Genomic DNA, 52,404 nt, shown 5'->3' with positions numbered 1-52,404 from the left:
CCTCCCACTCAGTGCACCCTACAAGCCTGACCACCCAGTCAATCACCAATACAAGCCAGACCACCCTATCAATTAACCCAGCAATCCTGACCACCCAGTCAATCAACTCATCAAGTCTGACCACCCTATCAATCAACCCGGCAAGCCAGTCAATCAACCCAGGTCTGACTGACACACACACACCCCTCCTCCAGTCAATCATTTAACCTTTATGTATTGTTCATCCCATATTAGAGGTAGGACATCATTACAAGTTTCACAAGGTATCAATGCTTTATCCCTGTTTAATGGATGCTGTGTTATATTGATTGTCAAGAGAATGAGCTAAATATCAGTTAATCCTGTTCATCAATAACTGAACTTCAAAAACTGTCTGCAGAGTGTCATCATGACACTATTTGATTTTCAGTACACTGTCCAACATCCTTTTGTTTTCATACCACATATTAATGCTTGATTTTAACTACATCCATTTGAAAGGACATGCACATAAAATTGAATTCCTTCTGCCTGAGATCCAACATACAAACTGAATGCAATTCTAGCAGTTAAATCATTATGGCCTTACAATGTTTGGAGTGATTTCCTGGGCAAGAAGATCCAACTATGTTGTGTTGTACAAGTCATCATTGAGACTTTAATGTCAAGAAGAGCTGAGTGAACATGGATTTCAACATGTCCATCCGTTTCCTGTGTAGTATTTATGCTGGCACTTATATTGATTGGGACCAGTCTTCAGCAACCTATGCTTGACATTTCAGGCGGGTGAACAGGCTCGCAAACTTGGTACACACATCATTGTATCCCAACTGCATAGATTGATTATCAAACTGTTGATCACTTGATTGTATGGTAAATACTGGATTATATACAGACCGCCGCCATATTTCTTGGATTAAATTATAAACAAACTTTGCTGAATAAGTGATATCCACCAACCAGCTTCAACACAACCAAAAACCTGGAGATGAACCAACTGATCAATTCTACATATCCAAGGAGTTGGAACTGAACTAAAACATCAACTTCCAAAACTCTAAGGGTCTGAAACTGAACCAATACATTTCCCTGGATTGAACCAGCTAGCCAGCTCTTAAATCCAAGGGACTGGATTGAACCAACCAACTGGATCACAAATCAAAGGGCCTGGATTGAACCAAGTAATGAGATCACAAATCCTTGGGCCTGGATTGAACCGACCGACTGGATCACAAATGGAAGGCCCTGGACTGAACCTAGTAACTGGCTAACAAATCCATGAGCCTGGGCGGAACCAACCAACTGACTCACAAATGCATGGGCTTGGAATGAACCAAGTAACGGGCTAATAAATTCATGAGCCTGGACAGAACCAACCAACTGGCTCAGAAATCTATAGGTCTGAATTGAACCAATCAGCTGGATCACAAATTCAAGGTCCAGGACTCAACCATGTACCTGGATCACAAATCCAAGGGCACAGACTGAACCAACCAAATGGCTCAAGAAATCAAAGGGCCTGCATTGAACCAACCAACCTGACTGCACATAAAAGAGCCAGGACTGAACCAAGTAATGGGATCACAAATCCAAGGGTCTGGATTGAACCAGCCAACTGGATCACAAATGCAAGGGCCATGACTAAACCAAGTAATGGGATCACAAATCCATGAGCCTGCATTGAACCAAGCAGCTGGAACACAAATGTAAGGGTCTGGATTAAACCAACCAACTGCATTACAGCTGCAAAAGACTGGATTGAACCAACCAACCGATGGATCACAAATCCATGAGCCTGGATTGAACAAACCAACTGAATCACAAATGCAAGGGGGTGGACTGAACCAGCCAACTAGGTCACAAATCCACAGACCTGGATTGAACCAGCCAACTGGCTCACAAATCCAAGTTACTGGATTGAAACAACCAATTGACCGGCTGACAAATCCAGGGGCCTAGATTGAACCAACCGACTCAGAAATCCAAAGCCATGGATAGAGCCAGCAAACCAGATCAGAAATCCAAGGGTCTGGACTGAACCAGGAAAATATGCTTGTGCAAATCTAAAGGCTTGGTATTTAACCATCCAAAAAAGCACCAAAGCCCAACACATTTACATTCTCTTGCTATTGTTCAACCACAAGTAAGTCAGAATGAACCATATGACAATTACACTACTCTGTATGCCATCTTGAAGCTGAAGAAGTGAAGTGGATGTGAGATGCAGAACTCTCAACAGTTTTCTCTCTTTCTACACCTACAGCTTGATCAAGTGAAGACCAATGCTTTGAGTAGACATCATTGGTTGGGTCTATTATTGTGAAGGGGTGCATCTTTGTCAGTTGATTGATAACATGTCTGAACAGCTGAGACATGGCTACCGTTTGACATTTCAGTGTTGAGAAATTGTCAGTGATGTTTAACTTTCTTTCAAAAAGAAGCTACAGATGGTTTAATGTTTTCGATGTATACATGCTTAATATGAAAGCAGCATTTATAACATTCTCTGCTCCCCTATTTCATGAAGTTTAACTTGACCTGCCGTTTGTGCTATTTGACCTCCTGGGTCATGCATATGTAGAGTAGCTCAGGTCAAGCTGTAAAAGCTGTAGCAAGTTTACATTGATAAATACATGAGGTTTGTTACAGACCAGGTTCAAAAGAGTCAACCAATCAGTTGTATATTATACTAGTCAGATAACCAAAATTATATTGTTTTGGAGTGAGTGAGTTCAGTTTTATGCCGCTTTTGGCAATAGTCCTGCACTATCATGGCTGAGAACAACAGAAATGGGTCTTGTCATATAATGCACATTTGTAGGAAAAAGTCTTTCAGTTAAATGTTGCCAACACTTTTCACACTAACCTTCAATATGTTTTCAATCAGGGCTCCACAAAACATGTATCAAGTTCCAATGACCAAGAACCCGTGGAGGTCCCGCTTAGAATACTGGCTTTCCGTAACCTGTGATTTTTCAGTAAGAGGTGACTAACAGGATCAGGTGGTCAGACTTGATGACTTGGTTGACACATCATCGGTTCTCAATTGTGCAGATTGATGCTCATGCTGTTGATCACTGGATTGCCAGGTTCAGACTCGATTATTTACAGACCACCGCCATATAGCTGGAATAATGCTGAGTGTCGTGTACAACTATATTCACTTATTCACTTCAGTGACCAAGAGTAAATGATTCTAGAGTAGTAAAACACACTCTTTTCAGGAACCTTTATTTTTGACCTGTCTCCATAGTCTGTCAGAGTTAAATAGAGGATACGCTTTATAAAGAGGCTCTGCTTAATATGAAGAATTACTTGATTTAGTGAGTGAGTTTAGATTCACACTGCTTGTAGCAATATTAAGCAATGTCACGTCGGGGGACATCATAAAATGGGCTTCACACATTGTATCCATCCAAGCGAACACTTTTAACGATTAGGCTACCCCACTGCCCCTAGTTGACAGAGAACATATACTCTACATGGACCATATACTTTATACAGTGGACATACTTGATATAAAACATATGTTTGTCAAGATAGTCCTGCTATGCCCCTGTGGTGCATGGTTCCAACAAGTACTCCATCAGATGTTATAGTTTGACATGCCCGTAAATCATGCTCATCTTCACTGGGACTGCATAATGACAAAATAAATACCACATATTGTTTTACAAGCTAAGGCTGCAATCAGGCATTCCACAGAACATGCTGTAATTTACTTTCAGCCACACTAACCAGATAAGCCTTAGCAGGTTTAAGTTTTTATTATGCAAGTCATTATATGCAATATGAAACTGTAAATTAATCTGTAGTTGTCTACTCATTTATACATCCTAAATATAAATGAAGAGCTTAGTTAGGCACCTGGACATATCTCACGGTTGAATGAGTCCTGATATTAACAACTGGTACATGACTGTGCAACAAAGGATCCTCCTGTACAGAACCTGGTACATTAGAAGCTGCTTTATACAAGGAATGGCATCGACTGCCCCTTCAGGGGATCAGGAGGCTGACAGGGGTATGAGGACTAGACTGCTTGCTGTAAAACAGTCACATGGAGGTCATCACACTCAGCACTGACCTTGAATTGGGTAAGACACGCAAAATGACATTTTGAATATGCACATTCACCAATAAATTCGACCTTTAACATTCCAAGGCCATATTGGCACAGACATGATTTTGTATGGAAATCCATGTTCTTTTTAAAATGAGCAATCATCATTATAAAATCATACCATGGATTCCAATCACTTTATTGTGTTTTATGAGCCAAAGGCGAAGGTTAACATACGTGTGGAAAACCTATCATTGCAAAAGTACACAGGGTGCTTAGTTAAGATCTTTGTGTATGTAAGGATGCACCTATATTATCCCTGTGTTTCCGATCTCCTGCTAGCCAGGGTTTTTCATTCCAATGCAATAAAATATAATTTCTCAATCCGGCTCGTACACATAGTATTGTAATGACAAGACAGGGATTAGTTAAAACCATCAGAACAATGTGAAATTAGTTGCCAGAAATAATCAGGCTCTTCCCTAACTACAACAAACGTGTTATAAACAGGCCTAATTTTACATGAACAGATTTACCTTCAGATAATAGAAATCTGATTCAGTTCGAAGTTATCAGTTAGAAGGGTTTTTTTTAGAAGGAAATTTATGCCCTAATGTGATATAAAGCCTCACACCATGGCACTCATACAAAAAAGCAGGACATCTCTATCTTTTTTTTCATTAAAGTTACTAAAAAGTACTTTTCAAAATAAAAATTATATTGCAAATCAACTTAAGGACTGAGTCCAAGTGCTCTAGCTATGAAATGTCACAAAAATAATTTACACAACTACACAACATATTTTTTCTAGCTAACTGACCTCTTGACTCATGACGCTGATGTTGGAGGTAGCATGGATAAGGAACCTGTACAAAAGTATGGATGGTCTGACCCACAGAAACTGTTCTCTACCTGGGTAACAATGGCAAAGAATGAAGGACTTCCATGTAAATTTGAAAGAAAGAATAGAATCTTGACAAACTGTGCCTTGTATATTTCTGTTAATGTACATGTATTTAAATATCTCCAGAACAGAAGAAAATACAAACAACTGCACCTAGAATGGCTACACTGGTAAAGCATAGAATATAAGCAGATCATATGTCATTGGTTAAGACAAAAATGCTAAAGCAACTGGCACACCCATTCAAATAAATAACACCCAACAACCCTGTTATCAGCGACGGACCTGATATCCATGTCCACTATTCTGTTCCGGATTAGAACCTGATGACACATTTCACATCTGATTTAAATTTGTTAGTGAGTGAACAGCAAACTTTCACTGGAAAGTTGTATCAGAAGAAAATGCTCCTGCTAACCGAAAGTGGTCATTTTCTACCAGAACACAGAACATCTTTTGTGGTAGCACTCTTGAATAGGGAGCAGGCCTTGGTACCATAGCTCTCAGTATGTATTCACGAGCTGTTGCTCGTGGGAAATCTGGGACAGTGCTAGCAGGTTTATGTGCATCTTTCTCCACTTCTTCAGTGGGCTCCTCATCCTCATCTAGCAACATGTAGGAAGCCTTTTGTGACTGGACAAACAGTTTGTGGATGATGGCCCCTACAGGACCACAAGGACCACCTCGAACTGTAACCTCCGGATGTTGATGAAGACAGGACACAAAGTGATGGAGTTCACTCTCTGCACCTCGTTGTTCTAGGAGGTCTTCAGAAAATTTGGATCTCAGGGACACTGTTCTTGCAATCAGGGTTTCTGCCATTTCAATAAGTCTGACCAAATGTTCATATTTCCTGACATCAGCCATTGGGTTTCGAGTCAGTTTGGCCCCCTTGGACACTATTTGGTCAACTAGAGTCTTCACAGCAGGCACATCGGCATCTTCATTATCAAGGACCTTTACTATAGCAGCATGAGTTAACATTGGCATTAAGTTAAACACAACAGTTGCAGGCTTCATGGAGCTAAGCCAGTGGAGGACCTTTTCAGCTTCTCTAGTATCATCAAATAACCGTCTTTGTCGCCTGGCAGGAACGGGTCTTGCACTCTGCCATACTTCCACCCACATGTTTCCAGGAATTTGCATTCTTTGACTAAGGCAGCCTTTAATTTCTTTCTTACCATCTTCAGTTTCAACCTCATCCTCAATGTAATCTCTTGGGGAATACCATCTAACAAAATCTTCCAGGATGCAGCCCGGATTAGCAGCTTTGAAAGACTCCATATCAGAGAGAAGACAAGCACTCTGCATTCTTGCACGCAGCTGTGTGCTTTCTTGAGATGACCCAAGTTTTGAGAGCACATCAGCATGTTCTTCAAGCATGTCTTCTGTCATAGGTGATGGTTCTTGTGTAATGGGGACAAACATCTGCTCACTAGACCCCAGGAGTTTCATGTTTTTAAAAGGTGCAAGTCTACCTTCAGGTTTATGAGAAAAGCTATCCTTAAAGGATGATTCACTGGCAACAGATGCTGACTCAATACTTTCCTCCAACTTGGCTCTGTCTTCTGAGCTGTCCCTGTTCCTGCTGTTCTTTCGGTCTTTAGTCTTCTCCTTTGGGACCGAAGCTCCATCTGCATCCTCATCATCATCCTCATCACAGTCGTAGAATTCATCATCGCTTACACTTCCTATACTGCCAAAACGTTCACTGTTTACCTGATCAACTTGTCCTTCAGCTGGGGAGGAGTCTTGTTTGTCTGACACACGACTGAAAGGATCACCAGGACTATCAGGTGAAGCTCCATCAGAATTGTCACATTCTGAACCATATCCGTAGCCTACTGACTCTCTCTTCATCTTCCTCTCTATGCAGCAGTTCAGCATCTGAAGCTTCTGGTGCAGAAGGCAAGCTCCAAGATTGGGTTGAGACTTTTCCACTCCTGATACAAAGTGATTATTCTCCCAGCGAAATCTCATCTCTAAGACAAACTCTTGCCACAAGTGTGCAACAGCTCTTAAACCACCATAATTATGGTTAACTATAGCAAAACACACAGCTAAGCGATGTGTTAAACTATCAAGAGGTGCAGTTTTCATCTGTTTCTTTAGCTCTGCCAAAACATCTGTGTATCTTGCAGTTTTTTCCTTCACTTCTTCGTCTTCATTTTCATCTTCCCCTTCACATTTTGGCCCCTTGGCATCGGGAAATAGAAATAATAATATCTGATTTAGCATATCTGAAGCAATTGGTGCTTCTTCTGGTTTTATTTTCAGTCTTGTTGTAGCAGTCGATACAACAGATCCAATGGAAGGCATAGCATATGGCATGCTGGGTTCAGTCAAACGTTGCAGTGCTTGGCTTAAGTCTGCATTGTCCCCCTCTTCAGGTACTAGGTTTCCAAGGAGTTCATCAGTTGTTTCTTTTCTTTCAGTGAGAGTAAGGAATTCTCTGATATAATCCCCTAGAAGACACAGTGGATCATCAGCCATGTTGATTCGAACAGACCACTGAGGTGCTTGAAGGGGGTCAAGATCCGAATAAACATGGTTCTCAACAATCATATCCTCTGACAGACTTGGCCAAGTGCAGGACAAATGTAAGTCACTCACTGGATCCTCACATGCTCCAAATGGAAGGTTACCAAAATCAGTGCAGCCAACTTCATCCTCCATCAATGATGACAGGTCTGGAGGCGCCTGTGGCCATGCTGTACATGACCAGTCAGATAAGATGTATGTGAACCTCACAGAAACTGAGACTGGAGGCATAGAGATGTACACACACCCTAATTTCGATTTGAAGACATCTATAAGACCAGCTAGGTGATCGTACTGGGAGGGTATCTTTTTCAGATGAACCATTTCAAACTCAACATTTGCTCCAGGAACGACACATGTTCCACAGTATAGTTTCCTCCAGTTATGTGACTGCTGTACAAACACTGGCACACTGCAGGACGTGTTGCTTACTGCAATGGAGGCAGAGCTGAGAAGTAGCTTGCTTCTACTTTCAGAGTCAATAATCTCATTGTTTGCTGCGGGAGACAAAATGAGGAATTCCTGGAGTCCATACCATCTACACAGTGGGTGGGCACGAGAAGGAAAATCGTTGTCAAGGTTCATTAAATCTGAGTACACTGTTGGTGTCTTTTCATCAAAATCTTCAATGTCGTCCGTCTCCTGACCACTGTCCTTCTCTTCGGAAGTTCTACCCTCAGTGGTTACAACGCACGATTTCAGAAATTTGTGAGTAATCTTAAATTTAAAATCAGCAAATTGTAATTCTTCAGAACGTTCATCCCAGGTTCCATTTGAATACTCGTCTTTTGGCGCTGGGGGTAGTGGCGGTCGATTGGCTAACTTCCATTCGTGGATGATTTCTTCAAAGCGAGCGATGAACCTCTCCCAATCTGACGCAGTCGTAAAGTCAGTAATTTCAAACACATCTGCATCCTCATCTGCACCGATCGAATTCATTCTATTCATATGGCGCATATCTTCATTGGTGTCAGACTCACTTCGCAGATTATATCATGTCAAATGTTTCCATTTGATAACAAAACCAGAAAATGTTTTTAGTTTGGCATATGTTGACAAATCATCAAGGGGGAGTAACTCAAATATACCTGTCACATATACGTTACGACTAATTCACACACGCATTGGCAGCAAGCAACCCTTAAGGAAATGTTAAATAACTAACGACATATAAGTCAAGATTGCTGCAGGATATTTCATTAAAAACCTTCTACATTATCATATCAGCCACTGCTTTTTATGCTGTATCATTTAACAAATGAAGCTGCTGGTTGTATTATGTTAGTATATAATACACGCGTTATCATTATTGGATGTTTCTTGTCGGGGCGGAGGGATAGGTCGTCACACCGAAGACCTGGGTTCGATTTCCCAAGTGAATATAATGTGTAAAGCCCGTTTCTGGTGTCCCCTGCTGTGATATTGCTAGAAGGTTGCTAAACGCGGCGTAAAGCTACTCTCCGTCAGTCTTGTTGTTATTGTTGTGTGCACTATAACGCAGATACCTTTCGACAATACCAAACTTTGAGTGATGTTAATAGAAATTATTACACGAGAAAGCGTGTCATACGATTTATACGAAACGGATGCGGAGGCTTGCATCACGTGATGGAACTGTATTCTCAATCGCCACTTGAGAAACACCAACCAAAATATTTGACGGCACATTTTTTAAATAATGGAAATGGAGACAAAAATGTCAACGCCTCACTGTTAAAATGCATGAGAGAATTAACAGAATGACCTACTTCATAAACAGATTATATACTGTCATGTACCAAATATAAGAAAACAAACCGCGACACTCAGCTAGTGTTTCGTTTAGTGTAGGGCGGCGGTTCATTCAGCATTGATCTGTCAAAACGTAAACAAATGTTTACAACTCCGGAAAATGAACTGGGGATGTTTTAATTAATCTTTATGAACACTTGAACAAAACGGATTTGTTGTTAAACTTGTTCAGATTCATGAATTCGGAAAAAAGTGAAAAAGATGTATTTCACCACAGCCATGTCACCCCTTGTCAGACGTTGAAGGTGATTCACAAGCCCGCAAGTAGCTGCCGGCGTTATCATGCCAACAATATCCTTTGAGGGCATGTTCATAAATATGTCAATTGAACTACCGCTAATTAAATTTACTTATCCTGTAGCAGTGACACAAATGAAATACTCATGCGTCAAAACTGTGCTGGGGAAGATTTGTAATGAAGCACATTTTTGTTACATTGTCTAATATGTTGTATTACAAACATCATCTGGACATAGTTATCTCCCTTACATTATGTATCGCTCATGCAAAGAATAATGAGTATACTCGTTCAAAGGCAATATGACGTTTGAATAGAACTAGCAGTCACTTAAGATAACCCCTGACCTTTTCGATATTGATAATCCGACCTGTGTTTGTTTCATATTTAGACATTATGCAAATCAATGCCGTAAGCGATGTGTAAATGACATCACCGAAGTGTTTGCACTTGCGCGAACGCTAGGAACTAGTTGTTTCCGCTTCCGTGTTTTGATCAGGGAGACAGAGCAATCTGATCGTAGAAAGGAACAACAGTCTCCAAATGCTATCAGTTTACGGGTCTTCGGGATTCTGTAAGTGAAAAACGAATAAGCGGTGATATCTGATGACGAGAAATTTCTGAGGTTCGAAACAAGGTCAATCTCACAGGATGTTTGTGTCACGTAACTGGCAGAGGGTCATCCTTTATACATGCTTCTTAATCGAATTATAAAAGAAGTATTATTTTACGCAAAACATCACTGACATGATCATGTTGTGTGAAGCAGTCTGAAATTTGTTCTACTGAATAGAAATATTGAACAGCCAAATCAGCCTATTATTTTCCAAACCTTACTACAGTGGGTAAGGGTATTCCGGATCACGGTTATTCCGGATCACTGCCACGTACATTAACCCCTAGAAACTGTAAATCTCGAAGGATTTCTTCACTCAGTCTCTCATTTTATAACCGAGACATTGCTCTTGGGACGACTGCACTTTACCGGGCGCACTTTTTCCGATTTTTGTCGCTGTGCTGGTGGGGCTCGAACGCTTTCAGCAGGGGTCGTGGGATTCCAACTGTGCCAATTAGACTAATTAGCGGACACGCTACCTCGGGACCACCGGTGCGATCACAGTTAGTTAGTGCTCGTTTAACGGGTCATTACCCCACTAGCTCTGCGCATGCGCAGTGAATGAAAACAATCTATTATGGTTTGTTTTCATTTACTGCACATGCGCAGAGCTAGGCCCCGCCTACCCATTCATCAAAGCGAGAAGCCACACCTAGGCACTGTTTTCAAGATGTCGTGCAGCCAATCCAGCGAAGCTATGATATATGATGACGTTTATCATTTGACTTGACAATGGATGGATATATGGATATAATCGCATCTAAAGTAAGCCAACCCTAACCTTTACTCACTAACCCTAAGGATCTAGAAGGGGGTGTCCCTAACCCTAAGGATCTAGAAGGGGGGGTCCCAAACCCTAAGGATCTAGAAGGGGGGGGGTCCCTAACCCTAAGGATCTAGAAGGGGGGTCCCTAACCCTAAGGATCTAGAAGGGGGGTCCCTAACCCTAAGGATCTAGAAGGGGGATCCCTAACCCTAAGGATGCATCAGCGCGGTAAAGTGAGACAGTTCAGTAGCTCTACAGCGCGCTATCACTATAGCGCGCTCATTAGCGAGCGCCCAGCAGTCCCGGGTCGCACGCCCGGTAAACTGCAGTCTAGACTTGCTCTTTAAGGTGATATATTTTGTTTTACTTGATCTAAACCAGAAGTTTACTTGCGCGCCCTGTAATGATGATACTTGTTATGGCGTACTTTGTCGTTGGCACGTCAGGAAAAGGTAACTCATTCGGAATGGCCCGTCTCAAATAAGACTAGAATCAAGTTACTTCACGTTAACACTCCATTGCATGCATATACTTTTCACCTGTAAAAAGCAACAAAAATCTTCTCTACATCTGCCATATTTTTGGAGAAATGAGTCAGTTCTGGATCACCAGAAAATAGGGATCACCTCAAGATGTCAACCACCGAAAAATGTTAATTACTGTTGACATAAAGTAATTAGTTTCACGATCTTACTTCGGTTGCCTTTATTTAAAATATGTACTCACTCAATGGTTTGTCTTAGATGCTCTTTGCACAGAGTAGATAGATAAAACGTTTTGGTCTTCATTTCGCCAAAATGTAATTTGCGGTACAGAACTGTCTGTCAGATAAAAGGTTATGAATACTGAAAATAACCAACTTGACAATGCTTTGGGGTTGAAATTGTTTTGTTTTGTTTTCAAATCGTATTCTTCTTTTTTTTTAATAACTTGATGCATTTTAGTAAGGTACAACTCACTACAAGTGCCAAGCAGTCTTGCAGGGTCATTCAGGCAAATTCTTTATGTAGAGAAAAGAGGAGGCATGGTCATACTATGTCATTACGTTATTAACCACAGCAACAGAAAGTGACCTTTTATGACAACCAAAAATACCCTGTTACTTATGCCAAAGGCAGAGTCAATGAGGATGGAGTAGACTCGAGCTATAGTTTGTTTCATTTTTAAACACAAGAAGATACACGTACACCCATAAAGAGTTCAAATAGGCTGGTATTAATAGATTATGCTCGTTAGCTCTACGATCAGTAGCTGATGATGTGATGTTAAAAAGCTCCTGACTGAATAGAGCGTTAAAGGTTCTGAAAAAATGGGTGATTTTGCCTCGATAGTTGTACTTTACAAGTTAAAGTCGCATGTAAAAGTCACGACAAAATACTATCTATCAATACTGAAGAGATCAGTACCATAAACCACTTATGTAGTAACCCCAAGAAAATATTTTCAGCCCACACCGGTACCTGGAATCATGATTCTGGAGTATGTTGTTATGAGCAGCAAGTGTTAAAACTATCTACCAAGCGGATGTTGTTATCAACTGCAATGTCACGTGATCCGGAATACCTTGAAATGATTCAGAACTGCCATAACAGCGGAGCGTTTCTTTTGCGATATTTCTAAAGTCTTTCAGGACCGAATTAATTTCATATTTTGGTGTAAGTAACATGAAACATTGCTCAGCCAGAAATTACCCTTAGGTGCTTCAGATATATTTTTGTGGAGGCGCATGAATTTGGTTTTTGGTTAGTGATCCGGAACGGCCCTACACACTGTATCTCCCCACCCTGATTCATACTTGTCAATGCTTGATTCCCCTCTGTGTATGCATTTCTGGTATTCTATGCATGATGTTGAGGAATATTGTAAAAGACAGTATAAAACCATACCCACTCACCAACTGACTGATGTCTGTACCTGACCATTGCTTCCCATGAATGTTTAGACACATACCAACAGAATGGCTTGTGTTAACAATAACTTATGATTGCCTATGGCTTGTGTCAACAGTAACATATGATTGCCTATGGCTTGTGTTAACAGTGACTTATGATTGCCTATGGCTTGTGTTAACAGTGACTTATGATTGCACGTCTGGTGCTGAAGAAGAAATTCCACAAACTGGCATGATTCTTTTAGTGCTACAGCCAATACAAATGTCATAATTAACACTAAATGAATGCTTTAAGTATGATGGTGGGCGCTTAATGGTAGTGGTCTGTATGCATAGAAAAGAATGCAATCGGGATCAGTTTGATTTATAACTTGATTTTCATGTGTGTTAAAAACAAACATGCTTTATATTGAAGGAGACTGATAACATATGTGGGTAACATATACATTGTGTTTAAACCTGTGGTCCCTGGGATTTGCAACTCAGCAGATCATCCCTTGATTGCTTGGCCCCCATGTGCATGTATACTTAAATTTTAAGTAGGCATAATGTAGAGAAATGACACTGATGAAATATATTTATGTCTACTGTAATCTCAAGGGACGTGCAGTGTTCCTGATTCAAGGAAGATAAAGTGCTTATTGAATGCAAATCTGTGTTTCCAGACAAAGCTCCTGTGAGTAAGGGGATTGTGTGGCTGTCCTTGGCCACATCCTTTGCCTTCTCCTTCCCACTACAGCATTACAAGAGCTACCTTCTGTACAACCCACAGCTACTTCTGGAAAAACACCAGGTGAGATGCAACACTACAGTGTATGTGTTAAACACAAAGGTGATGCTGGAGCAACACCAGGTAAGAGAAACACCAGGTAAGATGCAACACTACAGTGTACCTGTACAACCCCCAGGTGATGCTGGAGAAACACCAGGTAAGAGAAACACCAGGTAAGATGCAACACTACAGTGTACCTGTACAACCCCCAGGTGATGCTGGAGAAACACCAGGTAAGATGCAACACTACAGTGTATGTGTTAAACACACAGGTGATTCTGGAGAAACACCAGGTACGATGCAACACTACAGTGTATGTGTTAAACACAAAGGTGATGCTGGAGCAACACCAGGTAAGATGCAACACTACAGTGTACCTGTACAACCCCCAGGTGATGCTGGAGAAACACCAGGTAAGAGAAACACCAGGTAAGATGCAACACCACAGTGTACCCGTACAACCCCCAGGTGATGCTGGAGGAACACCAGGTAAGATGCAACACTACAGTGTACCTGTACAACCCCCAGGTGATGTTGGAGAAACACCAGGTAAGATGCAACACTACAGTGTACCTGTACAACCCCCAGGTGATGCTGGAGAAACACCATGTAAAGCAAATGCTGTCAAATTTTAAATGGTGAGTGTTTTGTTGCAGATATGGCGGCTCCTGTCATCTCGTATGGCCTTCCTAGATCTGAAGGATCTGTTTGTGTGCTGCATGCTGGTCTATTACTTCAGGATCTTTGAACGCAGATTTGGATCCAGAAAGTTTGCGGTATGTGATCTTCAGCATGTTTGACATTGGTGTTATTCTCACTACACTTCTGGTATATTGTCCTGTCATGCATCAGCTGGTTTGTTGTGCGTGATTGCAAGCTCCTTATTATTCTGAGAAAAGTCTTAACCGGTTGAAATGCTATATGCACCAACAAGTTGATCTTTCAGAGTCTATTATTGCACTCTATATGAAGCACTTGTGAATCTCCAAGTATGACAGTGCATTTCGAATTTTCACCTCACTATGTTTACTGGCATTAATCAGTAGAGGTGCAGCGATTCACCCATATCTTGATTTGATATTGGATCCACTATTCAATCATTTTCAATTCAATTCTTCATACAGGTAAAAACCTTTGATTTCATATTACTCACAGTGCTTTTTTGAGTGAAATCCATTATTAACTTGGTGATATCTACTAGTAACAGTTCTCATTGGAAAATTATCCCAGTATCAACCAATCACATTTCACTTTATTTCAGCGCTCAAAGCTGCTTCAGTTGGCGTCAGAATTACACATGTGTGGAAATAATTAAAATAGGCATTCAAGTTCGTGCATGTTTGTACTTGTCCTGAGGAAGCTGGACTCTGCCTTTTCACTAACGTATCATAAGTATCTGTTGGCACAGATGGCCTGCTGTGTGGGATTAAGTCCGCTAGGTGCACCAGGAGATTGTCATTGTGTATTTTATTTTCCTAGAATCCTATGATCATGGCTTTGTATTGCCCAGAAACGTTTGACTGGGGTTTAAATCCTGCTTATTGTATGTTTCAGTCGTACCTGATTGCCTCTGGGGCACTGGCCTGTGGGGTGGAGGTCGGGTCATTGTGGGCGTGTCAGCATCTGGACATATCTGTGGAGAATCTTCCCACAGGACCGTAAGGAACACTGCTCACTTCTAAGTCAGTAATTGCGCAGATCAACGCTCATGTTGTTGATCACTGGGTTGTCTGGTCCAGACTTGAATATTTACAGACTGCCGCCATATAGCTGTAATATTGCTGAGTGTGGTGTAAAACTAAACTCACACACTCAAGTCAGTCTGCCCAAATGTGAAAGTATAAATATGTGTTACTAAGGAACACACACTAGTTAGTGTGTTCCAAGACCATGTTTTAAATGTGACAAGTCTAGTGGCCATAAAATTTCAAGTCCTGTGCTGGGATTCAAACCATGGACCTTCTGATTTGAAGTCGGACACGCCCACTTGATCAAAGAGGGAGGAACACCCACTAGCTTGTAACCCCCCCACACAGACTGTGTTTGAGAAACATTTGCCTTAGGCATCAAAAAACACCTCTCACCTTAATCAGTAGCTGATCCCCAAATACCTGTTTCTCCGTTAAGCCCCGTTAATCCTAACAAACACCTGTTACCCTGACCATGTATACTTTAACAACAACTTTAGTCATCATAATATGAAATATGCATCTTTTGAAATTAAGTGGTGTTTCTTGAATAGCTGACTGAATACTATACTCTGATTTTGCCACTGTTAATCTTTCATTTAGGATCTGCTTTGTGTTTCCACTGTTCGTGCCATACTACTTTGATATTCCACGTGTTGCCATGACTCACATTCTGGGTGTGCCCGTCACTGGGAAGACACTGACTTACATCCTTGGTCTACAGGTGAGTAGACTCCATAGATGGTTGTCAGATGGTCTAGGACACCATAGAGACTAATCAGATGATCTCAGGCACCTTAGACAATAATCGGATGGTCTTAAACACCATAGAGAGTTATCAGATGGTTATAGAGAGCATAAAGAGATATCAAGTCGTCTCGATTACCTTACAGATATCAGATGGTCTCAGGCACCATGCAGTGATCTCAGACCGTCTAGGTTCCATAAAGATATCGTGTAGTCTAAGTCACCATAGAGCGATATGAGATCGTCTTAGGCACCATATATCAGAGTTTTACTGAGTGCATATAACTGATTCAAACATGTAGTCTTTGGCATCATAGAGAGATATCAGGTAGTCTTCAGCATCATAGAGAGATATGAGGTAGTTTTAGGCATCATAGAGAGATATCACGTAGTCTTACGCACCATAGAGAGATATCAGGAAGTCATAGGCATCATAGAGAGATATCAGGTAGTTTTAGGCACCATAGAGATATGTCGCATAAATCTTGGTAGGTAACAATGTTTCAGTTTGGCATGAGATTACCGCATCCAAATCAAGAATGGCAATGCTTCAGTTTGATGAGAAATTACTAAGTCTAGACCAAGGCTTGAGATGAATTGCAGACATGGTGTTGCTTTGACATAATTATGCAGATTCATGACCTTTTTATTCTGTATGCCCCATGCTTTGTTTTATTTCTGAACACAACGATTCTGTCTTCAGGTAGCAAGCCCGACATTTGAGACAAGACTTGTCGCAGTCTGTGGAATTGTAAGTCTAATGAAAACTACATCAATTCACGAGAAAGTAACATTGTTTTCAGTTTTAAACATTCATGTACTGTTCAAAAAAAAGAAACTTGGCATAATGTTTTAGAGTTTTACTGAGTGCATACAACTGATTCAAACATGACATGTTCCTCAGTTATGGTAAAATCATCACTTTACAAACATTATTGTCCAGAAAGTGGGCTATTATGGCCACTCAATCGGAGTAAAATTTCATTATCTGGCGTGACAACCATGAGCGTCGATAACAGTTGGCAGTGGTGGATCATAGAAGAAAGATGTTGAATGCTGCCCTGAGGAATGTTTTGATACTTGCTGAAGTGCGGTTCTTGTAGTGTCCAAGATGGTGGATTACGCTTGCAAGCACCAGTGTCAATCGAGAGTATCCCATAGATGTTCCGTGGGGAACAAATCGGGTGATTGAGAAGCCCATGGTAATGCCTGAACATTGCTTTGCTGGAGGAAGCCCTGGCAAACACAAGCAACATGAGGCTGAGTATTGTCATGTTGGAAAGATATGCTGTTGATGTGTGATCTGACATTGCTGTGACATTGATGAAGAGAATGATGTGACATTGCTAAATCCTGTACCCTAGCTAACCCCATTCAGTACATTATCATCATGACACTTCCATCACCAGATCTGTTGACCTGCTGTGTGCAGTTATCAGCATAATGTTCCTTCCAGTGTCTGTATTCACATGAGAAGAACTTGACTCATCTCAAGGCAAAATTGTCCACCATCTTTCCCGCGGCCATCTTGCTTATTGTCTGCACCATTGTAGACATTCAGCCCTTTGACATGTCAAGACATTTCCTCGCATTGGTCTTCCAGCAAAATGTCAGGCCTCCTGATTGCGGATGGACTGGTCGGAGATTTGGCGTCAGGGGATTTGGATTGCTGTGAATGTTGTGGTCGTTCTGCATCAACAAAGCTGTCTCAACCGGATGTGGTAACTCTAGATCGACCCGACATGGGTCTGTCACTCCCTGTATTGATGTAACGGTTCTGTAGGTTTGAGATGGTCCGTCTTGACATGCCAAAGATTCTTGCCACTTCTTGATGCTGTGTCCCACGTTGTAAATCTCCAGTGACATTGTGTTATTGAGTTCCTGTCAGTCCTTAGATTCTTTGGTTGTCTTTAGTGGCTTAAAGCAATACATGTACAGTGACCTACAGATAAAGACTTCAGTTTGGAGTGATACACAATTTCATGATGCACTTGCATTTCATATTTGGTGTTTTAGTGATTCACTACAAATGTGAGTGTAATATTAGTTGTTTTGTTTAACATTCTTTTTTTGAAACACTTTGTTGTCAGCAACCATTTCAGTATGGATTGGTTTGTGTCCAATATTTTCCTAAAATTCAAATTGTTCCTATGTCAAGTTTCTTTCTTTGAAGAGTGTACATTGTTTTTGTGTGTAAACACAGGGCATTGCAATGGTTTTTGGAATATGTTTTTTTGTGTCTGGAGATGCATTTATAGCTGCTGACATATCCAGAATGACATGTCACTGAGACAGGTCAAGTGTTACCTCATGCTTCTGGCACGGAGGGGCTACTGTGTAGATGCGTTCTACTTTGATATTAAAAATTGGTTACAAAATGTAAAGACTGTGTGGATAATCCATGTTTTATCTGCCAGATTGGGGGCTTGTTGTGGAGACTGAACTTCCTCAAAGTTAAGACCCTGCTGATGATCCCACGGTGTGTTGCCTCCATGGTTGATGCAACGCTAGGACGCATACTACAGTCGCCACCCCCGAAGACACCAGAGCTGCCAATGGGTGCCACCCTGGAGCTGCAGAGACAAGAGCAGCTGGACCGACTGGAACAACAGATGGTCATGGCATTTCAAAACTCACAGTCAGCCCACCGCCCAAACATCGACATTCCCAGGCCACAGCCTTTGGTGCGTTTTCATGCTATCAATACCAGATCAAATTCTACCAAGTCACAAAAGAGATTATAATGCTACCTGGGCATGCAAGAATACAGTGAACATTGTTTGAAATCTCAGATTCACTCTTGGTTGGTCAGGACTGTGGGATAGTCTTGTAGTTAAAGTGTTTGCTTGTCATGCTGAAGACCAGGGTTCAGTTCCCAACAAGGGGTGATGAGACTGTTTTGTGCAGTGGCACCACTGGCCTCCTTTAACAAGGCACTAAGGTGATTATACATCATGAATGTAATACCCACAAAGATGGTCTGGTGAGTGTATTCACGATGACACAGGCTGGGATGTGAGAACTGTTTATTCGTTGACTGAATTCATACAGATGGCACATTGACACCCTGCAACAATGAATGGAGTAATAACAATACAGTTCTCACAAGCTGACATATAAAAGTAACACTTTATGTAATCATAAGTAATACAATGAATGGTTATTAATTACTGTATTGTCTGAAATATACAAATTAGTGTTAGCCTTTGCAAAGGTTACTTCATGAAAGGAGCCCCTGGTGGGTTGGCAATACAGATACTCTGTTGAGGTTCTTTGATAGTCGTGTCACTAACTCCTACTTCCATGTCTTTTACAGAACGTAGCAAATGGGCCTGGTATATTTGGAAACCCAGACTTTCTGATACCACCTGGCTTACGGCAACGGAATAATAGGGGTAGGTACATAAATGTTTGGGGACACCTGCAGTTTACGGGTCCCTGCCTTCGGCAGTCACCCGGAAGTAGAATGTATTCTATAGTAATGTGTACGCGCCTTCGGCGCGAGCTTACTGCCTTTGGCAGTAAGCGACGCGCGCAGCGCGTCATATATAAAAGAAAAGCATGCGAGAGCGGGCTGATCTCCATTAGGAGGCATTTTAGACGAATTTAGAGGTCATTTTCGTGTTTACTGGCAAAAGTTTAGTTTAAAACTTCGTCTGAAAGACGACAGTTTTAAACACGAATTTTAGTAATACTCCAAAACATTAATCCAATCGTTAGTAATCAAAGGGAAATCCTCATGACGTTCCTTTTCTCTGATTGGTCAGATGTGGACGCACGTGTCGAATGTTCCAAATAAGGTAGTGGGTTACTAGGTATGCCACAACTTGAATGAGATGGGATATGTGCATGCGACAGTAAATCATGGTAAGGAATTTGTGAATGCAGAGAATGGTGTGTACACAAATAAAACTGAGAGTACGTGGAGAGTGGTGAAAGCGTCCCTGCCCAGGTATGGAACTGCGAAAGGATTGTTTGATAGTTCATCGTGAGGTAAAAATATTTACGTTGTTTTGATGATCCTTTTGTAACATTTCTTGCGTTTATCCGCCGTGCGTTTGACAACCCCAAAAAAACCATGCATACTTTAATGATTGAAATTGAAAATAAAGAAAATGGTGTTCAGGATTCGGATAAATTTAATGCAAGCGGAGGTTTCTTCTTGTAATGTAAGTGAAGCGTTTTGATATTAGACATCAAATAAACTTACCTCTTTTTGTTTATTAGGAATAGAAAAGAAATGATAAGTAATATGTAAAAATAATGTAGGGGGGCACCTGCCCCCCTAAAACCCCCCATTCTGTTGAAATATGAGATTGCAAAAAAATCATACATTCGGTTAGCACTGGGAAATTGTATCGTGATCTTAAAAAATGAATAAACACTGCAGTTGACAATACCATGACATAATACTGACCCTAAAATAATGTTGAGGAATGAAGGTCTTGAGCTGATTCTCGATTATAACCCAAAGGTAATTTAATAGGTCAAACAAGGCCATAGAACAGCGGCAGTAACTCGCCGGAGTAAACAAAAAATGGCGTCAGCGTTAGTGCTCGCTTCGATGTAAATATGGCTTCTGCGCATGTCTGTCACGTACACTTCCGGGGACCCGTAAAATGCAGTTTACCCAATGTTTGTCAAGGACTAACATATTGTCCGTGTGTTTGCTGCTGTGGTAAGTAAGACACCTGTTTTGTGCTATCCTAGTGTGTTGGATGTCCAGTTGGGGAAACTGAAAGCAATTTGCATGTGTCATGTTTCTCAAGGTGAGTGCATTTAGTATATGTTCATGATTAAAGTTCATGGCTGACCTTTTAGTGCTGTCAGGAAAGATTTGCTTTCTGATGAGACTTCGAAAAGTGGTGGTGTGTACTTCAATGATCTCCAATGGACTGACTTCTGCAGGAAATCTGGTTGTAGTAATTATATGCCATTGTCAACACATGAAATCTACATGACTTTGAGATGTTGCACTGGCTTAGTCTGCGGAACTGGTGATACACAAGTAAAGGTTGTCTATTGTTGCTAGAAGTCCTGATATGTTTGCTTCAGTTGCAAGTATTGTTAACACCAACCCGTAAAGCAAATTTTGAACTTCAAACTGTCTTGTTGTCATTCAGCAGATGCTGTCCCCACTGACAACCACAACTCTGACCTCACAGGTCCACAGCTTGAGGAACAGGTCAGTACACTTATCACATGGTGGTCATCATTCAGCCTGTCATTGTGTCTTATCTAGGACGTCATCACTTCATCATATCTCATTATCTCATATTCCGCATGTCATCATGCCCTATCCAGCATGTCATCATTTCCTCATGACTCATTCAGCATGCCATCATTTCCTCATGACTCATTCAGCATGCCATCATTTCCTCATGACTCATTCAGCATGCCATCATTTCCTCATGACTCATTCAGCATGCCATCATTTCCTCAGGTCTCATCCAGCATGTCATCATTTCCTCAGGTCTCATCCAGCATGTCATCATTTTGTCATGTCTCATCCAGCATGCCATCATTTCCTCATGTCTCATCCAGTATTTCATCACTGCCTCATGTCTCATCCAGCATGTCATCATTTCCTCATCTCATCCAGTATGTCATCATTTCCTCATGTCTCATCCAGTATGTCATCATTTCCTCATGTCTCATTCAGTATGTCATCATTTCGTCATGTCTCATCCAGTATGTCACCATTTCCTCATGTCTCATCCAATATTTCATCATTTCCTCATGTCTCATCCAGTATGTCATCATTTTCTCATTCAGTACGTCATCATTTCCTCTTTTCTCATTCAGTATGTCATCATTTCCTCATGTTTCATCCAGTATGTCATCATTTCCTCATGTCTCATTCAGTATGTCATCATTTCGTCATGTCTCATCCAGTATGTCACCATTTCCTCACATCTCATCCAATATTTCATCATTTCCTCATGTTTCATCCAGCATGTCATCATTTCCTCATGTCTCATCCAGTATGTCATCATTTTCTCATTCAGTATGTCATCATTTCCTCTTTTCTCATTCAGTATGTCATCATTTCCTCATGTCTCATCTAGTATGTCATCATTTCCTCATGGCTCATCCAGTATGTCATCATTTCCTCATAATTCATTAAGCATGTCATCATTTCCTCATGTCTCATCCAGTATTTCATCACTGCTTCATGTCTCATCCAGCATGTCATCATTTTGTCGTCATCTCCCTATGTCTCATTCAGTATGTCATCATTTCATCATAATTCATGAAGCGTGTCATCATTTCCTCATGTCTCATCCAGCATGTCATCATTTCATCATGTTTCATCCAGCATATCATCATTTCTTCATGTTTCATCCAGCATGTCATCATGTCTCATCTGCCTTGTCATCATGTTTCATAGTCACGATATGGCTGAAATAGTGCTGACGTGACTTTAAGTTTAAACTCACTCACTCATGTTTCATACCTCATGTCATCATTTCATCATATCTCAATTAAAGGTCTCTGAAGACTCACATTTTCACTCTCAAACCTGTCATGACAGATGCAAAAGGCATCTGATACCTGCTCTGTTTTTCTTTATAGACCTGGTCATGTGTATCTGGATAACATTGAAGGGATAGGTCACTGAGTTTGAAATAAGCTTTGATGATATTTATCCCCAACAACACGTTTTGCAATGGGTATTAAAATAGACTCCATCCATGCTTCCATGTATTTGTCAGTGCGTTCATGCACATTTCCGGAGCAGGACTTCAAACTGTTCACTATTTTTTCACCAAATTTGGCACATAGATAGATCTGGTGGTGTACTGGTCCCTTTTGGTAGTTTTTGAATTCTGAATAAAATATTTTTTACGTTTCCATGGCAACAAGTTTGACTTTGACTAAATTTGGTGGATGTGCTCTTTTCCAGACCAGAACTTCAAAACCATTCACTATTTCTTCACCAGAACTGGCACATAGATAGATCTTGAGGTGTACTGGTGCCTTTTGGTAGTTTGGGATTTCTGAATAAAATATTGTCAATACTCTCCTTCTACTTTGTCAGAACAGTTGACATCATTATAACTAGTATACATATTCATGAACAGTATTTTGCAATTGCAGGGGATATTGATGACATCTTGTTTTCAGGATGTAGTGTTAGGTTGGTAAAGAGATATCTTCTTTGTAAGAATGCCATAGACTGCAACAAGTACTTTTCTCATATGTGTTTGGATGGAGCTGAGTGTCAAAGTCAGGTCAAAGACAAGATCACAGAAAGATTTTTATCATACCTTCATGTAAAATAATTTAGTTTAACTGGTTTATAACACTTTGATAAGTCTCCATGTAAAAAAAAATTACCCGCTGCCAAACTCTTTACTGAGAAGCTGAATTTCTAACAATCATGTGACATCATAATGTTATGCATACAGTTCCCGGACTTGGAAACCGCTCGATTAGCTATTATTGAGCTTAGTATGTACAGATTTATTTTACTGACTTTCACTGCCCCATTTTACAATATTTTATACATTGAATTGTTTGCACTTACCATTTTATAGCAGTTTCACGCTCTCAGAATATGTTTTAATGATTTTATAAGTCCATTCGCGAGGCAGACCCCATTTTGTTTACATGTTATTAAGTTGGTATTGTTCTTCAGAATAAAATGATATTTTGTACATTTAACATAGTGGTAAGATAAATACGCTGTATGCTTCTCCCTTGGACAGTACGGACTGACGTATACCTTTGTGTACCGGTGTTATCCCTCACCTACTGGCTCGGGTGACACTGATACATAGAGGCATACATCGGCATTACCCTCGAGAGAAGCAGACAACTGATAGTATATACATTATAAGATGTTCACTGGACATAGGGGCATGGGTTGATGCACCCTTAATGTTTGTTTGTGTTCCCTGAACCCGAAGGACCGGTGAATAACATATTTATCTAACCGAACACCTCAATGTTAATTCTGAACTGTTTTAAGCATGAGTATCAGGTCATACAGCCAACCTGTGTGAATCAAATGATTGAAGTCTTGCTGTTTTTCTTGGAGGTATTGTCTTAGTAAAGGCACTGTGGTGTAATTCCCCTTCTGAATATTCACAGGGACTACATTTGAACATTTTGTCAAAATTTATTGTTTGGAATGCGAGGCAAATCTTTTAGCAGCCATCCTTAGATTTTGCAGATGAAACAAGGAAAACAGACATAGACTTATCACCCTTTCATCGAATTGTATTCGCCCAGCATCAGTGCTTTCTGTGCATCATGAGTGATTCACTGTTCTGGTGATGGTACCAATGTTACCAATGTTCAATGTTATTCGAGATAAAGAAGTACTACCACAAAGTACCGAATGAGTTGCTATTGGCTGCGGCATGGTACATTGCAATGTACCTCGCTTGTGAGTAGGGTATATTGAAATAATTGAAGATCGCTTAGCTGATCGGAAAATGACATTCATGTAAGAGGTAAGATAAAATGTCTTGGACATATGTTAATAGCGTATAATAGGCTCGATATCTTATGATGAGATCTCAAGGTCAAGGCCATTTAACTGGAAATGCAAGTAACTGAATATTCAGGTAGTTAGGGAAATTGTCCTTTCTGTTTCAGATCTTGTTTATTTGCAAGTGATTTGATTGAACCAGAAGTGCATATTCCAGTGATTTTAGGTTATCCAGACTCCAGACTTGAGGGGAAAGTCCTGGTTGTCACAGCCCTAATGTTAAAACTTATTAACAAAATAGGGAGTTTCAATGAGAATAGTTGCAGGGGGATCAAGGATCAGGAAAGATGTATGATGTCATATAATGTTATTCATACTTTTAACCACTAGTGCTGACCTACAGATAGCATTGATACTGCTGACTGGCAAAAAATTGCAAAACTGTACAATTCCTGACTTTTGTATCTCATTTTCACTTTGTAGGTCCAGCGACTTGTCGAGATGGGATTTAGCCAGGATAGAGTCCGGCATGCTCTTCAAGTTACCAACAATGACATTTCCATGGCAACCAATGTTCTGCTACAGGAGACATAACACAGGATTAACAATGCCAAGCTTTGTCTTATTAAACTGCCATGTGTCATTATGTAGACAGTACGTACTGGGATGGAAGTTTCACTTCCAATCATCAACACCGCTCACTTGTGTTGCTGCATGCCATTGGAGGTAGTGGATGTTTCCCATGAATCATGGAATTTGATTGGACCAATTACTTTCAACACCCTTGAAGCATGCTCAGGTGTGATTGAGCCTTCCATAGTAACTGTGTGGGCTTTAACCTGCCCAGAGAAGAATTAATTTGCTGTGTCATGAACATGGCGAGTTTGTCGTGGTCCTGACTCATTGTGTGAGTGTATGTTACTCTGTGTGTATGTTGCTCTGTGTGTGACTGTATGTAACTGTGTGTGACTGTTACTGTGTGTGTGACTATGGTACTGTGTGTGTGAGTGATTGTTACTGTGTGTGACTGTTACTGTGTGTGACTGTGTGTGTGAGTGTATGTTACTCTGTGTGACTTTTTCTCTGTGTGTGACTGTGTGTGTGAGTGTATGTTACTCTGTGTGACTGTTACTGTGTGTGTGACTGTGAGTGTGCATTACTCTGTGTGTGCATTACTGTGAGTGTATGTTACTGTGTGACTGAGTGTACTACTCTGTGTGTGACTACTGTGACTGTGCTACTATGTGTGTGACTGAGTGTGGCATGAATAATCAGCCTACTGTTAAATGGTTATTCAGAATTTGGTAGATCATATGAAACAATGTGCAGTAGTCAGGAAAAAGATAATTTAATACTTTGAAAACATTATTTCTGAGTTCCTGTATACCGTCATTCTCTATTATCATGTGACCATTTTTGAAATGAAGGCTGTTGACAGTGTTGTGATGACTGAATAATCTACACGTTTGATACCACTGTCTGTGATGAAGATGGACCAAGTATCAAAATCGTTACTTTTCTCTGAGTTTCAGCATGCTCTGTGTATTTAGCAAGTGTGATGTAATAGAAAGTTTATTTGTATGTACATGAAGATTAGTGAAGTATATTCTATTTAAATCTTTCATTTCTAAGGTGATTCTTGCCATGTTGAAGTTCACATCACTGCTTGATACATTGTGTATGAGTACATAGTACCAGCACAATGTGTACTCGCGTGACAGTTAGTTACTTTGTAATTTTGCATAATAAGAAAAGTGGTTTTGAGGTGGACAGTTTCCATGTTTTTCATGAGGTCATTGTTACATGTGACGGCCTTGGTGTGAGCTCCTCTAGTGACGTGCAGCCTCGTGGAATAACATGTCACTTCGTAGGTTGGCGTGTGTCCTCATGAGTTGACATGTAACCTCATGGATTGACATGTGACTTTACTGGTCGACTTGACAAGTGATATCATGTGTTGACATATGACCTCATGGGTTGACATGTGACCACGTGTTGACATGAGATTTCATCACCCTATCAGCTGAATCAGTGAGAATGTTTGAGATTCAGATTTAGATGGTAGAAATGCTGTTCCAGATACAATCATCCTGTAAAGCTGACTCAATGAGCAGCAGAAGTTAGCAATTTCATGTCTATCCAGGCCACTAATACAACTTGAACTGTGTGGCCGAAGAATACTTAACAAGGATATGAGATAATCTGAGAAAAAAAATAATTAAATAATATTTATTGTAACTGATGTATGTGACAATAATAATGATTTGTGTAATTGAAGTAGTAGATGGTGAACCCCAGACTAGTTCTGGCCCAGATTTCTCAAAACAAACCTAAGTCTGAGTTTTGACTCAAGTTCGACTTTTTACTCAAATTTGAAATGTGTTTTACAGAATGAACTGAAATTGGTGTAAAATCCAAACGTAAGTAGACAATTTGAATTTGGTGGATAGAGATTACTTCAGTTGTATGGCTTTTTATAATTTAAAAATCCAGTTTGAGTTATGAATGCAGCTGTTTTCAAATTGTGAAAATCAGTTTGAGATTTGAGTAAAAAGTTTGTTTTGAAAAATTGAGTCCTGGTGTCACCCCCACTGATTGAGCAGTGACCACAGACTGTCGGCTAATGTCAGAATGACAGAGTATGAATGTTATGTATGACAGACTTCAAGTTTGAATAAATGTTTTCGAAGAGATAATTATGTATTGTCTGGTAATCAACTTCAGCACAAGGAAGGATTGACTTAATAATAATGGGAAGGGTTTTTTTTTTTTTTTTTTTTTTTTTTATTAGCCCCATTGACATTCCTTGTAAATTCTGTGTACTTGATACCTGTGAAGGTCCCGGGGTAGAATAGGCCTTCAGCAACCCATGCTTGCCATAAAAGGTGACTATGCTTGTCGACTAACGGAATCGGGTGGTCAGACTAGCTGACTTGGTTGACACATGTCATCGGTTCCCCATTGTGCAGATCGATGCTCATGTTGTTGATCACTGGATTGTCTGGTCCAGACTCGATTATTTACAGACCGTCGCCATATAGCTGGAATATTGCTAAGTGCGATGTAAAACTAAACTCACTCACTGACTGACTGTGTACTTGAAATTACTGCATTATCACCATACCAACTTGGATGTACATTTGTGACTGCTCCCTCCATGCTCCATCCTCTGATGTTAATGTGCTGCACTGATACTCACTGTTCCAGTGACATGCTCAACATGTTCCAAAATCGAACTGTCCAAATGTCATTAATGTTATTCTATGCTTTGGCAAAAATTCCCAACTTACTGTCTTCGTGGTTTGATACATGGCCATTTTAGTGGCAGATTCTTGGCAGTTAATGTCACCGTTTGAAGTATTCCAAAAATTCCAAACACCTCGTTAGGGTGATAACATGAAAGGAAGATAGTCTTTCAGCATAGAGCAGTTCTCTAATATGACATAATTTAACTCTTATGCCCCAGTGTATCTACCTGTAATGTACTTGATAAGGTCAGACCCATTGTGGACGAAGCAGTTCTCGTCCTTTGCTGGAATGAATCCTGGACATCCAGTATCCCAGAGGGAACCATGTACCCACAGAAACAGAAATGTTTATCCTGTCGCAGCATCTGGTGCAAAGAAGCAGATGAATTATAACATTGAAAGGGATGAAACGGCAGTCCCTCAGAACCATCGTAGTCTATAGGCCACGGATGGACACCAGGGGACCTTGAAGTTAAGGCGTTCACTTGTCTAACGGAAGAGGAGTGTTATATTCACGAGTGAGTGTGTATGGTTTTGGAAATATTCCAACAATAACACAGCGACGGACACCTAAAACGGGCATCACACATTGTACCCATTAGGGAATCGAACTCGGGTGTGACTATTGGACGCATCAACCATAAGGTTTCGCCACCACCCCTCAATTCACGTCATGGCAACAATGTCTGACGACCATGTCTGTTGACCCACCCCAACACTCACATTGATGGAATATTGCTTTCAAGACCATAAACTAAGCCAATTCGTTGTGTCAGTGGGCACCTTGGCACACCAGAACAGAAGTTTATTCAGTAGTATTTTAACCATAAGGCCTGGGATACTGTTGGCAAGTGCAATATAAATTACTTCTGATCATAGACATTTTTAAAACACTTCATCCTCGACATAGTTCACATTCAGTTGGAATTCATCATTTATTTTTACGAATGATCTTTTATCCTGAAATATGAAGAATTTCTTAATAATGAAAGCGAGAATCTCTCAGTTCCTCTTGAATATAACCCGTTCCTTCAAGCAGTATTTCGAACGCTGATTATGCTTGTCACAAACAAAAAGTACTTGCTTCTCGTCATCGTTAAAGGTCACATGCAACCAAAAAATCAAACCTAATTAAATTACAATTATTCATGACATATAATATACATTGCTGCTTGTAAAAACCAAATAAACAAAATTATAATCGTACCATCGCGATTCAAAAGTACAATATTTTGTACTTGGGCTTACTTCCCTCGAAACGAAGCCCTCGGGAGACCGAACCTAGTCATAGCGGGTGGATGTGCACTCAAGTATAACGACGGCTTCCGATTGGCTGGTTCATTTGCTTACACGCTGAAGGCTCATAGTTTGTTCAGAAAGATGATCTGTTTGATGGGCATTTTAGAAGTCTGTTGAGTCACAAGAAAGTAAGATTCTATATGGATAACAACTGTATGAATCGGCGGAACGGATTCTTACAAAAGTTTGCGCATTGGTTTTTAGTTTCATACCTCAATGCAAAGAAAGAAATACACACTCAATACTTATAATTAAATTCAACAACAAATACTATAGGCTTTCAGCAATATTTTATTTAAACATAATCAAATTCATCGAAACTGATATCTTTGTTACCACCGATTAACATTTTCGGTGTAAGAATTCGGTATTGGCGTGACATGACTCAGGTGACTCATTTACATAACACGACACGCCTACCAAACCATTAGCCAATTAGCATAGAGCACCCCAAACACTTGTCAGTCAACCAAGCTAACATCGGGTGGCGAATCAGAACCGAACAACACAACGTGACGAGTAACAGCAAAGTTTCATGTTCAAATATTTGAATTATTACCAGCGAACTAAAAGACAAGGTTTGAAAAGTGAGAATTGGAAATGAAGCCCAATGACATGAAGTTAGTGGAACTGAGATTGTTAGTGGTAGCAGTATTTGCGCAATAAGAAAGAGGCTGTGATGTGACTGGGATTGCGATGCCATGAACTAATGTTCCAACGTGCGCATGCTCTTGTCGAGGCGTTACAACGTTATTAACGTTCAATGATAATTTTGAGTTGTTTGTTTATGTTAACCACAATGCACCACTTCAATGTTTGTCCAAGGTTCATTAAGGTACCCGAGTGCAAGGGAATTCCCTCGCTGTGAAAAGGTATTCCCCGACATTCCTCAGGTCCGAGAGTAGATATTTACTGCTTGGAAATATCAAAATCTGTCTGGTAGTTGATGACGATCAATGTCCGGTTGATCATGGTCATGGCTTTGCCCCCTTATCTTTATACATGCATGACCTCTCTGTCGACGTTTGACGTCATAGAAGAAAATCGATTTTGGACATTTATTGCAGGTAATTTCTTGTGCGTATAACGTCAAGCATTAGCACATACATTCATTTCATTTACACTTATGTCGTTCAGATATCAAGCTGTATTTTCTTCTCTCACACTTTCCTTAAAGATGGCAAACGAAAAAAATCGAAATTTACTGTATTTTAACGCAAACAAAAGCTTTGGACAACGTTTAGCAGTGTCTATTTCTCACCCCCTGTGGTAGTCGCAGTTATATTTATACCAAAGGATGGGAAATGAAATGTTTTCCATTTTACATTCTGTTTAATTTTATAGCCGTGCGCAGATTCTGGACCACGCGAGTGCAATTCTCGCACAACGTTCACTTTTCAAACCTTACGAAAATGTTGGCCTGAAAAAGACCCTAGGGATCCAGGTGGTTAAAGCAAGCCGTGTTGGGTACAGTTTTAGAGATTATTTCGCTACTGCCAGGTTCTGTTCGAGTCATCCTCCTGGTCAATGCGCGGCGACATGACGTATGGCCATGTTTGACAGTGATCCTGCAATACCCGAGGCTCTCAGATGGCCGGATCTCACACGAGATAAACTCCGAGCCACTCCGAGCGCTCCCCAGATTAAACCTTGCCATAAAGGAAGATGATTTAGTGGTTGTTCCCATTCCTTAATCTTGCGTTGGTCCTATCGATATGATTTGTAGAGATCTGGTCGATGTTAAGGTGTCGGTGTTTGAAAGGTGTCGTGATTTCTGTATTTGCTGCAGAGATAGCATGAATTTGTTCTGACATTGCAACACGTGTGAGAATTGTTTGTGGCGAGACCTGGGCATGGACAGGCTGTTGGGCCTGTGTATATATCTTGTAGTGGCAGGTACGTTTGCTACCCTTGGACAGACAGGTGAGTATGTAAAAAATTTATTTCCGAATTCTTTGAATATGCCCTTATGTATGGGCGATGGGATAGTCCAGTGGTTGACCCAGGTCCGATTCCTCAAATGAGTACAGTATGTGAAGCCCCTTTCTGCTGTCCCCCGAAGTTGTATTGCTGGAATATTGCTAAAACGGCACAAAACTACACTCATTCACTTACTCGTTACGTACACTTGTAATAACTTATCCACCTGATCATATACAAGTGCGTGGTCATACAGAAATAGAGACACGGAGATATATCCTTGGTAACCCTTTCATGTGATGTCAGTAGTTTTAGATCAAGGGATATAACAATGAGCAAGTTATTTATTGGAATTATCATGAGAATGAAAATTGTACTTTTATATGCCATGAGCGCATGATTATATTGGAAGACGGAGATCGGCTATGTGTTCAAGTCTGCTTATACATAATATCTTTTCCTTCATCCCCAGTATCAAAATTTTCTTTTGTGTTTCATTTAATCCCGCTATGCGTCCGTCGCAGCTTTCACACCTATGATGCCTGCCTATCTCTGTCCTGTCTGAGTACAATCTGTGAAACCCTTGTGCGCCCCCCCCCCCATCACTGTGTACTGTAGGAACAGCGGAGTAGCTGTAGATGTATTTCTTCCTCCGTGAACATGAACTGAACATTGTGTATATGTTTATTATTCTGGACGCCTGGCTCCATAACGCAAATGGAAGTTTCCCATCTTTCCATTCTATGACGTTTTATGTACACACACAGGATGGTACTTTATAGTATGTGTCCCAAGTCTGCGTGTACCTTGTACTTTGTACATCACACTTTACAGATGTACACAGTCAATGGATGTGTCCCAAGTCTGTGTGTACCTTGTACCTTGTACCTTGTACCTTGTACCTTGTACCTTGTACATCACACACCTTACAGATATGCAGTCAATGTATGTGTTCCAAGTTTGTGTGCACCTTGTATCTTACATATCACACGCCTTACAGATAAGCACAGTCAACGTATGTGACCCAAATCTCTGTATATCTTGTACATCTTGCACCGTATAGAAGTACACAGTCAATGCATGTGTCCCGAGTCTGTGTGTGTCTTGTACATTTCACACCTCATAGAAGTACACAGTCAGAGTGATTGTCCTAAGCTCTGTGAATCTTGTACATCCAACACCATGCAGACGTACACATGCAATGTATGTGTCCTTGGTCTGTGTGTATCTCGCACCTCCTTATATAATTACATAACACACAGTCAATGTCTGTCAGCCACGTGTCCGCCCTATGGAGTGGTGTTCGGGTCTAGATGTGTCTGGACCAAGGATAACGACAACGGCAAGGGGCTACAGGACAGCCAGGCAACCTGCAGGCGATATGGAGGCAGCCTGGTCACCTTCAGCAACATGTCGGAGATCCGAGCCATGATGGCCATCACCAAGCTAGGTGAGTCACGATGAACTGGATGGACACAAAGTTGTCATCGTTGGGTTTTATTGCATATTTAGGTGTGTCATGATCAGTAAATGATTAGTTATACAACGCGAACAGTCTGTCCTAAAATCATATCTTTTGAATGGCATCAGCGTTGTTTGTATCGCTCTTTCTGGTATTTGAGTCCTGTGGGAACTTGTGACATGGAGAGATGGAGCCAAGTTTGAATTGTTCCGTGTTAGGACATCGATCCAACGAAGTCGTCTGCTACTGATCTCATATTACCGAGGGCTTCTGCCAATGACTGTGGGGGAGTCTCTCTCAAACTGCCAGTGGGGGAATCATTGGCAGACTGCTTCTTTGAGTGCATGAAATGTTTGACAAAGCGTGACTATGACCCTGGCCAAAGAGCGAAAGTTACCATCTTATTCACATAGCCCTCCAACATTGCTGGAATTCACAACATCTAGTGCCACAATGCTCTCCATCCCTCTCTTCCTTCAAAATCGTTGGCGGCCATGATGCCTGCTTTCATAATACTCCAGTGTTTTCTCAGTTCTTTATTATTAGAACTCTTAATAGAAAATAACATCTCTTTCAATTTTGGGCAGTTCCTCTACAATGTATAGATCCTCAGTTACTGAAATTGTAGTTTGATTTTAAGCTTGAATATATTATGAGGGTTACTTTTCACTTGAAATTGTCAAATTAAAATCGGATCCAGACGTTGAATAACTTCCCCCAAATGACAGGAATATTTAAATGCATCAAAGAATCTCGGACTTTTCTCTTGTGCTCAGATGTCCAGCCAGGTTAAAGGAGAACTACTCCATCCTTGACATTAACATTTTTTTATGTACAGATCCTGAAATGTTTCTGCTTCTTTGGCATTTCCCCAGTGACTGATGTGATTATTGGGGCAATCCGCGTGGAGGTGAATGGCAGCATGACTTACTACTGGCTGGACACAACTACGGAGCCCTTCTTCGCCAGATGGAACAACATCACAGATCAGATGGAGATAAACAATACTTGTCTCGCTTTAAAATCAGACGACTTAAAAGCAATCCCCTGCAATTCCTGGATCAGATACCTTTGTGAGAGAGGTAGGTACCGTTCTTCCGTAGCTCTTGAACCGTATTCATCTGTGTCGAGGTCGGTGTTGTTTGTTTTGTTCCTGGGTTAGAGTGAGGAGAGAGGTATTCATGTCCTCTGTACACCAAGACCTGATCCACGTATATGGAGATACTTGTTGTTTGTGTTGTTCCTGGGTTAGAGTGAGGTGAGAGGTATTCATGTCCTCTGTACACCTGAACCTGATCCACGTATATGGAGATACTTGTTGTTTGTGTTGTTCCTGGGTTATAGGGAGGAGAGAAGTATTTATTTCTGCACTCCTGGATCTACTCCGTATATGTGGAGGTAGGTGATTCTCTTTAACACCTCTGACAGGCACGTGAAAGAGAGTGGTAGACGTCACTCCAGCGATTCGTGGAGAGGGCATCCCTGGTCTTGCCCATGCACCACCTGGATGTGTATCCGCAGACAGGACCAGTGGGGTAGCTTAGTGGTTTAAATGTGTGCTCGTAACGCCGGGTTCGATTACCCACATGGGTACGAGCCCATTTCTTGTGTTCACCGCTGTTATATTGCTGGAATATCGTTGAAAAGTGGCGTAAAACCATATTCAGTCAGTCATTGTATCTGCATATACAAGTGAACAACATTGAAGAGCATATCTTCAGATCAAACAGGTGAAATATGAGAACTACCGCACCAGTTAACTTCTGGTATGTGTCTTTGTCATAAACGAAGGAAATGGGTCAGGTGGGAAAACCTTCAATGTAACTTAAGAAACATGTGTTACATTTCAGATTAAACTTTCTTGGTAAAGTACAGATTCTTGTTCTCTTGTTGGATTGAGATCCAGTTGGGATTAGTAAAGTACAGATTCTTGTTCTCTTGTTGGGTTGGGTTCCAGCTGGGATTTGTAAAGCACAGATTCCTGTTCTCTTGTTGTGTTGAGTTCCCGCTGGGATTAGTAAAGTACAGATTCTTGTTCTCTTGCTTGGTTGAGCTCCAGCTGGGATTAGAACTCACGCCACCAGAATCAGGCACCTAATTGCCAGAACAAGTCAGTCCCCTGACCCGCTCAGCCACCGCAACTTCCACAAAATGTGCACCATTTGATTCACCATCTTGACATGATTAGTTGAACTTTTGATTATCTTGTATACAAATTACTCAAATATTTGAAGAACCCGTGAGATCAAAGTTGTGTACAGTACTTGTTCCTCTGTGTCTGTTACCAGATATGGGCGTGTCTCTCCCCACTTCGAGAAGTTCTGTATCCCCAACCACGACTGAGTGTGTCACAGCAATGCCAGGGACAGGCTGTGGGGAGACCTTCATCACTCCCTTATATGAAGCGAACACCCCAACGATCGCTCACGTCACCACCACCACGTCAACATCACCTGTCATGGACACAACACATGGGGTTACGACTGATGTAATCATGGCTACCACGGATGGCAAGCAATATGGAAAATCCCAGGTGCTGTAGACTAATACAGTGATGTATGTTTCTGAATTTTTGAAATACCGCCTTGATTAAAAATGGTTGCACCCCTGCACCCCAACCCCTTCTTTATTCGCCTATGCGCGTCAGGTACATTTAATCCCTAAATGAAATTCGTGTTTGCAGCAGATTTCTCGCCACGAGATGGAAGGAATGCTGACTTCTATCGGCACCTCGTCAGTCTCCAACATGTCTGCTGACGAGGTGAAGGTCCTGGTCACACAGTTCAGTCGAGTTGTTTCTCACACCGAAACAGCCAGCCAAACTGATGTCAGGAAAATGACTGATGCAATAGTCAAGTTATCAGCAATGGAAACGTGTGATAAAAATACTTTTCTGGTATGTACACAGCGATTGGACATAGTTGTAGGTACACCAGCTTGAAGATAAAATAGTTTTTAACACTGAAATTCAAAATTTGACGTGGATAAATAACATTGTATGATGATGATGAAAAATCCACCTCCTCATCTGAATATGTATTCCTAAAAATGTAGACTTGATTAGAGTCTGTCCCATTACTTGTTCACCTATGCTATCTGGTTTATAAGTATGCTATAGTTTGTAATGTACAGTGTTTGACTTGTGTTAAGATGTATGCCTCCAGCGTGTCTGCCGTCATGTCTATGATGGATCCAGACCAGGGGCGAGACAAGGATGACATGGCCCGGGATGACCAGGTCAGGCAACCACGTGTGTACGATAGGGTGCATGCGGTCGATGTGTTATATAATACTGACCGAGGACGACGAAAAGTGTTAAGACTTGTTGTTTGCTTATAGGTCTGGATGCAAGTGTGTATTTGGTTGATGCTGATGTTTGATTATTGTGGATGTGGATGTGGATGTGTACCTGGATGTGGATGTGGATGTGGATGTGGATGTGTACCTGGATGTGGATGAGAATGTGGATGTGGATGTGGATGTGTACCTGGATGAGGATGAGGATGTGGATGTGGATGTGGATGTGGATGAGGATGTGTACCTGGATGTGGATGTGGATGTGGGTGTGGATGTGTACCTGGATGAGGATGTGGATGTGGATGTGTACCTGGATGTTGATGTTGATGTGGATGTGTACCTGGATGAGGATGAGAATGTGGATGTGTACCTGGATGTTGATGTGGATGTGGATGTGTACCTGGATGAGGATGAGAATGTGGATGTGGATGTGTACCTGGATGTGGATGTGGATGTGGATGTGTACCTGGATGTTGATGTGGATGTGGATGTGTACCTGGATGTGGATGTGGATGTGGATGTGTACCTGGATGTTGATGTGGATGTGGATGTGTACCTGGATGAGGATGAGAATGTGGATGTGGATGTGGATGTGTACCTGGATGAGGATGAGAATGTGGATGTGGATGTGGATGAGGATGTGTACCTGGATGTTGATGTGGATGTGGATGTGTACCTGGATGAGGATGAGAATGTGGATGTGGATGTGGATGTGTACCTGGATGAGGATGAGAATGTGGATGTGGATGTGGATGTGTACCTGGATGTGGATGTGGATGTGTACCTGGATGTGGATGAGAATGTGGATGTGGATGTGGATGTGGATGTGTACCTGGATGTGGATGTGGATGTGGATGTGTACTTGGATGTGGATGAGAATGTGGATGTGGATGTGGATGTGGATGTGGATGTGGATGAGGATGTGTACCTGGATGTGGATGTGGATGTGTACCTGGATGTGGATGAGAATGTGGATGTGGATGTGGATGTGGATGTGTACCTGGATGTGGATGTGGATGTGGATGTGTACTTGGATGTGGATGAGAATGTGGATGTGGATGTGGATGTGGATGTGGATGTGGATGTGGATGTGTACCTGGATGTGGATGTGGATGTGGATGTGTACTTGGATGTGGATGAGAATGTGGATGTGGATGTGGATGTGGATGTGGATGTGGATGAGGATGTGTACCTGGATGTGGATGTGGATGTGTACCTGGATGTGGATGAGAATGTGGATGTGGATGTGGATGTGGATGTGTACCTGGATGTGGATGTGGATGTGGATGTGTACTTGGATGTGGATGAGAATGTGGATGTGGATGTGGATGTGGATGTGTACCTGGATGAGGATGAGAATGTGGATGTGGATGTGGATGTGTACCTGGATCAGGATGTCATACGTATATGTTGGTGGATGAAATGTTCATACAGACGGCTGGTGGATGTGGATGTAATATAGATGTGTTGGTGGATGTGGACGTTCATACAAATGTGTGGAAGGATGTGGATGTCATACTGATGTATTATTGGACAGGCAAACCGTAGCGCAAATAGGGTTGCGCAGCACAGAGAATATGATAAGTCTACTTATATGCAAGCGAAGCGAGCAACTGTTATCAACGTATTTCCCTCGCTTCGGATCGAAAAATATTTTTTATGTCAAAATGAAATATCGCCACCATCAAAGGTACACTCCCTTTACCTCATTTGGTTGTGCTCTCAGATTTCCTACCCCATGTTTAATAATTACTCACGTGAAATATGTTTTATTCAACATTATCAGCGCCACTCGTGGTATTCAGATCGTTATTCGCCTTCATTACCCTTGCCTGCTTCCGGTTGAACTGAGTGACGGAACAAGAATAAGCAGAAATTAAGAAGACATACCATATTGCTTAATTTTATCATGAACCTGTTGGAGTTTATTTGTCTTATCTGTCGTCGCTATTGTTAGAATTTTCGTAACATTTATATAAAAACTTATTCTGTAATGGGCGAATGAAGCAGGGAGGTAACTGTAAGTATTCCATATTGAATAATGCCCTCCTGTTCCTTCACTCCGTTGAACCGGAAGCTGGAAGGGGGAATGGAGGTGAAGAACGGCCTGATATACCACAAGATGCGCTTTAAATGTTGAATAAAACATATTTTACGTAAGTAATTGTTCAACATGGAGTTGCAAATGTGAGAGCACAACCGAGTGAAGAAGTGGGTGTATGCCTTTAATAATGGCGACGTTCTATTTTGACATGAAAACTATTTTTCGAACCGAAAGTAGTTTGCCAACCTTTGCTCCCTTCGCTCGAATATAAGAAAACTGGTAATTTTCTCTATGCTGCGCAACCCATTTGCGTTACAGTTTGATTGGTGGATGTGGATGTTCATACACATGTCTTGGTGGGTGTAGATGTTCATACAAATATGTTGGTTAATGTAGATATTCATACAGATGTTTAGGTGGGTGTGGATGTCATACAGATGTCTTTGTTGATGTGGATGTCATACAAATGTGTTGGTGGATGTAGATGTTCATACGGATGTGTTGGTGGATGTAGATGTTGATACAGTTGTCTTTTAGGATGTTCATACAAATGTGTTGGTGGGTATGGATATTCAGTTAAACCATTTATGATCTTAAACCATGCACTGGCACTAACTTTCCACTTTCTGTTTAGCCTGAGGCGATCTTGGAAGCTATGGAGAATGTGATGCTCGCGACGGAGATGGTATCAGTGGAGGAGATGTATGACAGCTTCAGTAAGTTGTGTCTAGTGTAAACACTTGGTTATATTCAGGGTATCAATGTACCCATGAGGTCCCATTCATGCAGGAAAATTCCTCTTTTCATCAGATTCTTATCACCGGCTTAGTGTTGTTCATTAGATACGTACCAGTGAGTAAGTGGTTTTGATGTGATGAGGACCAGTCAATAAGGAATTTTCATTACATATGTACCAGCCAGTAAGTGTCTTTGATGTGATACGCAGGTATCCGGATCGTATCATTCAATGGCAGTGAGGACAAGCTGAACCTCCATGAGAATCACAACACCGAGTATATACAACTAGCATCCTCCGTCTTCACTGCAGGCCATGGTAAGTGAAGTTAACATCTGGATCACCCCTTCCATATACACGTGTAGAATATAAACAAACTCTTATGTCCTTATGTATATTTCTTTTGTGCCCTGATTTTGACCAGGGCGGGTGTCGACCGTTATTTACAAGAACTTGCACCGGAAGATGTCAAAGAGAAGCCGGAAGTACCGGAAGGCTAAGCTGGGCAGCCAGGTCTTCTCTGTGGCTGTTCAGGATGCGCACTATCCCCACAAAGTGAAAGTAGAAACACCCAACGCCATCAACTTCACAGTGGCGCGAGTTGACAGAAAGGTTGTCCAAAGTTTACGTATGTATGAAAAAAATTCGAAAGTCAGGGTATAAAGTTTGAGTCAACAAAACTGACAACACTTCACATATCTCGATAAGATTGTTTGGGAAACAAGTGTTTGTCTGTGTGCTCTACAGCTTTGTTCTGTGACATTGTGTCTATGTGTGTCAGGACGAGGAAGAGAAAACCCGTATCTGTGCCTTCTGGAATACCAACGAGGCTGAATGGGCAGACACCGGGTGTCATCTACTGAATCAGAATAAAACCCATACGACCTGCTCCTGCGACCATCTCACCAGCTTTGCCGTTCTTGTCCTGTACTACAACGATGATGACGTTAGTTCAGTGTTATTCTTTCCATGATACTTGGATTATTTGATATATGGCTCGTAATCGAACTGGGCTCAACAGTCATCTAATTAGAATTAAAACATTTAAATCCAAAGAATATCAACAATTGAAAATGGGCATTGGACATTCATGGTTCAAAAAAGCAATGTAATGTATCTCATGACAAAACCGCAGATAATCCTGTCATACGGACTCATATTATATTGACCTATGTATTTAGGTGTCTGATATCAATGAGCGAGTGCTGTACATCTTGTCAGCTGTTGGCTGTGGTTTGTCAATCTTGGGACTGGCCATGACTCTGTTCAGCTTCACATATCTCAGGTAACTGTATACTTCTTTCACATCGGCAGCATGATCTGCTGTCGCTTCACGACAAAAGCGAGCACTCTGAAACAGACTGCGTCACATGGATTGAAACAGATTGACTCATAGTTTATTGAAACACATTGACTCTTAGGTATTGAAACTGATTGAATTATAGATATTAAAACACACTGAATCATAGGTATTAAACAGCCTGTCTCATAGGTATTGAAAATGATTGATTCATACGTATTCAAACAGACAGAATCATAGATATTGAATGTCATTGAATCATAGGTATTAAAACATCCTGAATCATCGATATTGAAACACACGGAATCATACATATTGAAACACAATGAATCATAGGTATGGAGACAGGTTGAATCATACGTATTGAAACCGATTGAATCATAGATATTGAAACACACTGAATCATACATATTTCAACACATTGAATCATAGATGTTGAAACACACTGAATTATACATACTGAAACATACTGAATCATAGATATGGAAACACACTCGATTGTACGTATTTCAACACATTGAATCATAGATCTTGAAACACACTCACTCATAGATATTGACACACACTGAATCATACATATTGAAGCACATTGAATCACAGATATTGAAACACATTAATCGTAGGTACTGAAACAGACTGAATCATAGCTATTGAAATACATTGAATCTTAGGTATTGGCCGATTGATAATTAGAGGTACAAATGCATGCTTCAAAACTAACTACCTTTCTGTGATGCAGGTTACTGCATCGGGAGCGGATCTTGATCCATGCAAATCTGGCAGGCTCCCTCATGCTAGCTCAGATTGTCTTTGTTGCCTCAAGTGACGCTCACAAGAGCCAGGTGAGTGGGATTGTAAGCACTGAGTATCATGTACATAGATAAAAGTGAATGTTTCAGTTTCACCTTTACTACATGTTTTTACCCAAACACATGAATACTTATTTATTTACTGGTAGTATGAACACGTGACTTTCAAACTGTTGGTTCAACATAGGACGCTGATTACATATAGGGAAATCCGGTGGTCCTGAGTAAGCCACATTTAAAAGAGACCAAACGTGAATCATACGAAATTACACCAAAACTGCATCTCATCTAATTTCTTTGAGTGACATTTAGCTTCTTCTGTTTGTGTAACAACTGCCTTCTTTCGGAAGCATCCTCCAACCTTGTATATCAGCCTCACTATTTTGAAAACAACAATCGAGTTCCTGTTAATAAATAGTCCATTTATCATGCGCTTTACTCCATGCACAATGCATGGTCGAAGCGCCCAATCAAATCTGATTACTATTATCCCGATTTAACCCAAGCAAGTTAGTGGTTACATGACTTATTCCATCGGGTACCCATTTTCTGCTGGGTGAACAGGGGCAATTTTGAACAAATTCACTTGCCTATATTGAGACCACATGTGTTATGTGCTTCGTTGTGGGGCAGGACTGAAGTCCTAGAAACTCTCAGGAATCAAGCTGACAAACACGGTCACCCATCCAAGGGCTGTCAGAGCTCGTTGGTGCTTAACTTCAACTGATTCGTGACCTGACCTGGGCCACACGGAACCACGATAATAACATACTATGTATATATTACCTTGCCTTCAATATTGTACATCACGCCTTTGATAACGGTGTTAGTAGCTACACCGATACGTCAATCATATTTACGTAATAAGCAACTGGTATGATTAGTACACCTCTCCTCGTTGTGCATCTCATCTGCTCGTGGAATTTTACATTGTTCCCATCACACTATAGGTTCTGTGCAAAGTGGTGGCGATCTTGATGCACTTTTTCTTCATGGCTGGCTTTACGTGGATGATGCTTGAAGGACTTTGCCTTTACCTCAGCTGTTTACGGAGTCACCACAACTACGGTGACATGCGTCTCAAATACGCAGTCATCGGTTGGGGCGTCCCTGTCATCATCGTCATCCTCTCCGTAGGCATACAGTTCCCTCACTACGGCGATGGCCCAGGAGACAGGTGAGTGATTTTAGATTACGGTGCAAAGGATTTGTGTTGTGGAATGCTAAATGTTCTCCATTGTGTGTGTCATGTAACTTTTACAGCAGGAAGTGGGATTGCCGATTTGTATGTGATTTAAGGTGGTCAGTGGTATTTTAAAGTGTTTTTTATGGTGGCACACGGTAATGTAGAACTGAAAAACTAATTCACATTTAATTGTTCTGGATCCCGACCAACACAGCGTTTGTAGCACTACGACATTGGTAAGCCTATGGGAAACTATTACGACATGTCGTAAAATTACGAACGCTTTTTGGATCGGGACCCATGTTGGTTTTGAAACAAGATTGATGTCCTAAAATGTTGAAGCCGATGGTGGTTGTGCTGTGACCATCGCCATACAGACCAGATCCATAATGATCTACCTTAATGACTTCTACTAATCCAGCCCTTCATTACCAATCAGCTGTTGGCTGTCGGCTGAACACGGACTCATCTGGGCCTTCATGGCACCCATGCTTCTCATCGTCATCGTAAGTATCATGACTAGTAGTATGACTCGGTGCAGACATATACGCATATTCTAGCTAGGAACTGACAAACACACTTGCGTTTTATGTTTGATGGGTAATTTTACAATAAAATATCATCAAAGTAGATTTCACAACTCAATACCTAGACTGCTGCACCAGACTGGAGCCGACCTGGAACTTGATTTTGTTTCGTGTAGCCTCCATTCGTGGCATGAGGGCCACAGTTCGTCTTTGTTTTGAAAACTGGAGATGTGATAAAACCACTGAGGTTGCCCTTGAGTATCGTAACCACTGAGGTTGACCCCTTGACGAATATTGTACCACTGAGTTTGGTCTGACGAGTATTGTAACCACTAAGTTTGGTCTGACGAGTATTGTACCACTGAGTTTGGTCTGACGAGTATTGTACCACTGTGTTTGATCACGACGAGTATTGTACCACTGAATTTGGTCTGACGAGTATTGTACCACTGAGTTTGATCACTGGACGTGTATTGTACCACTGAATTTGGTCTGACGAGTATTGTAACAACTGACATTGCCCTTGACGAGTATTGTTAAATCGATTTGTCATCTGCCCATGACAATCATTCATGCATTTGTCACACGCCAGTTATGAGACATTTAACGATGGATCAGTCATATTCACATGAGACATATATGTGGACATGGACAGAAGTATGTGTGGTCTGGATGTGTGTTTTGAAAACCCTGCCATACCTATTTACTTGCCACACTTCCGAAATCCACGTATGTGTTTCTATACACATGGAAAAAGTATTGCCACATCTATGTCAGTTAACCCCTACATGGGCACTTAGGTTCATGTTACTATTACGTTTCTTTGTATCATTACTTTGACCCTTCGGGTGCATCCTACATTGATTACATATGCAGCGAATACATAAACCCGTCATAGAGTAGATAGAACGTTTCAATAAACTATTCTTTCGACTTGCTAACTACAGAGTCATTTGATTTCGTTGTTGATAAGCAAATATTGAGCCTCCTCAACTAACAGTTCCTCAAAGATTGTTGATCTGGCGAGTTATCCGTACTAGAACATGAGTTAAATTATGGTCATGTTTCCCTCTCTGAATGAATTACAGTTTTTTTTGTTAGATTTCCAATTCTATTATTTACAACCAATTATCCAGATTGTAGGCTAATTTAAAGCTTGGATAAATGCTTTGTTATGGCTTATGGTAACATATCGATCCTATGAAGGATATGATGTATTGCAACAATTTGCTCCATGTGTACATTTTGAAACAGTGCAGTGCAGCATCTTTGGTGTCAGGTTTTAACACAACATGTTAGTATCAGATGGATCAGACAAAATGGATAATGCATGCAAAAGGCTCAGATGTTGATGCCACGTGACAAATACCTCATGTTCTCCCTTCCAGAAACATTAATCGTTTATTCTTTTACAATATTCGCTACTTTTTAAACTATATGTCAGCATATGCCATTCCTAGCAAAACACAAACCAGAGGTAGCGTGATAACGCTGCCATTATGTTTACCTGTCAGTAATATATGCGTCTGGTGTCGTAGTTCAACTTGATCATCCTTGGGCTGGTCATCAAGGTGTTCCTAACCCTCAAGGCCAACTCACAGAAGTCAGAGGCTGCTCGCATCAGGTATGGGGAGTACACTTCTTGGTAGGCAATTAAACCATTTTTGTTATAACGTCATAACTTGTGACGCCATGTCCACAACGCCGTAACAGTTCTAAGGCGGCAACGTCATAACAGTTCCAAAGCGGTAACGCCCGTCTCCTTTGCCTCCCCAGAGCCAGCCTGAGAGCCATGTCTATGCTGCTGCCACTGCTGGGGGTTACGTGGCTGATCAGCATCGTCGTCCCCTACAGCACCATCTTCCACTATCTGTTCGTCATCGGCAACTCTCTGCAGGTGCGCACAATCAAACCCGAGCCTATAGTCTGTTTGTAGTGAAAACGCGACGACAATTTTCACATTAAGCAAAAAGTAAACAAAAAGAGTGAGATTAAGATTGCGAATCCTCATAATCTTACCTTGCCAGTTGAAAATTCAAGTCTCAGAATTTTGTTAAACAAACGCTCATAGAATCAAATCGTAAGTTTTAGTTTGCATTACCGGGGGGTGAGCGAAGTAGTTGGAACAGTGAAACAAATGCAAGTGCGGTTCGTGAAGAGTCTCAGCTTAGATCAATCCTACTTGTTCTCGGTGTTTCATGTGCATGTACCTCCTTCTAATGCAAAAAATAAATCGAATAAAAGTCTGCGGTTTAAGTGTTCATTTGGCAAGGTAAAAGTATGAGGCGTTACATGATGCGTTTCTTAAAGAGCTCTTTCCCATGATCGATAAAAAAACAAAAAAAACCCAAACAAACAAACAAAAAACCGTCAGATTTGAGATTCTGTTGGGTACAGAGGTTTAAGGTCCATGTGTCTTATTTATGTTTTGTGCACTTACCCCAGTTTCGAGATAATTAATCATTCATCAGACATCAGCATGCTCATGCTGTTGATAACTGGATTGTCTGGTCCAGATTCGATAATTTACTGATCGCCACAATATAGCTGAAATGTTGCCCAGTGCGGCGTAGGACTAGATTCACTCATAAGCATTATCTGGCCTGCAATAGATTGAGTAATGCTCACCGCGGCCATTAGACACAAACTAACACTGTATACACTTTTTGTTGACTGTTGTCTCGTTCCCCAGGATAAATATTAATGTTTGCTTTTATATTTAGCTGTAAGCTCATCCGCATATACAAGGAGTTTTCATTACAACGGTAACAGGCAAACACAGGCGCTCGCATATCCAAACAAGACCTTGCATTATACACTTGGCTGAATGAGTTTAGTTTTGCTACACCCATCTATATTCCAGCCATATGGCGATAATCTGTAAATAATCGAGCCTGGGACAAACAATCCAGTGATAAACAGCATGAGCATCGGTCTACCCAAATGGGATACAATGCGTTCAAGTGAGAGTTATTATTAGTTATTATTAGTTTGGGTTTGGTATAGTCGAAGTGTATAAGGTATGGAATGGATGTTTCGTTTCAGGGTTTGCTGATTTTTTTCCTCCACTGCCTGTGCAATGATGAGGTGAGCTCACCCGTGTCACATAAATTCAAATATTCATGTAAATGTTCATGCAAACCAGGTTTGGAAAGAAATATTAACGCAAACAAGGTAACCAACAGCTCGGCACTAAATCGTGTACAGAATGCAAGTTGTCTGTAATTAACATTCAGTTGTCACAGTTATAAAAGGTTATAAATGTATAAAAGGTTTTATCTGTACAGCTTGGAGTGAATGTTACATATATGCGGTAAAGTTGACTAATGTTCATCATATTATACAGGCGCCAACCGGAACATTGTATGTTTTTAGGTACGAAAGTTCCTGGCAGCTAAGCGGGCGACTCCCACCATGGGGACGGCCACCTCGGACGTGGACGAAAGCGCATTTTGGAGACGTCGCCGGTCCCCAGTGGTAGGGTAGAACATGTAGCTAGCCAGACAGTGCTGGGACCCGGAAGACTTGGGGTTTTAGTAGGATGACGCTTGTTACTATGGTCGCGGTGGAATCCCCATCGCCCTGATTGGTTGATGGGGAAACCAAAGGTTTCCACATAATATAGCGAGAAAACCAAACGTTTCCACACAATAGGGAGAACATCCGCCTGTTTCCACACGGACAGAATGCAAACCAAATGTTTCCACACAATATAAAGTACAGGCCAAATGTTCCCACACAATACAGAGTAAAAGTGAAATGTTTCCACACAATATAAAGAACAAGCCAAATGTTTCCACACAATACAGAGTAAAAGTGAAATGTTTCCACACAATATAAAGAACAAGCCAAATGTTCCCACACAATACAGAGTAAAAGTGAAATGTTTCCACACAATATAAAGAACAAGCCAAATGTTTCCACACAATATAAAGAACAAGCCAAATGTTTCCACACAATATAAAGAACAAGCCAAATGTTTCCACACAGTATGAAGTACAAACCAAATGTTTCCACAAATTCCGCCAGCACATGCTTTCATTTGATACGAGAAAATAGGTGTGGTGATGATCGGTCTCTATGGTATTGTGTGTGATGCCCTCTCGACGCTTAGGCCCACTGCTCAGAATACCAGTGACTGCTTGTTCTGGTCTGTAGTCACATGTATTGTAATACACGTTTCTCAAATCAACGTAAACATTACCAAACTAGCTTGAAAGATTGTATTCTTTTCCAAGTATGCTTTTTTATTAATCGGCTTATTATAACTTTTATAACTTCGACGGTGCGGGAAGGGTTTACCTGACCCAGTCTCCACAAAACATAATTTGTTATTATTGTTATTATATTATAAATCCACTCTTCAAAAACGAAAATAAGAAACGCATCGGTCAAAAATAAAGAATTGTTTTAAGCGTTCACAACGGTACCTGGTGGCACCACCCATTGCAGCCATCACAGCTCCTTGAAAGGGATTGCACAGTCGCTGGATTTTTGCTTGGGGAATTCTTCGCCATTCCTTCTGCAATGCGTTTGCAAGTCCAGTAGTTGCCTATGGAATCCAAGAAGGGCGTTGACGCCCTCTCAAAAACAAGCAAAGTGAGGCAAAAATTAACCAAAGCGCGACAATGCAACAACGAGACATTTCGCCCATTTGTGGCACTGTCGCAATGTCGCGTGTCGCGTGTCGCGTTTTGAATAACATTTTCTCTATTCCTCTAAAGTGCGACATGCGACATAGCGACAATTTTTAAGGTCAAAATATGTCGCGTTGTCGCCCTGTCTAAGATGTGTAAAGAAAAAGCTGAACATTTACTTAAATACGACAATGCAACATGTGGTTCAAATGACGCAGTGTCGCGTTGTCGCCTTTTCTGTCACCGGTGCGCATGCGCATAAAGTCAATTATAGTACGCATGTACTGGAATAGTTATACTCTATTTCACACTTCCGTGGTCTTTTGCTACCTCCAATGGTTTTTAATATATATATCCAATCAAGCGGCAAGACAATTATTTGCGCAAATATTTATTTTAATCACGGCGCAGGGTGACCCTGCCATTCATGGCGAGGCATTTGCCCTGCAGAGTTATGTCTCTTCGTCACATTAGATAACTATGTTCATAAGTTGCGCCATACACATTAATAAGTTTGGTCATTTCGCCGATATCAAGCTGACAGGCTGTGAAAAAATGAAATATTGTTAAAGTTCAGGCCACACCAACAGTTACATCAGGTGATATCCTCGAATGGATCGCTATGTTCGATAGTGTGTCTTCTGCCATAGTTTCATAGTACAGTTCTGTCAGACGCTGATGAATTTGTTCGAGATCTGCTTCTGTTCAGCCAGCAGTGGATGGATACCAGGTAGAATGACATATCACTTACCCATCCGACACCTCATCAACATAGCATACTGTTTCATACAGTCGTGTCACATCATCGATAGCACCATTCTCATTTCCATAATATACTGTTTCGGTCAAGTCACATTTTGTTCGGCGAGTTATTGTCACATTTTCTTCTTCAGGCTCTAAGCTTTGATGACGTACAGTCCAGATGTCAAACAGATGCACCAGGTAGGTACTGGAATGCTGTGATGCAGAATACAGTGTAAAGCTCGTGTGGGCTCAACTTGTGTGTGAGTGAGGTGGGTTATACGCCGCTTTTAGCAATATCACGGCGAGGGCTTCAGACAAAATACCTATGTGGGGACATGAAGCCGGGTCTTCATCGCGACGAGCTAACACTTCCACGACTCATACAGACCCGCGCCAGTTATGTTCGGACACTTCCATGGACTAACGTGTTATTTCAGTGGAGCATACATGATTTCCATGAAGTAAATTTAGGATGGATGTGTGTTGAATTCCACTGGGAAATGTGAAATCATCTCTGCTCTCACACATAGTTCGGTTTTCCGACCTCTGTTTAACTAATGACATCACATTTATCAACTTACGCATCGTTCCACAATGCAGAATCTCGACCATAGGTCACCATGTTAAAGGAGTTCTTGGCACCATGTGTATGTCGACCAACCTGTTGCCACTCGATAAATAAGAAACGGAAAATTAAACAGAAACTATGTGATTGTAGGTAAGATGATGCCCCCTAAATGTGCAAAATTTGACTTGGATCCCATGAAAATTGCACTCATGAAAATCAACCATGCTACGCTTAATTAACGTGTAAGTCTATGGAATTACGTGACCTTTATGTGAAGGCCACGGGTCTGTACATTCCATACATGTTGTTCGTGCTTCCGTGTGTGTGTGTGTGTGTGTGTGTGTGTGTGCGCGCGCGTACGTGCGTGTGTGTAAGTGTCTGTATGTGTATGTGTCTGTGGTATGTTTATGTGTGCGTCTTTGACAAAACATGGTTTTGAATGAGTTGAATGAAATTTATGGACTGCAGCAGTTGTGTCCCAATTAAACAGTCGGTGTTTGTCGTTGTAGCTCGCCGACATGCGTGGATTTAAACTCGAGGACAAGAGAAGATCAAAAGGATGGCATGTGGCGTGTTCTGCAGTCGTATATCACGTGCTGGACTATGACATTGTGGAGGTCACGGACGGATGTGATGTTGTGAAGGTTTCCTATTGTGGGACTAAATGCACTTGTGTGACTAAAAATAAAAGAAAAAAACTCTCAACGGAAACCAAATGATTCACGTCAATCAATTAAAACAATCATTGAAGATTGGCTCACCAAAACGTGTTTCTTGTTGTCTGTGTTATTGATCGCATCCACTATGGAGAATATTAATGAAACTAGACCAATACATACATTGTGTTAGATCTGTACACAGTCCACTGATTGTCGGTTTCACGTGTCTAGCAGTCCAATGGTCAAGGTCTCGTTTACATGTGGAGCACGTCGACTCTATATAACCCAATTGTTTGGCTCTGTGGCTGCAGCCTTCGTTTACTTTCATGACTCTTGCTCTCAGCGGACAGCGGACGTACTATGGAGCCACCGTGAGACATACGCTCATCCCATCGTCATTGTACTGAAGTCCGTGTAGAAGGGTTTTGAGGGACACAACACTAAATCCAGAATGTGGCAGGGTTCCTGCGTCTGAAAGAAATGAGTCATGCATAAGCATCAGGAATCACTTTTCTCATGTAGGTAGACTGGTTTAACAACAGCGAGTAAGTGTGGTTTTATGCCGCCTTTGGCAATATTCCAACGACGGGCATCAGAAGTGGGTGTGAGCCATAGAATTTGAGTGGGAACTCGAATACTGGAACTCAACATGGCGTGCCAACACTAGAACTACCCTACCACTCCGTTTACACGCAGAAACCAGTATCACCCTTTCCCATCTATACTTAAATGGCTGTATACTATGAGAGAAGGAGTGTGTACTGTATATTAAATAAACATTCATGAAGACGCATATTTTCGTTCAAATAGAGTTGGAAACGCCTGCCTGTCTGGTCCTCTTTTGCCTTCCCAACAGTGGTCCTTCCGAAGAATCCTTGGTCCACTTCTGTCCATGGAATGTCTTCTTGGCAGGCGTCCTGCCTCGGGGGGACTTCAGGGTCCAATTCTGCCCCCAGGACGCTGGTTTCCACGGCCCTAATGATTTAATAATGAATGTCAAAAGTATATGTATATTTGTGAGAAAAACGCTGTAACTTGAAAATAAGTTGTAACTTTCACATGACGTCATGGTGAAGAAGGACATTGTTCATGGTTTCGTTAAAAAATGCCCGAAAAGCATGCCTGCCTGGTCCCCTGTCCTCTTTGTAAGAAAGATTTGCATCAAGTTCAAGAAAAACATTGCCATTTCGAGCATTTAAAAACAACATTGGAGGTAACGAAAGACCAGTCAAGTCTGAAATAGAGTATAACATTTTCTGCGCATGTGTAGATTAATTCACCTTCTCAGCATGCGCACCGGTAACATAAAAGAGCGGCAACGCGACAATGCGACATATATTTTGTCACATTGTCGCGTGTCGCGTGTCGCGATTCAATCAGTATGTTATAATGCATACTATACTCATTGTCTTGATAAAGTGCGACACGCGACAACGCGACAACAAGACATTTTAATAAAATGTCGCGTTGGCGCATTTTCGGGTGTCGCGTTTTAGTGAATTTTTACACATCTTAGATAGGGCGACAATACGACAACGCAACATATGTTGACCTTGAAAATTGTCGCCATGTCGCACGTCACAGTTTGGGGGAAAAGAAAAGTATTATTCAAAACGCGACACGCATTGTCGCTCTTTGGTTAATTTTTCCTCATATTTGAGAGGGTGACAACGCGACAATGCTCCTTCTCGGATTTCATAGTTGCCTGAGGACGATGCGGACGTTTATGGACGTTTGTGAAGTCGTTCCTTCGATGTTCAAACCAGGCAGTTTGTAAGACAAGGGCAGGGCAAATTAACGTTTGCATTGGCGAGATAGGCACATGTGACACAAGCTGCGTGGGGTTGAACGATGTAGTGTTGGAACAGTTCCCTTTGGTGAGGCTGCAGGATTTCGTCGATGTAGCGATTTGCTGTCAGAATGCCTTGAACACCACTAGCTCCGATCTACACGTGTGTGACGAGTCTTCCACACCATGACGCCCCTGTATGATTCTCTTCAATTAGCGTATTGCCATCAACATAGGATCAAGACAGCTCGTCTCAAAGTCGTCAGTGAGACGTGCCTCGACTCGGGGAATGATGTTCTGCTGGTTCTCCTGGATTTGAGCACGGCTTTTGACACAGTCAATCACCAGAGACCGCTGCTACGACTTCAGGACGATTTGAGTTCCAAGGTTTGCACTGAATTGGTTCATCTGTCTGTCTCAGAGATCACAGTGTGGGTACACAGATGGACAGTTCAGTACATCTAAACTGCGGTGTCCCTCAAGGTTCATTATTGGGTCCCATATTATTTACCTATGGGTCAAGTCATTGATCAGCACAAATTACCAACACACCTCTACACCGGTCATACGCGTCTCATGAAAATGTTTCAACCAATAGCATCCATAGCAGAAGCAGCTTCTGCTGTACACATATAAAAAGTTGGATGAACGTCAATAAACTCACGCTTAACGACGACAAGACAGAGTGTATACTAACAGGCATATCTGCAAGATGTACCCAGTCGGGTCTCACTGCAGTTTAGATTGGAAACTCAAGCATTCATGTCACTCGGTCTGTGAATAATTGGATTATGTTTTGGACTCAGAACTGTCCATGAAGCAACATGTCAGCCATATCGCCAGAGTCTGCTCTTACCAGTTGACCTGACCTAAATATGTCTAACCTGATTCTACCCCTGGTAACATCTAGGATTGATTATGGTAACAGACTCCTTGCCGGTGCACCAAAATCTCAACAAGCTCCTTCGCAGTACATACAGCTGCAAGAAGTGTGACCATATTATCCCCATCATACGTGACTTACAGTGGTCAGCCATAAGATGCTCCACAATATCTGTGGGATTTGATCACAGAGTACAAACCAGCTCGATGAATGCTGTCAGAAAGAAAGCTGATGTTCCATCTGTGAACTATGGAAAACTTTCCTTTGTTTGCAATACACCAAAGGAATGGAACAAACTCCCGCTCAGTTTCAGACAGTATTCAACTCTTGCCGCCTTCCAATTTCGGCTGAAAACCTTATTTAAAACTGTTTTTCCAGAATGCCGACACATATGTGGACGTAGGGCATGCCTTGGGCATGGATTAATGCGCTATATAAATTCACAATGATTATTTTTCACTTAATCAAGCATGTTCCCAGCGTTCCTCAGGGTCCATGTCTTTACCATACTGCACAAAAGGACACGTCGGTGTCGGTGTAGTCGTGTCAGTAAAGGTCCAACTTTTTGGTCGATATACTTGCATTCCTCGCCTCTCACACAATGTCTGATGGTTTGGTCTAAAAGTCAGGCAAATGACCTGCAGTGTCTTTTGCTTATCGGTGCCGCAGGTGAAACGCCCGGATGAATCGGTTTTGAGCAGGAGTGGTCACTCTTGGCTTTCACGTTTGGGACGATTTTTGGTCGAATTGAAGCGGGTATATGAATGTCATAACCATGATATCTTATCATGATATCTTATCATATCTTATCATGATATCTTATGATATCTTATCTTGCAACAGCAGTCTGGGACTCCCTT

At 41.3% G+C, this 52,404-nt stretch overlaps 3 protein-coding genes across 4 annotated transcripts; 2 read left to right on the top strand and 1 right to left on the bottom strand.

Moving 5' to 3' along the window:
- Window positions 1–3,731: 3,731 nt before the first annotated feature.
- Window positions 3,732–8,574, bottom strand: LOC137281487 (rab3 GTPase-activating protein catalytic subunit-like). The gene has a single exon (XM_067812744.1). The coding sequence runs from the start codon at window positions 8,442–8,444 to the stop codon at window positions 5,325–5,327; it is 3,120 nt and encodes a 1,039-aa protein (XP_067668845.1). The 5' UTR covers window positions 8,445–8,574; the 3' UTR covers window positions 3,732–5,324.
- A 1,376-nt stretch (window positions 8,575–9,950) lies between these two features.
- Window positions 9,951–27,132, top strand: LOC137281486 (ubiquitin-associated domain-containing protein 2-like). 2 transcript variants are annotated; one of them, XM_067812743.1, is made up of 10 exons: window positions 9,951–10,090; window positions 13,455–13,582; window positions 14,218–14,337; window positions 15,116–15,219; window positions 15,853–15,973; window positions 16,700–16,747; window positions 18,414–18,680; window positions 19,313–19,391; window positions 21,123–21,181; window positions 24,920–27,132. In XM_067812743.1, exons 1-10 carry the CDS (start codon window positions 10,060–10,062, stop codon window positions 25,028–25,030), a joined length of 1,068 nt encoding a protein of 355 aa, XP_067668844.1. In that variant the 5' UTR covers window positions 9,951–10,059; the 3' UTR covers window positions 25,031–27,132. The 2 variants fall into 2 exon arrangements, with proteins under 2 accessions (XP_067668844.1, XP_067668843.1); XM_067812742.1 differs by having other exon boundaries at window positions 9,980–10,090; window positions 21,120–21,181.
- A 3,704-nt stretch (window positions 27,133–30,836) lies between these two features.
- On the top strand, window positions 30,837–48,979 carry LOC137282065 (adhesion G protein-coupled receptor L4-like). Its single transcript, XM_067813811.1, has 20 exons — window positions 30,837–30,906; window positions 32,180–32,353; window positions 33,241–33,447; window positions 34,654–34,898; window positions 35,052–35,261; window positions 35,516–35,602; window positions 38,341–38,422; window positions 38,653–38,760; window positions 38,867–39,054; window positions 39,224–39,388; window positions 39,624–39,727; window positions 40,482–40,584; window positions 41,502–41,728; window positions 42,177–42,243; window positions 43,803–43,888; window positions 44,041–44,161; window positions 45,310–45,351; window positions 45,640–45,741; window positions 47,795–47,843; window positions 48,723–48,979. Exons 1-20 carry the CDS (start codon window positions 30,837–30,839, stop codon window positions 48,743–48,745), a joined length of 2,460 nt encoding a protein of 819 aa, XP_067669912.1. The 3' UTR covers window positions 48,746–48,979.
- The last annotated feature ends 3,425 nt before the right edge of the window (window positions 48,980–52,404 follow it).

The sequence above is a fragment of the Haliotis asinina genome, chromosome 4 (assembly GCF_037392515.1).
Source record: "Haliotis asinina isolate JCU_RB_2024 chromosome 4, JCU_Hal_asi_v2, whole genome shotgun sequence".
Classification (NCBI taxonomy): Eukaryota; Metazoa; Mollusca; class Gastropoda; order Lepetellida; family Haliotidae; genus Haliotis; species Haliotis asinina.
Note: the sequence above shows the minus strand (reverse complement) of the source record. Positions and strands in the feature narration are given on the sequence as shown.

What these genes read in the sequence shown, in the direction of transcription:
- LOC137282065 (XM_067813811.1), top strand. Translation starts at nt 30,837, where the DNA reads ATGGACAGGCTGTTGGGCCTGTGTATATATCTTGTAGTGGCAGGTACG. An exon ending in TGTACTACAACGATGATGAC is followed by an intron (nt 39,389 to 39,623) that starts GTTAGTTCAGTG and finishes CTATGTATTTAG; the next exon opens with GTGTCTGATATCAATGAGCG. An exon ending in TCATCGGCAACTCTCTGCAG is followed by an intron (nt 44,162 to 45,309) that starts GTGCGCACAATC and finishes GTTTCGTTTCAG; the next exon opens with GGTTTGCTGATTTTTTTCCT.
- LOC137281487 (XM_067812744.1), bottom strand. Translation starts at nt 8,444, where the DNA reads ATGCGCCATATGAATAGAATGAATTCGATCGGTGCAGATGAGGATGCA.
- LOC137281486 (XM_067812742.1), top strand. Translation starts at nt 10,060, where the DNA reads ATGCTATCAGTTTACGGGTCTTCGGGATTCT. An exon ending in CTTACATCCTTGGTCTACAG is followed by an intron (nt 15,974 to 16,699) that starts GTGAGTAGACTC and finishes TTCTGTCTTCAG; the next exon opens with GTAGCAAGCCCGACATTTGA. An exon ending in ACGGCAACGGAATAATAGGG is followed by an intron (nt 19,392 to 21,119) that starts GTAGGTACATAA and finishes GTTGTCATTCAG; the next exon opens with CAGATGCTGTCCCCACTGAC.